The 68983-nt window shown below is 60.8% G+C and overlaps 1 protein-coding gene and 1 long non-coding RNA gene across 7 annotated transcripts; one reads left to right on the forward strand and one right to left on the reverse strand.

Moving 5' to 3' along the window:
* Positions 1-20544: 20544 nt before the first annotated feature.
* On the reverse strand, positions 20545-49752 carry GPC1 (glypican 1). 6 transcript variants are annotated; one of them, XM_060301611.1, is made up of 10 exons: positions 31749-32572; positions 30160-30329; positions 27769-27927; positions 25327-25718; positions 24556-24721; positions 23644-23774; positions 23438-23557; positions 23205-23338; positions 22671-22846; positions 20545-22309 (listed from the first exon to the last, which is right to left on the reverse strand). In XM_060301611.1, exons 3-10 carry the CDS (start codon positions 27875-27877, stop codon positions 22074-22076), a joined length of 1464 nt encoding a protein of 487 aa, XP_060157594.1. In that variant the 5' UTR covers positions 27878-27927; positions 30160-30329; positions 31749-32572; the 3' UTR covers positions 20545-22073. The 6 variants fall into 6 exon arrangements, with proteins under 6 accessions (XP_060157594.1, XP_030713435.1, XP_060157590.1 ...); XM_030857575.2 differs by lacking the exons at positions 30160-30329; positions 31749-32572 and adding an exon at positions 49380-49752; XM_060301607.1 differs by lacking the exons at positions 30160-30329; positions 31749-32572 and adding an exon at positions 32717-33596.
* Positions 33373-38490, forward strand: LOC132597586 (uncharacterized). The gene is made up of 3 exons (XR_009564496.1): positions 33373-33495; positions 34359-34694; positions 36077-38490. It is a non-coding gene; the product is annotated as an uncharacterized lncRNA (long non-coding RNA).
* Positions 49753-68983: the final 19231 nt, after the last annotated feature.

Below are 68983 nucleotides of genomic sequence, written 5' to 3' on the forward strand. Positions count from 1 at the left end.
AGCAGCACAGGTGCTCCTGGGGAAGATTGTTTGTTTGACGAGAAGTAGCTTTCTTGGTCTTAGTGAGTATAATAGTATCGTCATAAGGCACAGTCGTAAGATGCGTGAAAAGAAAATGAAAACGACAGGAGAAAAAAATGAAAGCTGGTCGCTGTTCTGCTCCCCGGAGCAGGGACGGGCTAGCAGCACGTCGTGTATCCTTAGGTTAAACAGTAGACTCACCGAAGATATTTACCTCTTTACACATAAACTGGCTCAGTCTACACTTACTGTTTTGAGACTTGCCCTTTTTCCTGGAGAAGATCCTGGTTTTGCAAATAGAGATGCCTCCCCCGCCCCCAGCTTACTCATTCCAGGAAAAGCCCCGCTTCAGCATACAGAGCTGGAAGTTCTGACGAGCATAGAGCTGTGTGACGACCACCACAGTCAAGGTGCAGAACAGTGCCAGCAGCCCTGGAACGTCACCCCGTGTGCCCTTGGAGCAGCTCTGTCCTCCCACCCCCAGCACCCAGCCGTTGCGTTTTTGCCTATAATTTTGCCAGGTCATAAGACTGTCATCTGTGTCGTCTTCTGCGTTTATGGTTTTAGCTCTTACCTGTAGGTCTGTGTTTGAGTTAATTTTTGTGTTTTCGTGTGAAGTAAGGCTCCCTCCTCCTCCTCCACGTGTGGACGTCCAAGTGTTCCAACTCCATCTGCTGAAAAGACTCACTTCTCCACCGCCTAGCCTTTGCGTCTTTGTGAAAAATCACATCTGGAAACTATAAAGCATCAGTGAATGTAAGGGATGATTATTGTTCATGGTTGGCTTTTTTTTCTTTTTTTTTTTTTTTTTTGAGTTGTAAGAAAACTTAGCAATTGCCTGATCCTTGGATTTTGAACCTGGGAACCTTGGATTGGAGGTGTATATTCCCAAACTCCCTGAAATTGTGTGCAAAAATTAGTGGGAATGGGCATTTTAGGGGAATGAGGATCCATCGCCAGCAAGTTTTCAGAGGGGGCTGTGACCCAGGAGAGTTAAGAACCACAATTCCTTTGCCACGAGGAGGAAACTGAGGCCTAGATGTCATTTGGGACCCGTCGCAGCCAATTTGAAATCTCTGTTGAATCCCTGGGATATGTGAGCTGTTCTCTGCATATTCAGGGTAACGACACTCCACTGTTTGGCTTCTATTCTGAGTCTTTTCACCATGGGTCGCCTGAGGGGTGGTTGATGCATATGGTACGGTGGCCCCCAATATAAAGGAGCTGAAAGAAGGAGTGGATGTGTTCTCTAGGATCACGAAGCCTGTTTAATCTTTGGGCCAACAGCTTATGTTCTGGTGCCTGACTACCTTCCTGACTGTCTCACTGACCATTTTCCACGACCACCGTTGCCATCGTTCCTCCCGTTTTGTATTCTTAGTTTGTGTGGTTGGCAGTGAGCAGGCTTAGTTTTAAATGGTGCTGCCAAGTCCAGCTAATTAATGGTGCAGGTGGGTTTTAGCAAGCTGGCTGACAGGGCAAACTGAGCCAGGCATGGAATTCCTGAAGATGTTTGGGGGTTCGTCTTTATTAATCGAAGGTTAACATTCTCTGACAACTTTTGTTAGAACTTCTGCTGAACCTCAAGATCAGTAGGTTGCAAGTGTTTCAAACCTTCACTTTTTCCCGGCCTGCTTTGTGTATTCGCTTTGCTTGCAAGTGTGTTTACTCAGATGGCCAAAAGGCCCGTCCGCGCTTCTTTGTTCATCGTCAGCTGCTCCTATCAAATTCCAGGCCATCATCCAGCGAACACTAGAGAAGTTTGAACACTTGGATTTCAAACATTTTCTTCAGTTTGTGGAGTGGTGCTACCAGTGGTACCGATCTAAGCAAGCAGGCACAAAGCCACGTAAGTGTTTTGTCTGTTTAGGTATTAGCCGGTTCTGCTCTTTCATACAAACATCTGGAAAAAATCCATTGACTGTTCTCTTTACCTAGAGGGCGGAGACAAAGGATTTCGGTTCCAGAGAAGTGACTGTTTTGGAGAAAAATGTGTTGGTCTTTTAGCTCTTTTGTAATTAAATCTGGATGTACCTCAGAAGAATCTTAAGACTGTGTTGATAAGATGCTTTCCTCAGGAGAAAGGAGGAAAAAAGCAACTGGAACTCAAAGCTTGAAGTTCTGTGACAAAACATGAGCTGTCCAGGATAGGAGGTTGACAGGGTTTCACTACAGCGCTCTGCTCTCGCTGGAACAGATGTCCTTCAGTGTAGTCACGGCGTGGACTCCAGATTTCCAGATTTTCAAGAACTGGATCAGGGACCTGGAAGAGATTATCAAAGTGTGACGGGAACTTGGGAGCTGGATTTTTTTATATTTGAATTTGGGGACTGTTGTCCTTGCTCTGAGAAAAGAGACAATGACAGCGAGCACTGCCACCAGCGCTGTTACTGGGAATTCGGAGACCTGAGTTTTCGCCAGACGCTCAGTGCAGACTGGCGATGCTCCGCCCAAAGTGAACTCCGCCTGCAGATGTGGCCCCTGGACTTTCGCCCATGGTGATTCTGCCACCTTACTACTGAAGAAGGCGTCATTCCAGTGGACCACGTGACCCAGGAGGCATCCAGCGAAGCATCAGGATGTGGCCTTCACCTCCACTCCCGTGCTGTTCTACCCGGATTCAGCACAGCCCTTTGTAGGGAAGTCAACTCCTCAAGCCAAATAGCTGAAGCTGTTTTACCACAACAAAGGCTCCATTTCTTCCATGAGTGTGCGTTTCGTTTCTTCAGTTAAAGCCTTCAGAGACACATAATACATTTGGACCAGGGGATATTTAGTTGTCAGCACTGTCTGAAGAATGGCAACGTCTTTCTGAGAACCACATCGGACCATGCCCCACTATCTTAAAAGACTGAAATTCAGGAAATATCTAACCTGCACCCCATTCTTTTTCCGTGTCAGATCTGTAGTAGCCTGCTGAATGAGTAAGCAGATGTTCTGACCCACTGGGATTAAAACAAGGGCACAGTGAACTCCCAGCATCTTCTTTGCGATTACTCAGGAACCAGAACTTTTCACACAAATGGAAGAAATTCTACCAAGGAATCCGTTTACCTAACAGCATCTCACAAAGCTCCAATCAGATTCCAGAAAACGCCTCTTGATACATCCAGCACTTTGTGAACAACTTATTTTTGTTGTTAAACAAATTAGATCGTGGGTTTTCCAAAGTCTTTGTGGCCATGAAGCCCTTCGAGTGAAAACTTTATGGAAGCCCAGAGTAAAAGGGAAGCTGCTCTGGAGGAAGCAGAAGTGGGGGCCTACAACCTGCCACAAGCATCTTACTTTACCACCATGGTGACATCTAAGGAGACTTCTTTACAGCAACTAGAATTCTTCAGAACACAGTTTGAAAACCACTGCCCTAGACAACAGTATGTTCGACCTGAATGGCATTCTGTCCTGTACCTGTACCCAGCACCGTCCATGTTCAGTTGATGCTGAACATTCTTAGGAATAGTTACCATGGGCAAACTCAGAAAAGTGCAGGAAGATGGGCATACCTTTGCCCCCCAGAGTAGTCATATGGGCTGAAGAGGTGGTATCAAATGGACCTAGAGTAATAGCCCTCTACCCACAGATGGACTGCCAGTGATTCCTGGATTTGATATAGCCAGAGAGCAATTCATCCATACTCTACACTGACAAACCCCCTTACCCAGCTTCTTTCACAAACACCAGAGGCTCTAGTGGTGCTTGAAACACATGACCTTGAAGTCTTGATCCTTCTTGGATACGTGAATCACCAGGTATTGGAGCTGACGTTGATGCTGATGTCTCATTGAAGCCATATTAGACCAACTGTACATTGGACCTCCCGTCCTCAGCCATGGTACTCTACTTCGTGTGCAAGGGTTAACCATAAACTATGAAAGCAGAATTCAAAGACTGGCAACATTACCTGAAAGGGTACCAGGTCATTATTCATCTTCTCAAACTATGTCACTATCACTCCACCAGTGGCAGTTACACTTCTTGGTTTTTATTCAGTTTAACTGCTGTTTCCAGGGTGAATGAGCTAATAACGGTTGAAAAATCGCTAAAACATTTCCTCCATCACTGGCATATCTGCCTATTCTCCAAAATTATGAATACTCAGCTCTACCTACATGTAATACCTGAACCACAAGAGACAATCTCTGAACATCCTTTCTCGTGTGTGTGATTTAAAATGTGGCCATTTCGAACATTTTCTTCCAGCCAATGAGAGATTTTAAGATGGATCTTTTGATGTCTGGTACCATTAACTGTTGGTGTTAATGATGTTTGGAGGTAGGCCTTTTGACCAGGCCGTGGTAGCTTACTTGGTGGGCATCTCACATTGCGTATCATCTGCCTTTTTGCTGGAAATGGAGACTGACTTGAAATCTACAAAGCCTGCAGCTAAACATTTTATCAGTACTCACGAGCTTCCTGCTGGTGCTTCCTAATGTCACAAGACCGCAGTGCCCTGTCCTTGTGGATGTTGCCATGGAATTTCATCTGTCTCAGTGCTGTGAATCAGGGTGGCTGACTTCATTCCTGGTCATGCAATACTCTCAGGCATGCAGGCAGCTTACCTGTGCAGAAGGGATCTGACTCACGACCCCCAGACCAGATCACGCAGACTTCGATTTGTGCCACGGGAAAAGCCACGTTGCCTTACTTCAGGGTCGACTTGAGGACCAGCTGACCTCAGCTGCTTCAATGAATGCGCTGGTTAAATGTCGGAAATGCTTCTTTACGTCTTCGTCTCTTATCTTCTAGGCTAATTGTGATTCTATGACTGTATAAATCAGTCTATAAATCATCAAACAAGGCCTAAGTCTGGTTACTCTGTACTGCTCACCCTCAACAAATAAAATCTGATGACTAGCCTGCTTGTATATACAACTGTTATTTGTAATGAAGAAGTTATCTACAAGCTCAGTTCTTCTACTGCCTTCAAAATGTCAGCTCGATTTTCTTTTTCTCCTATACTTGACCGATAGAGACCTTGATCTATACTGGCAGTCATTCCCTGTAATCCTGTCAAAATGAGGGACGAAAGGTAAAGACGATCGTCTGTTCAAGAGTGTGAAGTACACTGTGTATAAGAATTGATGGTGGAAAAAGCCTAAACTTCCAACCTAGTATCTTACTATCTCCACGCCTCAGATCTCATCTTTCAGCAGTACCATTCAACCAGTCTGAGGCCTTCACTCGTTGATGAGATGATTCTCAGAGTTGGGCTGAGTTACAGAAGATGGAGACTTGATTACCAAAGAAAGTAGGGCCAACCTTTCTCTCCCAACCCTATCGCTCCCAGATATAGAATGGGCTTCTAAACAGAGCCGCAAGTCTGGATTAAGGAGATAGCCTTCTCCTGCGCTGAAGGTTCTTGGGCAGATGAGCAGGAAAATGAAAGTTGCTGTACCTGACTGGCCCTTTAAGATCCAGTTAATCCATAAACCCTGTGGACTAACCCTGGAGTACTCAGGGTTGAAACTAATGTACAGAGCTCTGATATTAAACTGCCCGTTCTAGCTCATGGGCTGCCTATTGACATGGCTGGCCCTGCTGAAAGTACCTTACCTACTTGCCTGTTTACCTGACTCAGCCCTTGCCTGCTTTTTTGACATGGCTGCAATCAGACTGGCTGTCTTGAGAAGACTACAGCTGATCTCGGTCTTTCTTATACCCGGTTCCACCAAGGGGTTCTGAACAGAAGCAGTCCGCACCTCACCCACCAGGACTTAATGTTCACAACACGAAGGACTGTGCTGTACACTCCTTGACCAGCAGCTTTTTTTTTTTTTTTTTTTAACTGCCGAGTAAGCCTCTATGCCTATATATATTAGATCATCTTCAGCACTTGGAACTCTTTCCACCAGATCTGAAGGAGTAGAGCAGATTGAAATCACTGTCCATTCCCCTCTTCTACAGTAATACAGAGATGAATCTGATTTGCCAGTACTCACAGAAATGTACCAGTTCAACTTGGCAAAAGCCTTAAAGGAACATAAGAGAACTTTTCCAGTGAACTTAAAATTTACCCCTGACTTGATGAGTATCACAGAACCATTTGCCAGTGGGAGGCTGGTTGTCCTGCTTCCTGTCAGCAAGACAGTTGGGCTCTCAAACTCATGACCACTGAGTTTACTTACATTGGAACTGTATAGTATCACCCAGAATATGCTATTGGACGTGATTATTACATTCAGATGGATTACAGGCCTCCTGAGTAGAAGACAAACTTGCTCCTCGTGATTTTTTCCAGATACATTTATTGTCAAGGAAGGAACCAATGCCAGCTGTTACCATTCAACTTTATAAGCAGAGATGAAACTTTTTCAATATCTGGTCTTACCAGTGACCAGATCAATCAGCACAGTCCATCTCCTTGACCATAGTGATTGGTTCAGGAATGGTCATGTAATTCAAGTTGGTCCAGTGATACCCAACCCTGAGAGGTTTAGTGAACTGTGGAGGAGAAGCTCAGAAGCTCTGCTAAGTTTGCCTAGCTCTGTAGGATGAAAAGCTCAAACCATATCTAATGAACCACTCAAAGAATGAAGCCAGTACAGAGGAAAGCAGAGCCAAATGATGGAGAGACTTGGGTCCTGATGACAAGGTTTGTGCCCCTGGATCCAGCCATGCCTGAAGCTAGTATATCCCCTGGACTTTTCAGTTATGTGAACCAATAAATACCCCTCTTTGCTTTAAAAAAAAAAAAAATCCTTCATCAACTCTTCGGTGACCTTGAGGTAGTTTGTCCAAGAAAGGCAAGATAACATGATCTTTCCCCTTTCTTTATTTCAGAATAATACATTGATTTCCTAACAGATTTCAATGGTGGTGAGTGGGGGTTAGGTTTTTTTTAGTATCTTTGTCAACTCCTGGATGTTAATATGTATGACATGTTTCTGTCCATTGCAGTCATTATGCTTTTTGATGCCCAGGGCCTGTCTGTGGTCAGGGAGAGCCTCTTTAGTTTAGTTCTTGCAATTCTGACTCAACACCAGCATGCTTTGGTAGCTTTCTTGCCCCCTGCTCTGCAAGGAGTTCCGGGCTCATTCAGACACTTCCTGCCCTGCACCCGGGGTCGACTGCTTACACGTTGAGCCTGGCTCCTTCAGTGGGACGTGATAGTTAGAAACCACGATCTGTGTGCTCATCACTACTGCATTGGTTGGTTATTATTTTTAGGCCTTTTCAATAGCAGATCTGGAAAACACACCTAGAAAAAAATTTTTTTCATGGATTATTTATAACATTTTTTCTTTTCTTTTTAAAAACATTTAAAATCGAATGATTTTTTAAATTCCATAGTGCTTTACAATTTTCAGAAGTTTCACACACGTGATTTCATATAATCCCACCATAACCCTTTTTTTGGTCCCCTACCCCTATATTGCCCCAGCCCCCTCTACCCACTGGTAACCACTAGTTTGTTCTCTGTACCTGTGAGTCTGCTGCTGCTAGGTCATAAACCCACAAAACTCTTAATAAATTTGTAGGGATAGAAATAATACAAATTATGTACTCTGGCCACAGTGGAATGAAATTAGAAATGAGTAACAGAAAGAAGTTTGGGGAAATCACATAAAACAACACACTCCTAAATAACCAGGGGGTCAAAGAAGAAATCAAAAGGGAAATTAGAAAATGCTTTGATATGAATGCCCAAGAAGACACAACTTACCAAAACTTATGGAATGCAGCTAAAGCCATGCTTATAGGGAAGTTTATAGCTGTAAATGCCTATGTTAAAAAGAAAAAAAGTCTCAATCAGTAACCTAACCTTCCTCCTTAAAACATTGGTGGAAGAAGAGCACACTAACCTAAAGTAAGCTCGTTAGTAGCCAGATAAACGTGTGTCTGTTAGAGCAAACATTCATGAGACAGAGAACAGAAAATCAATAAATTCAAAAGGTGGTTCACTGAAAAAAATCAGCAAAACTGACATATCTGGCTGCACTGACCAGGAAAAAGTGAAGACCCAAATTACTAAAATCAGAAGTAAAAGAGGGGACATTACTACCAAACTAATAGAAATGAAAAGGATTATGAGAGAACACTGTGAACAATTTTATGACAAAAATTGGATCACTGAGATGAAATGGACAAATTGCTGAAAACACATGATCTACCACAACTGATTAAAGAGGAAATAAAAAATCTACACAGACTTATAACAACTAAAAAGATTGAAAAGGATTAAAAAAAACTCCCAACAAAGAAAAGCCCAGGCACAGATGGCTGGTAAATTATACCAAACATTTAAAGCAGAATTAACACCAATCCTTTTCAAATTCTTTCAAAAATTAAAGGGGACACTTCCTAACTTATTTTATGAAGCCAGCATTACTTTGATTCCAAAGCCGGACAATGACATTATGAGAAAACTACAGACAAATATCCTTTATGAATATAAATGCAAAAAGCTTCAACAAAATACTAGCAAACGAAATTCAGCATCATGTCAAAAGAACTATTGAATATCTGACATGACCAAGTGGGATTTACTCCAGAAATGCAAGGGTGGTTAAACAACAAAATAATAAATGTAATACACTATATTATTAGAAATGAAAGAAAAAACTATTTCAATTGATGTAGAAAAAACATTTGATGTAAAAAATCCAACAGCCTTTCATGATAAAAACACACAACAAAGAATAGAAGGGCCTTTCCTTAACCCAGTAAGGGGCACCTGCAAAAAACCCCGTAGCTAACATCAAACTCAATGATGAAAGACTAGATACTTTCTCCCTAAGATCAGGAAGAAGACAAGAATGTCTTCTCTCACCATTTCTATATAGTATTATATTGGAGTTGTTAGCCAGTGTAATTAGGCAAGAAAAATAAATAAGAGGCATTCAGGTTGGAAAGGAAAAAGTTAAACTCTATTTGCAGATATCATCTTACAGACTGAAAATCTTAGGAAACCACTTTAAAACGAACAAACTAGTATTAAACTATTTTGACTAAGTATAAAAATATATTAATCTAAAAATAAAACTATTACACTATTAAAAATAATAAATACATTCAGTAAGATTGCAGGATATAAGATCAACATACAAAAATCAATAGTATTTCTATACAGTTGCAGTGAACAAACCAAAAGTGAAATTTCAAAAACAATTCCATTTACTATGGCATCAATAAGAATAAAATGCTTATTAATGCATTTAACAAGACCAGTGTAAAATTTATACTCTGGAAACCTCAAAACATTGTTAAAGAAATTAGAGGAGGCCTCAATAAGTGGAAAGACATCTCCCTATCAGAATCTCAACTGACTTCTTTGTACAAATCGAGACTGATTTTAAAATTCATATGGAATTGCAGGGGTCCCAGGATAGCCATAACCATCTTGAAAAAGAACAAAGCTGAAGGACTCTGATTTTCCAATTTCAAACTTACTGCAAAACAACGGTAATCAAGATAGCATGACACTGGCCTAAAGGTAGACATATAGAAACAATGGAGTAGAATAGATCCCAGAAATAAACCCATGTGTCTATGTCAACTGATTTTCAACGACGGTGCGAAGAATTTTTAATGAGAGTAAGAACAGTGTTTTCAACAAACGGTGCTGGGACTACTGGTGATCACACACAAAAGAGCGAAATTTGACCCGACCTCACACCACATAGAAAAATTAATTCAATTTGGATTGAAGAGCTAAATGTAAGAGCTTAAACTATAAAACTTTGAGAAGAAAATACAGGGATAAATCTTCATATCCTTGGATTTGTCAATGGATTCCTAGATATAAGCAAGGAAAGAAAAAAATCAAAATTAAAAACTTTTATGCTTTAAAGGATTCTATGAAGAAAATGAAACATAACCCACAGTATGGGAGATGTTTTGAAAATCATATATCTTGTAAGGGACTTGTATGTATTTAGGATAAATTTTAAAATCTTACGACTTAATAATAAAGACAAACAACCAAATTAAGAAATGGACAAAGCGTATGAATAGAAATTTCTACTAAGAAAGATACACAAATGGCGAATAAGCACGTGAAAGGATGCGCAACATCATTAGCCATCAGGGAGATGAGAGAGATCACTTCACAATCGCTAGTATGGCTATAGTCGAAGTCAGTAAGTGTCGGTGAGGATGTGGAGACGGTGGAAACCTCGTGCGCTGCTGGTGGGAATGCAAAATGGCGCAGCTGCTGTGGACAACAGTTGGCAGCTCCTCTAATGTTAAACATGGAGTTACCATAAGACCCAGCAATTCCACTCCTAGGCATATACTCAAGAGACATGAAAACATATGTCCACACAGAGATTTATAGCAGCATGATCCATAAAAGCCAAAGAATGGAAACCACCCAAGTATCCATCAGTTGATGAATGGATAAACAAATTGTGGTCTACCATACCATGGAGTATTATTCATCCATAAAAAGGAATGTAGTACTGAGACACGCTACAACATGGATGAACTTGAAAACATTATAGTAAGCAAAATAATCTAGTCGTGAAAGACCGCATATTATATGATTCCATTTATATGAAATGTCCAGACAGGAAAATACACAGAGACAAAGTAAATGAGTGGCTGCTTAGAGATGGAGGGGTAGGGGAATCGGGCATAAAAGCTGTCGGGCTGGGAACCGTTTTGGAGGATGAAAATGTTCTAAAATTGATTGTGGTGATGGTTGCACGGCTGTGAATGTACTAAAAGCCATTGGATTGTGAATATTTAAATGGGGGTATTGGATGGAATATGAATTAGGTCTCAACAGAGCTGTTCACAAAAGAGTCCCAGCATTCTAACAGACATGCCCTCTTGTCACTTCCGTTTCCTTTTAAAGAGGTGATGTGTGACACCGAGAAGCCATCAGACCCACTTTTAAGTTCTGCTTTATTGTCAGCCCTCCCAGAAGCGTCGCCCTGATGCCATGTGGTCTTCAGGACGGTGGCTTTGGCCCTGCACACTTCGTCACACAGCTGCCTTCCTGACCCACGTCCTAGTCCCCAGAGCAGCATGGGGAGTGGCTCTGGGTGCTGGTGGGCGCGGCGGTTGACGGGGGGATGAGGGGCTCCCACCTTCTCTACTCTACTCGCCAGCAGGTGTTTCTCTGTGAAGTTCCTGCATCTTCAGGGGTGCTGGCGAAGTGGAGGATGGGCGACCTTTCTTGGGAGGACTGTGCGTTGCTTAAGGGCAGGAAGGTGGAGGGACATGGTTGAGCCTCTGATGATTGTCGGGGGCTCGCTGCCCTCCTGTCCCCCAGCCCACTGTGCCTCCTGCCACCAGTGGCCAGAGAGCAGAGCCGAGAGTCTCCCCTCCAGAGAGGGGTGTGAGCCGCCAGGCAAGGCCGGAGAGAACCTGATGCTGCCCGGTGGCCTTTCAAGGCGTGGTGAGCGGACACAGAGCCGGGGCTGGAGGCTGCAGGTCTGAGGGCCCGGATGCAGGAGCAGAGCGATGCCGCCAACACCGAGCCCCACTCTGCGCCCTCAGACCTGCTTGGGGGCTGTCCAAGGCTTGGGGCGCCTGCCTGCCTGCCTTGCCGCACAGCCAGGGCTGGGCCCACCATGGGAGGGTGGGCGAGGTGGGCAGCTCAGAGCCCCCTCCGCGTGTGGCGTCGTGCGTGACCAGGAGGGCCCGTGGGGGCTAATGCGGTCTCTCGGTGCAACAGAGCCGGCCCCCTGTCGCCGGCTGAAGCGGAAGGGCACCGCCTGCCCGAGGGCCTGGGCTTGGACGAGCAGTGAGTGGCTGAGGGTGGCGGTGGGCTGGGTGTGCTGCCAGGCCGGTCCCAACCTGCGCTGCCCCAGACAGCACGGCTCTCGAGTGGCCTGGCCCTGCTGCGGGCGGTGGGCATCCTGGACGGCGCCCGCCCACTAAACCCTGGAGGACGGGGCTGGGGTGGGGCGCGGGGGAGGCACACCCACCGGACTCACTGTTCCCCTGGGGCAGGTGCCAGGCCCACTCCCGAGGCGCGCCGCTAGGAGTCTGCTCCCCCCACCGCAGCCTCCTCCCTACTCCCACGCCGTCCCACGCTGGGGCTCAGGGCCTCGGGCACAGGTGACGGGTGCCTCCCGACGGCCCACGTGGCTCCCCTGCAGCGTTCCCTTCTTCAAGTTCTGCTACGAGTGTGGCCGCTCCACTGGGGTGCGCCTCGCACCCTGCACCCGCTGCTACGGGATCCTGACCTGCAGCAAATACTGCAAGACCAAAACCTGGACCGACTTCCGCAAGGATTGCCACTCGCCGATGGCCATCGGTGAGTCCAGGTGTCGGGCCGGGCTGCTCCCAGGACACAGGCACCGGCCTGCAGGGTGGCCGGGCAAGTATCCCCCATCATTCTCTGAAATTGCTCAAATTCAAGCCACTCTGCAGAATTCCCAGATGGGTCTGTGCGGGGACAGGGAGGGCACTGTCCCCGTGTAAGGTGGCGACGCCACGCTCAGTGTGCCCGTGGCTCCCTGGAGGTGTGACGTGACACCGGGGGCTCCGCTGGACACCTGGGGGCTCTGCTGACACCGGAAGGCCCTGGTAGACAATGGCTTCCCCGGACTGCAGGGCACTTGGCCTTGGGGCTGCTTCTGGAAGTTTTCTCCTAACCCGCTCTCCCGGGTGTCTGTCGCAGCAGGAGTCTGCTTCTAGAAGCACCCTCCTCTCCCACCCTCCCCACCCCCCTCTGGTGGGCTGCGAGGGGAGCTGAGGGTGCGTGGGTAGTGACTCTCTGCTGGCCCTGTGCTCCCGGTGAGGTGGGTGGCGAGCAGAGCTGTGTGCAGACTGTCCCCTGGGACGTGGCCAGGAGGCCCAGGCCTGCTGGGGGCCAGGGAGGGGGGCAGGTGTTGCCTGTACTTTCTCAGGGCCTGCTCTGGGAGCAGCAGCCGCCGGCCCTCGAGGGCGTGCAGGCCCCCGGGGGACGGCCCAGGCCCCTCACCTTTTCCTCCTCCCTGCCGGTTCCTTGTGCAGGGGCCCACCGGAAGGACTGCCTTGCCGCACAGGACTGGAGGGTGGAAGGATCTCAGTGGCGGAGCCGCACCTGGTGCCCAGGCTGCTCCCTCTGGGAGGGCCGGGCTGCCTGTTCTCACCTGCTGGCAGCTGCCCCTTGGGGTCGCTTCTGGGCTCCTGGCCCCGAGGAATCGAGGGCGGGGGGTCTGCGCCTGTAGGGCTGTGCGTAGCAAGGTCTCCCTCCTGACCCCCAATAAAGCGGCAGCTCCTGGGGGTGTTTTTAACCCTCTCTGCCCCTACCTGGGCCAGGGGCTCCCCGTCTGTGCTGGCGAGCTCACTGGGCCCGTGGGCCTGGGCCGTCTGTCAGGAGGGCCGGAGGGTGCGGCTGCAGCGCGCTCTAGAGATTATCGCTGGGATGGGGGACCCACAGCCCTGCTCTCCATCTGGGCTCAGAAGGGATGGGCTGGGTGTCTCACGTTTCTGCCCACGGGCTCCAGGCTGTCCGCTGGTGTCTAGCGCGTTCACTTCTTCCTCGTGCGTTTACTGAGTGTCTGCTTTGCCAGGGGTGTTCTAGGGGGGCTGCTGGGTGTGGACTGAGACGGAGGAGGAACTAGAGGGCGACCGTGAGCCAGGAGCACAGAGTGAGGAGGGTGGGCCCCTGGGGGGTGCGTCTGCTCTCGTGGAGGGGGTGGGGGGAAGGGGGTGGGGGAGGGCGTGGTGAGGAGTGAGGGCAAGAAGGTGCTGGTGTTTCCAGGGAGGAGGTGGCGGGAGGGGGCTCGCTGCTGAGAGCAGAACCGTGGGGAGTGGGGCAGGGCGGGGCATGGCAGTGGGCAGGGAGTCGGGGCTGGAGCCCCGCAGGTGAGGACCCCAACCAGGCAGGCTTTTTGCTGGTCAAGGCGGCATCTGCAGCCGTGGTGGTTTTGCTTGACTTTCCTAGCCTCTTGTGGGAGACGGGGCTCCCTATGTGGGAGGTGTGCTGGGGGCCGTCCCGACTGATGCTCCTGTAAGGGGAGAGGAAGGCCTGTGGGCAGAGTGAGAAATGACCTCGTGTGTCGCTCTGGAGCTGGGCTGGCTTTTCAGAGGGGCTCTCCATGGAGGCTGGGGGCTGGGCCTTTGTAGCAGCCTCAGCGAGTTGTGGCTGCAGGCCCCCCGGGGGGACACATAACATGGCAGTGGAGGGCCTTCCTGGGGAGGGGAGGGGTGGGGGTGTGGCCGCCTCCCACTGCATCCGCTAGAGGAAAACGTCCTAACAAGGACTCTTGAAAAGTTAGAGAACATGGGTGGGTGCACGAGAGTAAGAAATAGCGAACGACGACTATTCCCGACACCCGGAAGTTACCATGGTCGGCACTGCGCTGTGTGTCCTTCCAACTTCATCTGTGTGTCTGCAGACAGCACACACACAGCACAGACGCACATGCGTATCTGAAGTGGGAGCACGATCGTGTTCTAAACTAGGCCACGAACATCTCTCTATGCTACTAAATGCTCGCCTGCAGCATCATTTTCCTCGGATGAAGTTTGTTTTATTCTGGTTATGCACGATGAACTCAGCGTAAAGCATCCGAGCCTACTCAAGTATAACTGTGCTGAACGTGTTTAGACTTTCATCTGTGCACGCATGTGTACATGCGTGTATGTCCTCAAGCACCCCGTGCACACATGTACTTTATCATGCACTCCATCCATTTACGTTAATTGAAACAAAGGTGAACTTTGCGACTTTAACCTGCCTTCCTAGAGCACCGCGTGGTCCTGTCACTTGCACGCAGGAACCCGAGCACGTCTGCCCGATGCCCCCGTGAAGGGCGTTTGGGTTCACCGTTCACCTGTGAGAGGGTGCTGCACACACACTGTTGGCCTATTTTCCCCTTTGTCTAAATTCACAGGCGTTAACTCTTCACACCTTTGGTTTTGCGTTCTGGGAGGTCACCGCGCGTGTCCCCACACCGCACCATCAGTCACGGGCTCTGGCACTGTCGCCCTGTCCGGTCCCCTGGGGAATGCTTGTACCAGTGTGAGCACACTTCCGATTCAACATTTGTCTTTCCTTTTGCCCTGCTTTCACTGGAGAGCTTTGCTCTCCCCGACTTGTGAGGACTCTTCCTAAAGCACATCCCCTCTCCCTCTCCTGTGGAAAGGGCCTTATCCCAGTTGAACTTGGCCACGTGGAATTTTCTACTCTTTTCTTCACTTCGTCTGTTCTGTCCTTCAGGGTCCGGTTTGCTGGGCTGCTTAGGGAGCAACCCTGGACGAGATTATACAAGGGTGTGCCCAGATTTTACAAGCGATTTTCTTGCACTATGGTTTTACCTGTAATTTTATAATCAGACTAGAATTCATTCTTGTGCAGGACCCGAGAGCCGCCTAGCTGAACCTCTCCCCCCAGGATTAATGGTGATCGAGTGTCCACTTCTGTTTGCTGCCCAGGCACACGTGCTCCTGGGTGCTCCAGGCTGCTGGCTCTACTGTCCCCGGGACAATCCCACCAGGGTTCTGTTCCCTCTGAAATGCACTAGCTGTTGTCCGTACGCAGATGAATTGTAAATTGTTAGGTTCAAGAATGTGTTGCTGGGACTTTTGTAATTATTTTCAGTGTTTAGTTTGATCGGGAGACAGCATCTTCTGTATGTTGTTTTCTAGGCAACAATATGTTGCTGTTGAGTTTGATATTTTCCGTTACAAAGGCATCACCGTCAACCTCTTTCACACCTCACGTCAGATCTTCAGCAAGTCTGATCAGCTCCGCCTTCAGTGTGCGGCCCAGGGCCATGTAGCTCCGCCCTCCACCCGCACGCCCTCAGAGCCCTCGCGCCTCTGGCCGCTGCGTCGCCACACCCACCCTGGCGCTTGGCTCCACTCTCTGGCTGGACCGCCCTCCCGCAAACGTGGTTCATTCCCTCCCTCCCGCCCCCAGATGGGTGCTGCGATGTCCGCTCCTTTCTGGGCCAACACGTGCACTGAGTGCGTCCCCGCTGCCCAGCATGCTCTGGGCACCCAGGACACCGCAGAGGACAAGGGCACCGGGTCCCTGCCCTGGGGGGGCCCACATTCCAGGAGGGAGAGCTGCTGTGTGGGGGAGGGCCACGGCTGCCGGCCTCCACAAGGAACTGTGTGCCAAGCCGAACCGCAGGTGCCACAGCAGTGCCTCAGTACCGTCCACGGGGGACCCACCCGCAGGCCCCAGCGTCCGTCTTACACATGACCTGTGCCCGCACCACGGATGAAATCGGGCAGCCGCGGCTGCTGCTTGCCCCCAGCTCTCTGGGTGGTCGGCCACGGGCTCCGGAGATGGCCATGCCTGGGTCCGTCCCTCCCCGGCGTCTGTGGCTCTCTATCCCTTCCCCGGCGCGCTGGCCGGTGCTGCAGTGGTGCTGGATGACGTGGCAGCGGCAGGCCACCTGTGACTTTAAGGGAATGCTTTCAGCCACTGATTTCTTAAAAGGATACGCGGCATTCCATTCTACTGTTGTTGCGCTTTGGTCGTCCCAGCTTAGATCTTACCTCTCTGCTCCATTGATCTATCTAATGGATGCTGTGCCTCTGTGTATTTTTACTTGTGTGGTGAAGAATCTCCCCATCACCGCCACCCTCAGGCCACGGGCCCAGCGCTGTCCTCTCCGTCCCTTTCTCACGCGGAAGTTCAGCTGCGTCTCCAGTATATACGGGAACCCATCACCTCTCACCTTGCCCTTGGTGGTCCCTGCAGTGTCTGGGAGGCTGTGCCTCAGGGACCCCTCCTTCGTGCCGGCCATTCCCCTCCCACACTGCCGTCCACGGAGACTCCGACCAGAGCAGGGATACAGCCAAGCCAATGGCCACCCCCTCAGGTCCCGAGTGCCTCGGGCAGCCGCCGGTCGGGATTTCAGACACAGGGGTAGCTTGGGCTCTTGGCTGTCCCTGGGGTCAGCTTTCCCCTTGACAGACTCAGAGCCGGATGGCACCCGGCACTGCCAGTGTGTGTGGAGCAAGGGGGGCCCCGTGCTAGGGGCTTCTGCAAAGCAAAGCTCCCTTTCCAGAAAGTTCTGTGATGTTGCTGAGACCCTCTGCCTGCTTCTGTTCTCTGAGCGTGAGGATATGCCCCGAAATCCCACCTCCCTTCTCCCGGCCGCAGTGGGCTGGGCTGGCCGCTGGCCCCTTGGCTCTCTGCGAACTTGGAGTTCTGGTCGCTTAGGCCCCGCGGCAGGAAGACGGGCCCCAGGAAGCTAGGGAGGCTGTGTCCAGGCTGCACTCTGGGCCCGACCTGTGCCCCCGACGACACCCTGGACCTGGAGGAGGCTGCCCGCCCCTCCCTCGTGGGTCCCACCCCCTCGGGGGGTCGTGGCGTTGCTGGGACTGCTGGTCGCCTGCTGGAGGCTGGTGGGAGGGGAACGTCCAAGGTCGCTGGGGCAGCAGCGCTCGGGGTGAGACCGCCATCGGGGGGTGGGCTGAGGCCAGGGAGTACGGTGTGCGAGGCCTGGTGACTCTCCGGGACCTCGGTGCCCCAGAGGGAGGAGCTCCGAGGGCCTGGTGCTGGGTCCCTCAGGGGCTGTGCTGGGTGTCAGGGCCACGAGGGCAGGAGGGGGACCAGCCACGGTGGGGGGGGGGGCACAAGGCAGCGATCGACGGGTCTAAGTGACGGGTCAAGTTTTGGCGGGAGTGGGTGCAGGGTCAGAGCTCAACGTTGAAACGCTCAGTCCTGGGCAGCTGCAGGAGGCGGAGCTGCAGAGAAGCGCACGCTGGCGCCGGGAGCACGTGGCAGGGCTGCCGGGGTGGACGCGTCAGCCGTGGGCGGTCACTGGAGCTGCGTGGCTGGATGGGGGGGTGCGCGGCCTCAGGGTCAAGTCCTGCGTGTCCCGAGAAGTTGAGGGGGAGAGCGGACTGCCCACGGCCTCAGGAAGGGGAGGCAGCACAGTGGGATTTCTCCTGCCCCGGGCAGCTGCGGAGGGGGTGTGTGTCCGTGTGTGTCCGCGTGTGCAGAGGCGGTCACTGCCAAGTAGGTGGAGGGCCGGGCTGCCCGGGGGCTGTGTCGCCGGGCAGCCGTGAGGGGTGTTTGCTGAGGCTGCTCCGAGGTGCTCCCACCCCTGCCTTCTCACTCCCCCCAGCCACGCCCACCCTTCCTCTGGCTCAAGAGTGTGCCCGGATGCCCCCTGGCTCCCCTGCGACCCTCGCTCGCAGCTCCCCCCACTCCAGGCTCCTCTTGGCCAGCCACCTGGACGCTGGGGTCCTCCCTCAGGCTGGTAAAAGGGGCCCTGCCACGTGCCTCGCCCCAGGCCCACACCGGGGACACTTGAGGTGGGGCGGGGCGGGACGGCGCAGGGGGGCGGTGGCCCAGGGGGACCGTGGGCGACCTCAGAGCGAGGGTGGCGGCCGTGGCCTCCGGGGTCCAGACTCAGTGGAAGAGCAGCAGGCCAGGAGTGCAGTGAGGGAGGACGGCGGAGAGTGTGCGTGAAGGGGGGCGCGGTGCGGGCGGGGGAGAGAAGGGGCGGGAGTGCGGATGGGCTGACGGCCCCTCCTAGGGCCCCTCCTAGAGCGGTGGAGGAGGGGGGCGGGGGACAGGCCAAGAGGATGCTATGAGGGGAGCCCATGTTCTCAGGGCATGAGCGGAGGGGACAGTGAGGGGTGGCGGGCCGGAGCCTCTGGGCCGGAGGGACCAGGCCGGTTGGTAGTACCCCGAGGGATGCCAGATAAGGTCTGGGGAGCAGCCCGGAAGCTGGGAAGGGGAGTCGGGGAGCCCAAGAGGGGCACAGCCTGGGAGGAGGCCTTGGGATGGGGAAAGGGCAGTGGCATTTGGCCGGGAATATTGGTGGTTGAGATAAAGGGCCTGGAATTTGGGGTGCTGGGGTTCTGCCCAGAGCCAGCGTTCTATGCTCTGGAGAGATGGGGTGGGGGGCAGGGTGAGTCCCAGGAAGGATGCAGAAAACAAGTGCCTGGAACCTCAGGTTCCTTCCAGGCCACAGAGCCCCCGCCAGCCCCCGCTTGGAGCCTGGGGAGCTGGGCACCTGCCCCTCCCCCCTCCCGCCCGCTACCTCCTCCTCCTCCGGGTCCTGGGGAGGCTCCCAGCTTAGTTTCCTTTGTGGTTTGTGTTCTTGTTTTTAAAGAGACCACCCTCCACCTCCTTATAAGAGCTTCAAGGCCCTGGATCCGACCTAGTGCAATGCTGGAAATTTTAAAAAGTCAACAATAAAAGGAGCCCCTCCCCCTCCCCCCGGTGGGACAGGTGTCCGCACAAGCGTGTGGACACGCTGGCCTTGCCCAGGCCACCCACAGGTAGCTCCCTGTGGAGCTGGCTGATCTCTGCCCGTCACTGTGGGTCGGTCAGGCTGTCTGTGGCTTCCTGCATCCCCATGAGGAATGAACGGGGCCCAGGAGCCAAGGAGGGGGAGCCTCTCGCTGCCCAGCACCTGGCCTGGGGTGGGCAGGGCTTGGGAGCTCACGGGTGGTCCGGGGCCGGGCCCAGGGCTGCAGGGACAAGGCACAGAGACCCCCGAGGTGGGCGCCCTCCCTTCGTGCTCCTGACCCATCGGCTGTCACCTCCCCTGTGGACTCCTTTCCCCCGACAGGGAAAATACATCCAGCTCTGTTCACAAGGAAACCTTTGAAGCAACGTGGCAACGAGCCACAGAAGTCAGACCCTGAAGCTGCCACGCAAGTCGAGGTGCTTACGTTGCACCTACAGTCACGAGTGAGCGGCTGGGCGCCCACCTGCCTATACAGGGCTCCAGGAGGAGCTGGGCCAGCAGGAACGGGGACCACCCCAGGACTCGTGGAGGGGTGGGCGGGTGAGCACGCAGTTGCTGCCCGGCAGGTGTCCAGGGAGGCCTGAGCTTCGCCCCAGGCCCAGCAGGAGCTGCGACCCCTGCAGGACTCCCTCCGTGGAGCTGCATTCTCCTCCCAGGGTGCGCCGCCTGGCCCCCCCCCGACCCCGTGCTGGGGGCCCAGCTCCCTGTACTCACGGGGCCCAGGGTCCTGGCTGCTGGTCCTTCAGTGGTCCAGGGCCCCAGGAGACAAGAGAAGCTTTGCGGAACATTTGACCGGCAGCCACTGTGGGCTGCGACACCCAAATAAAGTGACCCTCGGTGGCTGCCGCCTCTGCGTTGCAGCCTCTGGCTGAGGTGCCGGGCCCTGCACTCGGTGCGGTGCTGCAGAGGCCGGTGTCCAGGGGCTGCAGGGCCCCCCGGGGGCAAAAGTGGGTCTGGCAGCTTCACTCAGGGATCCCACGGGACTGCCTGGGGAAGGGCAGCGTGGCTGGGCAGGGGTCCGCGCTCTGGTGAGAGGAGCCAGGTGTGGCAGGGCTCTCTGTAGCACTGGGGGCTGACTGGACCATCAGGATGTCTCGCCAGGCTCGGCCTCAGGAGACGCTGGTCCCCGTGCCCTGATCTGGGCATCTCTGAGGCTACTTGGCAGGAACTGGTAACGGGAACCTTCCTGGGACACGTGTCTGGATGTGTGTGTACAGAGCAGGGGCGGTGAGGGTGGACGGCAGGGGGGACCCCGGTTGGGGGCAGGACAGCACTCTGCAGCCGTGGGCCACACCGCCAGGCGCGATCTGTGTCCGAACCCCTCCTGACCTCCCCACCGGCCACGGCCTGCCGTGCACGGCCCACGGCACACCCTTGCGGCCGGGCTGAGCACAGCGGGATCACTGCAGCCACACGCGGTCTCCAGCCTTTTATTCATACGAGGACTCAAAAGAACACACTTCACCTGCTGACACCGTGCAGCACAAGGAGACGGCAGGCCTGGCCGCCGCCTGGCCAGTGCCCGTGGCAGGGCCGCCCCTTCCAGAGACACATGTAGGGCAGGGCCGGAATGCAGGCCGCTCTGGGGCCGTCCTGGCACACGGGTGGTCACTGCCCCAGAGCCCCTGAGAGTTCAGCTAGCCCTCACTCGCAGGGAAGGAGGCCCCAGGCCCAGCCCCCTGCCCAGGCACGACAGGGTTACGATGGGGTGGGTGTGCCTGTGAGGCTGGGCTGCCGGCGGAGTGCAGGACCCCACACACCCCAGAAGCCCTAACCAGTGGCCAGGGGCCCCCCGGCCCCGTGAGGAAAAGCAAAGCAGTGCGAAGCAGCCTTCTCAGGGCCCGGGGGCTGGTGAGGACCACTCTCCCTGGTCATGGTGGCTTAACATCCCCCAGACCCTCAAGGACCACCCTCCTGTGCCCGGCTCCCTCTGTCGCCAGCCCCTCCCCAGGCCCTGCAGAGGGTAGGGCCCAGGAGGGTGGGCCCACAGGTCTACGGAGGGGCCTGGACAGCCTGAGTGAGCGGGGGTGCGCCCAGATCCCAGGGCCACGGAAGGTCGCCCGGGACCTTCAAAAGCATTTGGGGATGAGCTGAGAAAGCAGCTCTAGGTGAGAGGACGGGAAGCGCTTGCAGAGTACGCACGGCTGGAAAAGCCCTTAACTGTCAAAGCTCCCCGGGCCCTGCAGCTGGCGGGGTCAGGGAAGGGATGTCCCTCCGGCCTGCAGAGCCGGGTCTCGCTGGCCCTGAGCTGAAGTTTCACCAGCCACCCAGCATCTCTGTGGCCAGGTGACAGCCAGGGGTCACCTGCAGCCCTGGCCTGTGTCGCCCTGAGCTGGGACTGGCCCTGGGTCTGGGTGGAGACAGGGGGCAGGACAACGGCAGGTGGCGCGTCCGCACAGCCCGAAGTCCCCTGTGGATGGGCAGGAGCCGCGGCCCAGCCCCGCACAGACGCAGCTGAGAGGTGGCTCTGGTGGGGGGGGTGGGGCAAGGTTCATGCGTGATCTCAAAGGCCCCGTTAGACCCTAGACGGCGGGAACCCCGACGCCCTCTCAGGGATTCTTGGGCGCTGGGGGTGGGCCTGACTTTCAGACACCTGGAGGCCCCGGTGCTCGGCGGGGCAGGCGGGAGATGAAGGCGCGGCTCGCGCTCCGGCGGGACTCTGCTCGGGCCGCCTCCTCGCAGGCCCCGGTACTGCCGTGATGGCGCAGGAGCTGGGGGCGAGAGACGGCACCGGCATCCCCGAGGTCCCTGAAATGCATGGCTTTTGGGGACGCCGTTCCCTGCTGACCTGAGGGCCTCATACAAAACTAAAAGCCAGGGTGGCTGGCACAGCCCCTCGCCCGGCCCCCAGCACAGTCACGGCCGCGGTTCCTCGCCGACCCTTCCTGTACCGTCTGGTTTTGGCAAAGTCAGTCCTTGGCCTCGGGCCCTGGGGCCGGGCAGTTACCGCCACCGGGGCCTGGCTGCTGAGAGCACCAGCGGGAGGCCGGAGAGCAGCAGGAGGCGTGTGCAGGGCTGCGGGCGGCCCGTGGCCGACGCCTTCTGACCCTCTCGCTCGGAGAGGCCGGGCAGGGCGTGGCTCAGGGGCGTCCGGGAGCTGGAGCTCTTCCTGCCGACCCTCCGGCCACACTCGTCGTCGGGGCAGCCCTCGCCGCTGCCTGAGCCGCTGCCGTCATCACCTGGGGAGAAGAGGCGGCTCCAGTGGGCCCGCCCAGCCCTGGGGACCCCGAGAGCCGCGTCCCTCCGCCTGGGCCTCGCGGGCCAGTGACGCCAGCTCCGCCCTGACCGCAGCACCCCGACCCCCTGGGCCTGCCGAGGCTGGGAGGACGTCCGGGCCGGGTCACAACTGTGCCCGGGGACAAGGGGCAGGGGGACTTTGTGACCACACCGGGCAGTGGCAGCATCCTCAGAGCCACTGTGGAGGCCCGGGGGCTGGGAGGGCCCCATCCGCTGCAGCCTTCCCCGGCCGGGGGCTCTCCCTGGCGTTCTGGCACCAACCCTCAGCTCTCAGCCCCCAGGCCACCCCTGGCCCGCTCTCACTGGCGTCCTGGAAGTCCACGTCGTTGCCGTTGTAGGCGCCGCGCAGACGGTTGGTCGTGATCTTCAGCTGCATGATCTGCTGGCGGATGGCCATGTCGGGCTTGGTGATGTCCACCTCCACCTCGGGGTTGTTGATCTGGTTGGCCAGGCCGTCGCCCATCACCTCGGGCAGGTACCTGGAGGCCGGGAGGGCAAGCCCTGGGTCACTGCCCTGCTCCCCACACAGGGGCACTGCCCCAGCACGCCTGCCCACTCCCCTCCCCCCGTCAGGGCGGTGGCAAGCCTGAGACCCCCCCAGAGGCTCCAGGGGCCGACGGGAGCCCGTGCAGACCCCACTGCAGTGGGGTGAGGATGCGCTGAGCATGGCGCCTGCTGTGGGGAGCTGGCACAGGGCGAGGACTCAGCCCTCATCCCAGCTCTGGGTCCCGTTGGGTGTCCCGCGTCAGGTATGGCCCTATGCACACAACATCTGGTACCCCAGACTGGCAAGGGGCCGTGAAGGAGGGACGGAGTGTGTCAGCCAGGGGCACCTACCGACCCTTGGCCACCCCATTCCAGCAGCGGTCATCGCTGGCCGCGCTCATGGCCAACTTCTCACTGCACAGCGTCCCCGGGAGGCTGATCCAGAAGTCCTGGGCATCTCGGAGCTGGGCCTTGGCCTCGGAGACCTGCAGGGCAGCAGTCAGGCCCCTGGGCGCCCCGGCCCAGCCTGCCCTGGACCCCCAACCGCTTCCCCCCAGGGCCTGCCCGGCTGAGGGGCCCCTCACCAGCTTCTGAAGCGTGCCCGCGGGTGGCTTCTCCGGCAGCGCCAGCTTGCCCCGGCGCCGCTTCTCCTCGGGCTCGGGGCCCTGGGGGTTCACCTTGGGGTTCCCGCAGCCCTGGATGACCTGGGGGGAGAACGCAAGTGTCCTGGAAGGGTACGAGGCCGTATCCGGGGCGCCCACCCTCGCCCACTGCATGCCCCTGCCCGCACCTTGGCTGTGAGGGTGTCGCTGTTGTCCTGTAGGGCGCTGATGGCCTCTGCCAGCCACAAGTGCACGCCGCCGATGACGCTCTCTGCGCCCGTCGGGCCCCAGAACTTGTCTGTGATGAGCACCATGGAGTCTGGCACGGGCGTGAGCACACACACAGGGGGCACTTTGTACGTACGCGCACTGGCTCACCACGTGCTACCACACACACGGCAGCTTGTACGAGACGATATATCTGTATGTCGGCTCACTTCAGGCCAGCCCGTGTACACGTTAGCGCCTGTGTGTGTCGGCACACGTACACCTGGCCCACCACATGCCTATGTTACCTCACATAGTTTTCACGTTGGCTCGAGGCATGCCAGCACACGTCCACGTTAGCACGTGTCTCAGCACGAATGGGCTGGCCCACGTGTCAGCACGCGTTAGAACGTACACATCTCGGTATACTGAGGCTCGGTCACTGAGGCTCGGTATACTGAGGCTGGCAGAGACGCCGGTTCCTGTCTGAAGTCACACAGTCAGCTGAACCCTCCCGTCAGCTCACGTGTGTCACCGTGGATGCACGCGGGCTCACCGCGCAGCAGCAGGTGTACACACTGTGGCACATCTGTGTTGGCACAGCTGCTTGGTGACCCACGTCACGTCGGCACCCCTCAGAGCTGGCCCACCCCAGGGCAGCGACGCACACGTTAACTCACGCACGTGTTGGCACGTACGCGCTCAGTGGAGAAGAGCAGGACTGTGACCCCGCAGGGCTCCCTCCCGGGCAGCTGCCCACATTGCAGTCTGTTCGGGACGTTCGGGGGGCAGCTTGTTCCTCGCCCCAGGGACCGCCTGCTCCAGAGGACAGGCCCGGTTTTGCACGCCCCCAACCCCCCTTCCCGCAGGCGGTGACGGCAGTGGGAGCTCACCCAGAAGGTTCCTCCACTCGGCGTCCAGGTCGGCCTGGTTGGCCAGGCAGCCCTTGAGCACGTTGCGGCAGTAGTCGGGGCAGGGCCGGGCGCCAGGCACCCCCAGGCAGTGGGCACAGTACACCAGCTTCATGACGGCCCGTGAGCACTCCGGGCTCAGGGGCACCTGGGGAGGCAAGGCAGCCTGAGCGCCACCCCGCAGCAGGTGTGCAGCCCCACAAGGCGCGCCCGGGTCCTTCTCAGATGACCAAGCAGGCCTGCTGGCCATGGTGGGGCTCCGTCTAATAAGCGATACACTCACAGTGCCGCGACTCCCCGGGGCACCGCGGTCACGAACCCTCCCAGGGAAGCGGGAATACCGCCCACCACGCAGCTGAATGGATGGAGGCTGCGGCTGTAGGTGACTCGTTAGGGACCCCAGTGGGGGTGGAGGTGGCTCACGATGCCCTCCCACACCCGACGCTGGTGGGTCTGACACGAGCGAGCTGCCCGACGGGGCCAGGCATCCCTCGCCCCGGCCTCGGAGCACACATCTCCCTCATCCCCCGTCTCCCGTCCACCTGACCCCTGGAGCTGGCTCAGCAACCAGCCGCAGCCCTCTTCCCTTCCCTTTCTGCCCGGGACCGGCCTGGCCATCGCTGCCCCGACCAGAGCTCGCATGCTGGATCCTCCCACCCGCCCGGGTGGGGGGTGGAAGGGGACACCCGGAGTCCCAGGGCCCCGGGGTGGGGCGCGGGGACGTGCGGCAGGGGGCGGGGCCTCCGCGCGCACCTGGGCCACCTTCCGCACCACGTCGCTAGCCACGCCCAGGCCCTGCACGAAGGCGCGCGCCGCCACGAAGGCGCGGGTGGCGCGCAGGCGCAGCTCGCGGGGGGCCTCCCCGAAGGGCCGCAGCGGCTCGGCCTGCTTGCCCAGGCAGTCCAGGTAGTCGTCGGGCAGCAGCAGCTGCGGGTGCAGCTGCCGGAAGAGGCGCTCGAGCAGGCGGGCCCAGAACTCGGCCAGCGTCTCCTCCAGGTGCAGGTTGGCGCCGCGGTAGTAGAGGCGCAGCTCGGCGTACAGGTCGCGGAAGGCCTTGGCGTTCTGCACGTACAGCTCCCCGAAGGCGCCCGGGAAGGTCTCCTGCAGCGCCCGCTCCGAGTCGTTCAGCAGGCGCTGGAAGTGATCTGCGCACGGGAGGCGGGCGTCAGGCCTTCCCGGAGCCCCCTGCCCACCCCGCGTGCTGTGGCAGCGCGACCGGCATTAAGGGGGCTCTGCCGGGGACCCCCGGTGCTGTGAGAGTCATCAGAGCCTGCACGGGTCCTGGGTGCCCACCCCCACGGGGCTCTGAGACCTCCCCCTCCTGGCCCGGGGCCTGGGCATCCAGAATCCATTTCTGAGCTGGGCCTTGAGCAGGGGACACACGGTGCCTCACTGCCCCCCGAGATCACCTGGCAAGGGTCTGTGTGGAGGGGCAGGAGGGTGCTCTGAGTCGGGGTGGGACCCACTGGGGGAAGAAGGCCCAGGGCGTCCCTCGCCTGCTTTCCCTCCCAGCAGCTCTCCTTGCGTCCCTCCCCCTCCCCGTACCCCGGCCTCTGACACCCAGCCAGGCCCCCTGCCCTGGGGGTGTGCCTCTGCACTCTCCACCCTGCCCACCTCTGAGGCTCTCCTGGGCTTCCTGCCCTCCCCCTCCGTCCTCATCTCTCTGGGACGCCCTCTCTCCGGTTTTGGAAGCTGGACAGCCTGAGGGTCTGGGGAGGGTCTCCGCAGCCCTCGGGATGCACCCAGAGTCTCGGAGGGGGGTGCCGAGGCGGGGCATGAGCGTGGGCCGCAGACCCCTGTGGTTTCAGGGAAATACCTCTGGGCCCCGTGTGCTGAGAACGAGGCCCCTAACGCCGTCCGCCCCTTTCAGCAGGGAGACGGCAGGGTCCATAAGCACACAGACCGTCCACTCAGATGCTTCCTCGAGAGCTGTGGCCAGCCCTCCCCACACAGGCCCCAACTCGGGTGTCCAGGGACCCATGGCCAGGCTGGCTTTGCTCTGAGGCGTGGTGGACATTAGGCCTCTGGCTCTCGGACCCGTGTCTACACCCACCCCACCAAGACCCTCCCGCAGCTCCGGCTGTGCCCCTGCAGCTCCCCAGCGGATGGTCCAAGCTCCCATCCAGCCCCTGCCGCGGGACTCCGGGTCCTGGTCCCCACACCAGCCTCCGGCCCAAGCGGGCAGTCTGTAGCTCGTCGCTAGCCCAGCAGCACACAGGGTGGTCGCGGGGCCCCCAACCCCACGGCCAGCCTCCAGCCCCATCTTTTGAGCAGGGTCCTGCTCTGAGCCAGGACGCTGGCAGCCGGCCCAGAAGGTGTGGCGCGTGAGCGTGGGCCCCGCGTCCTGGAACACAGCCACCCGAGGCCCTGCTACACGCAGGTCCCAGGCGCACTTCAGACGAAGGCTCTGAGACCCCTGCCGCTGGTGGCCAGGTAAGGACTGCTCCCGGGGTACAAGGCACGGGGCAGCCGGAGTAGGCACGACAGTGGGGCTGAGGTGCGGGGCGGGAAGCGGCACGCAGAGGGGCAGGTGGAAAGGACTCTCGGGGTGGGGGGCACAAGTGGGCCTGGAAGCGGAAGAGGAGTCGCTTTTAACACAGATTAGTGTCCCGAATGGATGCTGTGCAGGCTCTGACATCAGCTGTCACTTCTGGGGCCCCTCCCACCAGCGCCCGCCATCCCCTCCGAGGTGCCCGCTGTCAGTGTCACAACGTCATCCCGCCATCCCTTGTTTAGGGGCCCAGACACGACGAGAGAGCTGGTGAGGGGCTGGGAATAGGTGACTGACACACACAGCTGACCTGGAGGCTCGAGGGCCACGGCAGGGGCCCCGAACTCCTTGTGCCTCCACCCAGCACCCTGCAGCCCCGGCCTGGCCCCCGATATCAGTCCTCACGCTGAGCTCCCCAGCTCCAGACCACCTGGTGGCCAGTGGCAGGTGCCTAGGAGAGCTCTGGAGGGCAGAGGGTCCCCTCTGAGGGCCTGATGGAAGGGGCAGGCTGCCTCTCCCCAAACGTGCATGCCTTGGGGTGCACGGAGACCTGCAGGTGACCCCCAGTTCACGGATCCCTGCTCAGACCCCTGCACGCGGCCAGTGCTCTGCTACTACGTCCCCTCTGACCCTGCCTCACTGCGAGAGGTCCCCAAGTGCCCAGCCCCCCGCTGTGAGTGTCCTGCGGCCCCGGAGCCCCTCACCGTCAAAGCCCCGCAGCTGGGTGGCCAGCGTGGCCTGCAGGGCCCGGCCGCTGTCCAGGAGCGCCGTCTCCAGCTCGGCCCGGCTGCGGTTGGCCAGGTTCTCCTCCATCTCGCTGGTGCAGCAGGTGTAGCCCTGGGGGCAGATCCGCAGGTGCTCACCTGTGGGGAGGGGCTGGCGTGAGGGAGAGGAGGGCTATGGGAGGCTGGGGGGCGGGGCACCAGGAGAACGGGCCTCGCGGCCGGTGGGCTCTCCTGCAGAGAGGGGACGTGATCGGCACGCGGGTGGGGCTGCCTGCCAGGGTGGGGGGAAGGCAGGCCCGGCTCGGGGCAGCGCCTGGGGTGGGCCGTGCAGCCCTCAGCACAGGGCACAGGAGCAGGGCTTCCTCTGCAGAATCCCACCTCCAGGCCTCCTGGGGCAAGCCCCGGCGGGGATGGGTGTAGAGCAGGAGTGCGGAAGGCTGAGCCCTCCTCCACGCCCCCTGCGTGTGAGGAGGGCCGCCCCAGGGGCCCTGAGCAGCTCAGCTCACGCCTGGACCTCAGCACAGAGAGGCCTCAGGTCCTGTGGGGGGGGCACGGGGGGCTGCCAGGTTCGAGGCTCACAGCGGAAGTGCCCAGGCCTGCCCGGCGCCCCTCCCTGACCCCAGTGCGGGGTGCCAGCTCCCACTGAGGAGAGCAGCCCCTGCAGGCCACCCACCCACAGCTCCGGGCCGGCCAGAGGCAGTGGGCCCCTCAGGCCGAGGCCCACCCCGTCAGGACAGCCCGGGCACAGGTCTGCTGGGGCCCTGCTGTGAGACCCGCACCCACCTGGCAGGACACACCGAGCCCCCTCGGGTGTGCGTACCCTCCTCTGTACCCTCAAAGCCCCCATCACCCCCGTGCCGCCGCCCGGGCGCGGGCTCCCGGCAGCACTGCTTACAGCAGCGCTGGGACTCTCGTGGTGCAGGGCGCACCTTTGAAACTGTGCTGGTCCCCGTTCTGAGGTGGGTGCTGTGAACCCACTTTACAGACCAGGAAACTGAGGCTGGCAGAGACGCCGGTTCCTGTCTGAAGTCACACAGTCAGGGGCCGAGTGGCTCAGGCCGCTCAATTTCAGGCCCCCACGGCCACTGGGCTGCCTCACAGCCCCCCAGGCCCACTCCCCACAGGCCGCAATTCCTGACTCTAAGCGGGGCAGGGCATGGAGGGAAGTGGACGCAGGGGTCTGGCCCGGACAGGGGCTGTGTGGGGCTGGAGTCGAGGGCTCGCCCGGTGCGGCCGGCACAGTTGCAGGGGGTCATGGAGCAGCCTGGGCAGAGCTCTCTGGGTCCCGAGGCTGCCCTGAGGGGTGGGGGGCTGCAGGGTGGGCAGCGGCCTCCAGCGGAGGCCTTGCCCGGGGGAGAGGGGTGGGTAAGACCAAGTCATTCTCCGCAGGCTGAATTAACCCTGGAGAGCCTGCGGCGGGGGGGGGGGGGGGGTGCTTAGGTCACACTTAAGTCTGAGCGTCCTCCTCTCCTGCACACGCCCCGGGGAAGCAGGGACAGGTGCAGAGGACAGAGTCACCCTATGGCCTGTCTGCAGCTCTGTGCCCATCAGTGTAACAGCCAGGAGAGGGCAGCGGTGCCCCAGGCGCGGTGGGAGGGGGCAGAAGGGCGCTGCACACTCCGGTGGCACTGGAGGGACGTGAAAGAGGCTCGGTGGGGAGGAAGGAGGGCGGGGGGCAGAGGCAGGAAGCGCAGCTCCTTCCCCCTTTTCCCTCACAAACCTGCCCCCAGGGCCTGCTGTCTAAGGGGCGCTGTGGTCTCCACCCTGGAACAGGGCTGACTGTGGGGTAGATGTCGGAGCTCGTGTGCCTATGCCCTGCAGAGCCCCAGGCCCGCGGGGTGGGGAGTCAGGGGTCTGGGACCTGCCCCCTGCCCCGGGTTGAGTCAGGCCTTTCTGGCCACGTGCGGGTCTCACGGGAACCAGCTGGGGTGGAGGGACAGAGCCTGGCTCCCCAGGGCCTGGCAAGAGAGTAAGCACCCCCATCCCTGCCCTCCTTCCTTCGGGGGGTGGGGAGGGCTGGGACCCGAGGACGTCCCCAGAGACAGTTCTTCCTCTCGGCTGCCCTTGCTGACGCTGACCCGTGGCCCTGCACCATCGCCAGCAGGGGGCAGCTCACAGACCAGGACGAGGGTCCCCCACCTGGCGTCGTCCCAGCTGGTAGAGCCGGGCAGACAGTGGACCCGTCTCCCTGATGGTGGAGGCTGTGCAACAGGGCCGTGTGCACCCAGCCAGGAGGGGCCTGGGCCCTGACCGCCTTCCCCCTGGCAGGGGCCGGGAGAGCACCCTTGGCGAGGACCCTCCCCTGCTGCTTGGGACCAGCGGGCCGTGGTGGTGCCGGGCTGGGGGTCGGGGGCTGAACTGGGTACGTGCCCTGGGGCTGGGAGCGGCTGCAGGTGCCAGCCTAGGCTCAGCTGTGACAGGCACCCAGGCCAGGTTGGATGGGTCACAGGGCAGCAGCGGCCAGGCAGGAGAGGCAGGAGGGTGCAGGCTGTCGAGGTGGCCTCCCCGGCTGGCCGCCCTCCCTCCTGAACCTTCCATTCCTGCAGGCAGGAGAGAGGCGAGGACAAAACACCCAGGACCCCCTTTTCTCAGGCCGGCTCCTTGGCAGTGTCGGGCCCACCCACCGCTCACAGCCGTGAGCCGCCCCCCCTCGCCCCCCCCCGCCCTTGGCCTCCCCGCCCCTCCCCCGCCCCCGCTGCCTCCCTGCGGCGCCCCCTCAGCCCCGCCTGGCCACCTCGTCCAGCCAGCCCGGTGACCTGCGCTGTTCCGGCCGCCCCAGCACAGCCCCCGTCCCTCCCTCCCTCCTCGGACACACACGGGAGTGAAGACACGGAGCCAGAGCCCGGGCGCCGGCCTGAGGCCCCGGGCAGGCTGGGCTGAGGCTCCCCGAGCCCGCGGCAGGGCAGACGCGGTGGCCGCTGCTAGTCGGTGGGCAAGGCCCTGGCCCAGCTCGGCCTGGGCCCGCGGGTCATCTGTCGGTCCTGGACATCAGCCGGGCAGAGGTGGGCTCTGCAGGGCACCTTCCCAAAAAGCAAGTCTGCTCCCTGATCTAAGCCGCACGGTTGGAGGGGGGTGGGGCCTGCCAGAGGGGAGGTGAGCTCCCTGACCCTGGAAGTGTGCAAGGCAGACTGATAAAATCCCCCTCTCGTCATTTCACACCTCCACCCCCAAACCCTCACCTCTGGAGAAAGGGGGGCACTCGGGCCAGGCAGGAGGGCATGGCTGGCATCCTGTCCGTCTTAGAGCTGCCCAGTCCCACCCTCCGGTCACCCCCCCGCCCTTTCCCCTCCCCACTGGGAGGCGTCAGCCTGGCCCCTCTTCCCACTGCCCCTCCCATCTGCACTGAGGCTCCTCCCCCAGCTGGCCAGTGGCGGCCCCTCCTTCCTTCCTCAGTCTGTTGCTGCTTTTGCAACAGCAGACTACATCCTTCTAGAACTCTCCCTTCCCTCAGCCTTTGGGACACCTCCTCTCGAGATCCCAGGTTTTTTGGGAGGAAGAGGGGAAGCTCTTTCATGGCAGGTTTGCTCCCCCATCCCCAGTCTCTTTAGAGCCTCTCCTCTAGGCCTGGCCCCTAGGTCCCAAGTCTCCAAACCCCCAGCCGCCCTCCCCAGGTTAAAACACCTGCACTCGCTTCCTACCCCGCCCCCCCAGCAGTTCCTTTTCTTGCTGGATGGCAGACCACGTATCCGCCTTCTTCCCCCATGCTCAGACCTCCGGGGGGCACCCCAGATTCCGGCTTCTCCTCAGCAAGTCCCATCAGCCTATGGCTTAAACACCGTTAAGCCCCACACCTCCTGCCACCTGCTGACACAGCCGCAGTTCCCAGCCCTCCTAAGGGCACAAGCAGCCTCCTGATGGCGTTCCCACCCGGCAGGCCCCCCACCGGCTCTGCAGACCCAGTGCTTTAGCCCAAGACCCCACCCCAACAGGGATCCCCATCACCAGTGCTGGATGCAGACCTCATCTGTCCGGGCCCAGCCTGGCAGCCGCTCCTGACTGGTGGCCCCAGAGCCCTCCCAGGAGGCTGCAGAGGGAAGATGGCGCGACACCAAGCCCGTCTCTCCAGAAGCTTCTGCAGCTCACACGGGGGTACGCAGACCGCCTGCTCAACTCGCCTTTAAAGCCACATCCCAGATGCTCTGCACCGACAAATCCTGCCGCCCCTAGAATACTCTCGGCAATTCGGTGCAGGCAATTAGCCGCCCTGGCCTCCCAGGACGGTGCTGGAAGGCAGCTCTGTGGCCAGTTCTAGGCACCCTGGCCTCCAAAACACGAGGGAGAGGCCCAGGTCTGGAAAAGCAGTTAGGGGGCTGCGTCCCTACCCCTCCCTTCTTCTCAGCTCTGGACCCCAGCCGGCCTGCTGAGGGGGTGGGGCGTGCAGAAGGCTCTCCCCAAGCACGTGACCCTTCTTGGGACAACTGCCCATGCCCACTCCTGCTCCTGGACCCCTTCCAGCTCCAGTGGGCGCTGCAGGACCCTGCTGCGGGGGGGGGGGCACTGGACAAATAACCCGAGGTCCCCTGGGCACCGCCCACAACCCGAGCTCCGGACCTTCTTTCCTCATCTCCTCACTCCGCCCCACGCCCCCGCCCCGGCCCCGACCAAGAAGCGTTTGTCCCTGGCCAGTCTCTGTCGCAGGGTTACCCCGAGCACCTAGAGTCCATGCAGGGGGGCAGCCTCAGACCCACCTCAGACGGGACATTTCAACCACCATCCTCCCCCGCTCCTAACGCGGCAACAAAACCCGTAACCCCTCCTGCCCCGCTCCCAGCGCGCTTCTCTACCCCTCACCGGCCACCTCTCCGCCGGCCCTAAGCCCCTCCACCATTCCGGCCACGTGACAGCATCACCAAGGCGGCCCTCTGCCGCCGCTGCGGAGCCTCCGTCACGCACGGGGACCGAAACTGAGGGGTCTCGGCTGCGACACCTCTGCGCTCGGCGGGAGGGGTCCGCCCCTCAGGCTCGCCACGGGTCCCGCTGCCCAGGGGCTGCGTCGCTGGCGGCGGGACAAAGACCGAGCGCCCGGGCGCCAGTCGCTGCCGGCCAAGGACCGAGGGCCCCACGGCGCGGCGCAGGAGCCGGCGCGCGGGGGTCTGGAGCGGCGGCCGAGCTCCTGGCTCCTGGCGCAGCGAGCAGGGGGCGCTGGCGCAGTGGGCGCGGCCGCGCAGAGAGCAGGGGGGCCGCGCCGCCGGGGCCTGCGGCAGGCGAAGGGGGGCGGGCAGGAGGGCGACGCGATTGGCGGGGAAGGGGCTTGCCGCAGTGGGCGCGGCAGGCCCTGGCGGGGGTGGCAGGAGAGGGGGCTCGCAGGGGCTGCCGCAAGCGAAGGGGAGGGGAATGGGTTTGACGGAAGAGGAAGGGGGGCTTGCTGCAGGAAGAGATGGGGGCGGGGAGGGGTGGCAGGGGCGCTGCGGGGATACAGCGGGAGGCACGCGAAGATGGGGTGAAGGTGGGGAACTGAGGGGAGGAGAGGTGGGTTGGTGATGGGCGCACTGAGGATGAGGGATCGATGGGGTGGACATGGAGACTGGCGAGGGGGCTCATGATGGGAAGGGGATGGAGAAATGGATGAGGACGCAGACGAGGGCTTGTGGTGAGGGTGCGGGTGAGGGTGAGGGCGGGGTAGCATGGACTGAAGGTGGGGTTCTGGCGGTGGTGATGGGGGACGACAGCGCTGGAGATGAAGACGGCTAGGAGGAGGGAGTGGAGGTGAGGGTAGTGGGCCTGCGGATGGAGATGCGGTGGGCCGGCGGAGATGGAAATGGGTATAGGGCGGGCGGCCGGCTGGGCCCGGGCGGGGTCACCGGCTTGGATCCCAGCTCCGCGGACGCCGCCCGGGCTTAGCCCGAAACCCCTTCTCGGCGGCGGCTCCGGCGGCGGCGGCGGCGGCGGCGGTCCGGGCGGGCGGCGCGCGACGCCGGGTGCGAGCGCGTGGGGGGCTCGGGGTCCGCCCGTGGAAAGGCGGATGAGCAGGATCGGGTTGGAGAGCTTGGAGGAGGTGCGCGGAACCGCAGCCGAGCGGGACCGGCTGGAGGACTCCGCGGCCGCCTCCCAGGGCGACACTACAGCCGCACTGGCGCGCACCGTGGAGGGCGGCGGCTCCCCGCGCGGCGACGCGCCTCCTCCCGCTGCCCCCGCCCCGCTGCGCTCGGCACCGCCCCCGTCTCCCAGGAAACCGCCGCGGCCGCCCCGCACCCCTCCTGCCGCCGGCTCGGCAGCCGCGCTCAGCCCCCGAGCTTCCCACCGCCAGAGGCCCACCCGGCGCCCGCCAGGCTCCTGCCGCCCTGCCCTACGGGGGGCTGCGCTCCATTTGGAGTCTGGTGGGCAGGGGAGCCAGGGCCCATCCCAGAATGGTGATGGGAGGGGCGTCAGCTCTCTCCTCCGAAGGAGAGTGACAGCCCACTGCCTGAGAGTTCCCTCTCCGCATGACAACGACCAGATTCCTACTGCTGTCTGGGCACTCAAGGGCCACCATCGGTCACTCCCGTATCCTCTCCCCGCCCTCTCCAGCCCCCAGCCTCTGGCCTCAGGGACCTGGGCCTCCGTCCTAACGTCCTGATCTGCTTCCCTAGGAAATATCAGACCGCGCCTGGCCACGCCCTCCTCTGGCTCAGCCACCTCCTCCTCCTGGCTCACCCTCCCACACCCAGGACCAATCCCCTCCACTCGCTGCAGCCCCAGCCCTGCTCCTTGCCTCCGCCGTGCCTGCCAGACCCACTGGAGAAACCACCCACTGAGTCCCCCTTCCCGCAGTGCCGCCGCGCCGGGTCCCCCCCTCCCCCGCCCCCACCCCGGCCAGCCCGCACAGGGACACGGAGACACGCGCCGCACAGGTAGCTCTGGAGCGAAGTACCCTCTCCAAGGCGGCCCAGAACACCGAGGGCCCCCGAAGAAGGGGGTTCCACCAGGTAGCTCACAAGGCCACTCTCTGCTGTCTGGTTCCTGCTCAGGGACCCCCCCCTTGAGTAGGCCACCCTGCCGGCAGGCACCGGGCTTGGGGGTGCCTTGGCGAGGCGGTGGGCCCCCCGGAGGTGGGCCTGGAAGCAGCTCTGGCTCAGAGGCCAGGCCTCTTCCCACTGGCCTCCCCACAGTGCTTCAGGGTTCAGGGCTCACACCGGGCCTCAGAACAAACTGGGGATGAAGGCGCGTCTTCTGTGCCCGCGACCCCAGGTCTTGGTTGCAGGACAGGAGGCCTCTCGTGGGGCCTGGGAGTGAGATGCTCCCTGGAAGCCTCACCCACCAGGCCAGGCTCAGCGCTGATTCCTCATCCTTGGCCCAAGCCCAGCTGCAGAGGACACTCCCCCAGGACTCTACACAGCCGTCCCTGACAGGGGCCGGGGGGGAGCTCTGGGCTCCGTACAGCTCTCCCATTTAGCTTGCCCACCCAACCTCTGGGCCAGGGGGGCAGCCCAGGAGATGGACCGATGCCGCCTGCCACTGCCGTGTCCACCGAGGAGATCCTGGAATAGCAGGAGGGGACCCTGCGGCCCAGGGGTCCTCTCAGCCAGTTTCCCCCAAAGACCCAACGCAGGCCATCCATCCACACTGGGAAGGCTGAACGGGCAGAGGGCACAGACGCTCAGCTGGGCCGGAACATAGAGCAGACCCCTGAGTGCCACTGAGGGAGCCCTCGGGGACAGGCTTAGGCCCAGGCCCATGCCCAGCACCGGCTCCATAAATGCAGAGGGGAAGGAACAGAGGGGCTCAGCCGCTCACCTCCCCACAAAGCCTGGCAGCCTCTCTGAGGTCACGGCCATCCCTGCTGGCATCCGCTCTGACCTGCTGCTTCCACTAACCCATTGGTCTCACGCACCCTTCTCCCCTGCCCTGCTCTCTTTCAAGGCCCACTCACCTCTCCCTTCCTCCAGGAAGCCCTCCAGGTCCCTCTGGGCAGAAGCACCTGCCTAGCCTCTAACCTCCCCGACCGTGCGCAGCCCTCCCTGGGGGCTTTCCGACTGGCCCCCCTTCTCAGCAGCAGCAGCAGAGCTGCTCGGCCTGCTGGTGGGAGCCTCCTCTCCTCTCGCCTCTCTGCCCAGCGTCCAGGCTGGACCTGGTGCTGAGTGACAAACGTACAAAGAAAGGATCTCTGTGTAGTGTTGGCATTCAGGGAAAGGGGCTTCACAGCAGCGCTGCCCCAGAGCCGCAGCCTCAGACCTCCCCCTCCCCTGGAAAGCCAGCACCTCCCCGGCCCGACCCCTCCCCAGAGGCGGCATGACAGCCATCTGCATGCTGGTGCGAGGGGGGCCGCGGGGTGACTTCACAGTCCACAAGGACTCCCTTATTCTTCCAGAGGCCCCGGCCACCTCCTGATGAGATGGAGCTCTCACTGGGTGTCTGCAAGGGTCTCAGCCATTTCCGGGTTTGAGAATCCTTTCCTCTTCCCGACAACTGCTCTCTCCCATTCTACTGCTGCCGGCGGCGCCACACAGGGAGCTAGAGTGACATGCCCAGGCGACTGAGCTTGGAGCGCTGCAAGGGACACAGAAGCATCCTGGCCTCCCCCGCCTCTCCCATCGCAAGACCTCCCTTGATTCCAGTCCCAGGGGAATTCCTGAGCAGGAGGGTGGCGGCTGAAGCAGGAACAGACACGCTCTGCCCGCAGGCGACATGCAGACGGCCACCCGGAGGGCCCTGGGAGTTCTCAGGTGCGATGGTCCCCAGCTGCTGACTCAGCACGTCCGCCCAGGCAGCACCTCCGTGCGCAGCACACACCCAGCTCGCCGGTGTCGGGGCACCGAGCCCAGCCCCAAAGGCACGATTGGGAGGGCCTGCGCGCAGATACGGCCAGGACACAGCTAACTGTGCACCTCAGAGAAACGATGCATTATTTTTCAGAATAAAAGTATCTGGCCCCAAAGAACTGAAAACAGGGACTTGAACAGAATCTTTTCCACCCCGGTTCACAGCAGCATTATTTGCAGGAGCCAAAAGGTGGAAACAGCCCAAGCGTCCACTGATGGCTGAACACATAAACGAAACGGGGCACACCCACACAACGGGCACCATTCAGCCCCGAGTCACGAAGGGCCGACACGCACCACCACGTGGACGTACCCTGAAAACATACGCTGAGCGCGAGAAGCCCGTCTCGAAACGACACATACTGCCATGATTCCACTTAAGTGAGGGCCCCAGAGGAGTCAAATTCATAGAGACAGTAGAATGGTGATTCCCAGGCACTGAAGAGAGCGGGGTGGCGGGGGGCGGTGAGTGTTTAATGGGTACGCAGTGGGGGAAGATGAAATTCTGCGGGTGGATGGTGGTGACGGCTGCACAGCAGTGTGAGCGAGCTTCACGCCGCTGAACGTGCACGTGAAAGTCATTAAAGCGGGAACTTTTATTATGCGTCTTTCACCACCAAGAAAGCACCAGTCCCGCTCCCCAGTATCTGGGACATGCTTATACTAAACACGTGGAGTGGACTCATATTAAAAATCTGTTCGTTGTTTATCTGAAACCTAAATACTCAGGATACACGCTACGAAACTATTAACTGTCTGAAATAGCAATTTCACTGGGTCTCCCGCAGTTTTATCTGCTAAGTCTGGCGGCCCGGCCCTCTGTGGGGCGTGGGGAGAAGCCGGACCGAAGTCACTCAGGCTCCCCACCGGCAACTCCCCGCCACGCGTGGGCACGCTCACACGTGCACTGCCTTCCAGGCTCCCTGGAAAAGGGCCTCAGACCCTGCCCATGCCAGCGGCAGGAGGGCAGAGGTTGACGTCAGAGCAGGGTCTGCCTTCCCACAGCCCCCACCTCCTTGGAGAACGGTGGGCCTCGCCGTCTCAGTCAACAGGAAGATACAGTTATCCCCATCTCACAGATGGGAAGACTGAGGCTGGGAGGGTTCTGAGACTTGCTCAATGTCTCAAACGTGTTGCCTAGTGCTGGTCTCCTTCCACTGGCCCGAGTGCCTCCCTGTCCTCACTGAAGGGAAGGAAATGAAAGTGCTGGGCACCTGGGGGCCCACCAGCAGCCCAGAGGTCCCAGGTACGGAGATGAAGGCTCCTGGAAGATGAGGGCAGAGTGGTGGCCTGGCCACCCTGCTAGCCTGCACCACCCCGTCAGTGGCCAGGAGCTGCTGAGACCTAGAACACCGTCAGGCAGCTGGGCAGGAGCCCACGGGGCCAGCGGCCACGCCCAAGCCCCGCACGGGAGGGACGCCTGCCGGGACACTCCCGCAGCAGCACAAACCCACCAGAAAGGGCCCCCACCACCCAAGCACACGGAGGGCTCCCAACCTGGGCAGCCGGGTGACCTCGGCATTTGCCCGCTTCGCGGCTCCCCAGAGACGGACCCTGACCTCCTGTGGGGCCTGGGGGCTGTGGGAACGGGTGGGCCAGCCTACCTCCTGACCTCTCCAGCTCAGTTTCTGCAGGGTGGTCGAGCTGACGCATCGGTCAGGGAAGGGCCAGGTGTCTACGCAGCCCGGGAATTCTGCTCCCTCAGGCACCCAGGGTCTTGGTCTCCGCTCTGTTCAGCCACACCCAGCAGGCGAGGTGGGACGGTCCCACCCAGGGCAGTCAGCGCCATCCCCAGAGAGGGGTCAAAGGGGCGGGACAGGCCCCACATGACCTGGGCAAGGAGAGGCCCCTTCTGATGCGGGCTGCCAGGCCCCTAGGCTGGCCGTGGGCTGGCCGTGAGTGGGGTCCTGCTGGCGCTGTCTTCCCCCCACCCTCCGACGTCTCTGCAGAGCCTGCAGGGCCCCTGGGCCTCTGCTTGGGATTCATGTCTGAATACCACCTGCCACCCTCCCAGGCTGCCCTCCTGGCTGGTGGCACGGCCCTGTGCTGGGGCAGCACTCCTCCATCGCGGGCTGCCCCTCCAGCAGGGGCCTGCAGCCAACTCTTCTTGCAGTTCCCAATTTCTCAGGACCAGGGCCAGCCAAGGGGGAACACGGGACACCACGAGACAGCGCCACCCAGGAAGCAGCAGTAGTGACCAGGGAGCCCCTCCTCTCCAGCCCGATCCCTCAGACCCCCAGTGTGGGGTGGGGTCGATCCCTGGGCCTGGCCAGCACAGGCTGGCCTCCCTCCCCACCAGGGGGCACTCTTCCCCACAGCCACCTCTGGAGAAAGGATGGGCCTGCCTCTCCAACAGGCTCCCCCGCCTGCCGTGATGCCCCCCCAGGACACAGCCCCGTGCTGAGCACTCCACACGAGAACCCAGTTTCACAACCACTCCACACAGCAGGTGTTGCTACCATCCCCATTTTACAGAAAAAGATTCTGAGGCACAGAGAGGTTCAGTAATTGGCCCAAGGTCACACAGCGAGGGAGCATGGCGCCAGACTTGAAACCTGGCGGCTGGGTGGCGGGTCCAGGAGACCAGGTTTTGGCTTCTGCTAGGGCTCCACCTGTTTCCTAAGACACACGCCACTGGGAATGGCCACTGGATCCAAAGGACACTGGCCCTGGGCCAGGGGGGTGGCCTTGAAAACTCTAGGTAGCAGAGGAGGAATGCCTGGGGTGGGGGGCCCAAGGCAAGAGCCCTGCAAGAGCAGCGTGGGACCCTCGGGCCAGGAGGGGAGCTGTGTCCGAGCGAGTGCCTCAAGCCCTCAGGGAGGATGGGGCGAGAAGGCCACGGCTCACAGCGAGTGGCCGAGCAGCACGTGGGCCAGGGGCCGCCCCAGGCTGGGAGGGGTCTTCGCTGTGCGGTCAAGGGGGACATGTATGGTTCCAAACCACATGCGTGTGTCTAAACCCACACGTTATTTCTCGTTACTTATAACTTACAAAAGTAACACATGGTCACCGTGGCCAGCAAAGCTGCAGTTCACGTGAAGCCTCTGACACCCTTCCAGTCCCTGCGCGGATGGCATTGCAGCTGCATTTCAGCACCGAGGACAGCGCCCGGCACACAGTAGGAGCTCAAGGAACACTACCGAGTGACTCAGAGAGACTGATCTCTGTGTCCCTATCACCCTCACCCGCAGGCAGCTGGCCGGGCCCCCGCTCTGCCCCAGTTCCCGGACGGCCCGCTGGCTCTGCTGGGGCAGACGTGGCGCTCCACCGGCCCTCCCGCCTTGGCTGGGGGCCCAGCCCGCCGCCCAGAGGCCTCCTCTTCTCTGGGCCCTGGGCCTCCTTGGCCGCTGGCCGAAGACTGCAGACCCGTTCTCAGAATAAAGAAGTAATGAAGTAAAAAATTACGCAGAGGATCATGAAGGAAGCTAGCTGCAGTGCTGCAGCCGTCGGAACATTATAAACAGGTGCGTGAGGTGGTGCCCGTGCGCTTTCCTATGACATCTTGCAGGCCTGATGCCCATCAGAGACTCAGAGCTGTGGTGAGTGGGAACGCTACTTCGGGATATTTGCTACAAACGTAAAAGGACACGAAAAAATCAGCAGTTTCCACTGGTGACCAAGTCCCAGGTTCTAGAATGTCATCGTCGCCTTGTTCACAGTAACAATAAATGCTAAAGGTTAGCAAAAAAGGAGATTAATTTCTTTCTCAGTCAAGTTCATGAACTCCCTGACCCCTAAACCTGGGCCTCTCCGGTGCACCCTGGTGAAGGACCCCAGCCTCAAATGACCTGCCTGCACACCCGCGTCTGCCCACCCCAGTTTGCCCATCCTTTTGGAGCTGACTCCACCACCATCCCTGCAAGGCCATCCTGGCCCCAAAGCAGAGGGGTGCCCCCTCCCCTGCTGGCTCGATCCTGCCTAGAGCTTCGGTTCAAGGGCTTCTCATGGGGTGGGACTGGCGTTTCGGGAAGCCACCTCCCACCTGTTCAGGAGAGTCCTGCACTTCATGGGGTCCCTGGCCTCCCTGTCCCCTCCCCTAAATGCTGTGACAACCAAAAACGCCCCCCGGGAACGGCTCCCGGCTGGGAACACCCACTTTATCCTGGGGCGGTCAGCTGTGTGTCTGACCTGCAGCAGCTCCCAAACATACAGTGACGGGGAAGTGGCAGTCCCTGGGCGTTAGGTCACTGGAAGGGAGACCGGCAAGGCGCCTGGAGTGTCCTGTGGGCGGCCACTGCCAGGCCAGGGGACGGGGGTCAGGGACGGCGGGGCTTAACGTTTTAAGAGCCTCGTCCCTTTAAAATACCCCTATGGGTCCGGTGTGTCCCGAACTCCATGATGAAGGGAGGTGGGAGTGAACACCTCAGCCGGTCCTGAAGCAGGTGGCATCACCTGTCTCCCCAGGGCCTGCAGATGGTCCCAGTGGGTGGGATGTACTCTCCGTAGCCCCAGACACTCGAGGATGCACACAGACGTCACACGTGGCTCACCACAGGGCCCAGATGTCCACAGGTGGCCCCAGGATGCGCTTAGACACACAGACGAGCCCGTACGGCCACCCTCAGGCTCAGAGAGTGGGCCTCAGCACTGGGGATGCTGTCCGAAGGTGTGCACAGGCCACAGACCTCCACAGGTTCTGGTGCTGATGGCGGGCCCAAGAAATGTCCCCGCCAGGGAGACACGGGGCCACAGTCGCTGCCAGGTGCACCTGTCCAGGGCCTGGCTGCCCGCCTGAGAGGGAGACGTGTTGGCCTATCCCTCAGGCTGCTGGGAGCACTGCAGCCTAATCCACCCCCAGGGCCAACAGCCGGGGCGCAGACGCGGCTCAGGATACGGCCAGTGGCTGCCTGGCTCCGGACTGCGGGGTTTCTCACTAGACCCTGACCTTCCGGGGGTGGGGCCCATAGCTTGAGGGTGAGCACAGAGCGGATGAATGGATGGACGGGTAGGAGGGTGAAGGGCCTTGCCTCCTGCCTGGCCAGCCTCTCCTCGTCCCTTCCAAGCAGGCGGGGCGGCGGGGCGCGGGCGTTTGGTGCCCGTCGGCAGGACCAGCTCTGAGCTTAGGAGGCCCTCCTTGAGGTGGTGGGCTGGCAGAGTTTGGGCTAGAGTTGAGCGGAGCCTGACCTTGTCTTCTCCTGCCGGCCGGCTGGCCGGGCCCTCCTGCAGCCCGAGTCCTCACGTGCACCTCTCTTAGGCCGGCTCGTCTCCCGGACACTCCACCCAGCCCCTCCTGGGGCTCGCCCACCTGTCCTAGCCTTGGAGCCCCTCAGTGCTCTGGGGCCTGCCAGGGCCCGTCTTTCCTTGTACCTGTGGGAGCTCTGTGGCCTCCCCGCCAGCTCTGTCCTCTGGCCGACCTCACCCCTGCAGCCTGGAACGCACGCCCAGCACCTAAGGACAGGGCCACACGGATGCCCCCCAGCGCCCCAACGAGGCAGGCTTGCGTGGGCTCGCCCTGACCTCCTCCTCTCTGGGGCACCCCCTCAATGGGTGGCACCATTGCCCGGTGCCCACACCAGATACCTGGGACAAACCTGGGCCAGGGCAGCAAGGCCACGGAGGAGAAGCTACTCCAGGGACAGGGCTCTGGGCACTGGGGACCCCTTTCTGGGACCCAGCTTCCCCACCTGCACACTAAGTGGTTGCACTAGGTGGTACTCGGCCTGCCCTGCAGCCACCCCGTCCTGCCCGCTCTGGGAGGCTGGGAGGGGTTGCCAGGCAACGGGCCAGTGGAGGCCAGGGCACGGCTTAAGGACGCAGGGCCTTGGACCGAGGCCGGGGCTGGCTCCTGGACACTTCAGTGGGTGGGAAGGAGTGGTGAGGAGGCGGGCCCTGCAGGGCCTCCGCTTGCTGGCCTGCTCCAGCCCAGGTGCTCTCCTTGGCCCCAGGCCCGGCTGTGGCCACCCTGTCCATCCTGTCCACCTGTAGGGCCCTGGGCTCCGTCACACTGCAGACGCGCGAGCTGATGGGAGGCCTGCCTCACGGTGCTGCTGGCTGGTCCTCACCTGATGCTGGACCCCATCTTCCATCTCCTGCCTCCCCGCAGCCCCGGACTCGACCAGGTCACAAACTGCCTGGCCTCCCCCTGCCGGAGTCCGAGCCCGCACAGCTCTCCTCCTCCAAGATGCAGCAGGGGCGGCAGGCAGGGTGCTGGGCCTCCAGGGGCCCGAGGTCAGGGCAGATGGTGAGGGAGCAGGGTGGATGGAGCCCGCCGGGCCTGGCCTGTCATCCAGCCAAGCCTCTAGAACCCAGGGAGCACTTCGTACAAATCGGCAGCCAGCGTCCTCGGCTGGGCCACGGAGCCAGAAGCCAGCGGCCCGCCCACCTCCCCTCCCCACACCCTGCCCCGCACGCTGTGTGCCCTGCTCAGGGGCCCTCGCACTTGTTGTGGGGGGACCCCCAGCCTGTCTATGGCAAGCTGCTGTCAGCGAGCCACAACTCTCCCAGACGGGTGCCCCTGACCCCCACGAAGGTCATCAGCTGAGCCCCTCACTGCCCAGCCAGGCTCTGGGACGTGCCACAAGTGAGATGCGTCAGCTGAGCCCCTCACTGCCCAGCCAGGCTCTGGGACGTGCCACAAGTGAGATGCATCAGCGGGTCGGCAGTTACCAGACTCTGAATGTCAGAATGAGTGGCCCCCGGCCCTCCTCTCAGACTCAGTTGGAGTTGGAGAAGTTAAGGCCTACAGGGTGCAGAGCTCTGGCCATTTTCCTGAGAAGCCTGCAGGCTGGTGGAGGTGAGAATGGTCTGACACCGTCACTCCAGCACCAAGGCCCCGGTGCACGTCGGGGCCGAGACCCTGAGCCTGTGGCATGGGCCTGTCCTGAGGAGACACCCACCGAAATACCCAGAGCCCAGGATCCCCGCCCTGGACAGCACGCACCCGAGAGTGAGGTGCCACGCCTGCAGTGGGCTGAACTCTGGCCCTCGTTCGTATGTCAGAGTCCCCAGGACTCTGACATATGAACCCCCAGGACGCTGACATATGCCCCCCAGGACTTCAGGACGTGAGCTCATTTGAGTGTGGGGTCTTTGCAAGTGTAACTGGTTGGGCCCCTAACTTGATAGGATTGGTGTCCTCATTTCCATAAAGTGAAATTCAGAAGCAGACCAGCACAGGGACACCTACTCATAACGACAAACCCAGAGACTACAGACCAAGGGCCCCCAAGGATCGCCTGCAACCCCCAGGAGCCAGGAGAGGCCCTGGAACAGCTTCTCTCTCACGGCCTCAGGAGGTCCTAGCCCCGTGACACCTTGATCTTGGACTTCTAGCCTCTGAACTGCTAGACAATAAACTCCCGCTGTGAGGCCACCTAGCCTGCTGCACCTGTGCCAGCAGCTGGGAGAAGCGGACACACGCCTGACCCCCAGCACCCAGCCCAGCCCGGCACCACACGGGCGGCACTCAGCGTACTCACTGCTGAGGTTGCCCAGACTTGGGGAGCACCCCGGGAAAACAGGGAGAGCCCTGGAGAGCAGTGGGTGTGTTGGGGATGCCTGGGAAGCTGAGCAGCAGGGCCAAGCCCCGGAGGGAGGATGGTGATGGGCGTGTGCTGAGGGTGGGTGTGGGGAGGGCCGACCTGGCAGGAGGGGGCGCGTGTGCCAGGAAGGTGAGCCAGCCAGGAGCTGGTGGGAGCCAACGCTGAGGCCACAGGCAGACGAGGGGTGGGGTGGGTATGGCCTGGCCCCCCAGGGGCTCCTAAATCTACCCAGGAGTCCAAGATTCCTGCCAGGAAAGCCAGTATGCACCCCTCACACCCAGAGCTTCCCTTGCACCCATGGCGAGACCAAGAACAGTCGAGAAAGCTGGAAGCCCCGGCCCTGCCCCCACTGCAGGGGTCACGGCTGGGAGGACAGGACAGCCCCCACCCCACAGCTGGGGACAGGGCGTAGGGCCTGGGGTTGGGGAGGACTGCAGCACCTCCGCCTGAACCATCCGCCCAGAGCCTTCAGGCAGCTCAGAGCACCTGCCCAGGCCTGTTCCTAGACACACGTGGCAAGAATGCCGCCAACTGGCACGGGGTAGGTGCCCCGGGCTGGAGCCCTCACCCTCCTGAGCCTGTGTCCTCTCCCAAATGTGGGTGATGACCTGACCCCACAGGGCTGTGCTGACGGCTAGATGTGGTCACAGCTGGTGCCAGGGACCAGGCAGAGACATCAGACAGGCAAGGCCTGGGCCCTCAGTCTTGGTCTGAAATCTTCCTGAACCAAGCCAGGACTCAGGGAGGAGGGTCTGGCTTATAGGAGAGCTGACCAACCTCTCACCACCTGGGCGTGTCCAGGCCTGGGCCCGATTTGATACCGGCATGGCCTTGGGTGAGCCCCTCTCCTGGCCTGTCTCCCTGTCCAGGACCAGCCAGGCTGACACCTGCGCCCGTGCACGTGGGTGGCCTAGCACAGGCCCGGAGCACCCACACACCCTCTGCGCTCCTCGCGGCTCCGAAGCCCCCCTGCCGCCTGGCGGGAGTGTCCTCAGCCCCTCTCCTGGGAGGCCTCAGTGGCCCTGCAGCCCTGTCCCTTACTAGGACCGGCATGGAACCAGTCTACCAAGACCGGCCTGCCTTGTCTTCTGGACTCACCTACCCCTGGGTGGGGCATCTGTCCATGACTCCTGGGGGAGTGGCCCAGCACGGTGCTGGGGACACGCCAGGGGCTGCTCTTAGGGTCGGCCAGCAGGACACAGCTGGCCCATCCTCTGCGTACACCCCGGGCAGGGCCGCCTGATTCACGCCCCTGGAACAGCCCTCTCTAGCAGGGCAGGAGCGGCAGGCCTTCACTGGACAGGCTCCCGGGACCAGCTCAGGGTGAGGCCCGGCCACATGGAAGGCCGAGTCACCGGCAGCAGTCGGGGTGGAGGCAGGGCGGCCCCGGAGAAGGCGCAGGAGGCGATCCAGTTAAGAGGAGCTCTAACCCGGCCTAAGCAGTGGAGTCTATGACCAGAAGGCAGCTGGTGGCCCATAAGGGCCTGCCCTCGAGGCCCCATTTCAGGCCTCCAGGCTGGGGTGGCACGGGGCTTCCAGAGGACACAGAGCCCAGGACTGTTCAGCAGTTAATGCCACCGGCTTTGGAGTCAACAGACTGGGCTCTAGACCTCAGAGCTCCACGTGGGCCGAGGCCCCTGAAGAAAGCTGTGGGGCTTCTCGGCCTCAGTTACTTTTCTGTGAAGCAGGTCTGCAAAGATCCCTCCTCATCTGCTGTACCAGCTAGACAGTCACGCGGAGGGACCCACGCTGAGGGCTCCCAAGTTCCAGACACCACTGCCTGCAGGCCCTCCAGGGGCCTCTAGGGCGGGGGGCAGAGGGGAGGACATGCCTGAGGCAGCCGCAGAGTGCCTGGCGTCCGCATGCACCCCTCCTACAGCCTTCCGGTGGTCGTGACTATTCCCGTTGTCACACGTGAAGAAACAGAGGCACAGAGAAGCCAGGTCGGGGGTGGTGGCGGCGGGGAGGCTGACGCGGCAGGGTTGGCCTCTGAGCCCAGGCCCATGGAGGACGTCCCGCCCCTCGGAGGAGCACGCGGCGTGTCCGGCACCAGCAAGGGCCAGGCCGCCGCATCGTGCAGGTGGCCCCCCTACCTGTGGTTCTCCCCACAGCGGGGGGGGGGGGGCGTATCCTGCCCTCACACTGGGGATGATGAAACCTCAGCTGCTCTAGTGGTGAAGGGACAGCAGCAGCTGGAGGCCACGGACCACCCTGGGGCCCCAAGCCAGGCACACGGGGGCCTCTGCCCTCTGAACAGGCAGCGTGCGCACAACCGTCTGCTGTGAGGCCGGGCTGTATGCAGACGGCCTGCGAGAGCCTCACGGCCGAGGGACAGACTCGGAGGGCTCTCAGCCTCGGGCAGGACGGCGCAGAGAAGCAGCGGTTTCTGCTGGGAGGCTAAGGGGTGGTCCTCGGTGGGGAATCCACAGGCAGCCGGGGTCCAGGAGCAGAGGGGCTGCCCACCAGTCCGTGTTGCACTGACAGGCCCACGCTCCCCTCTGACCTCCATCCCCAAAGTCCAGGCCCCTTCTCCTGTGCCCAGGCCCTCCGTCTCCCACTGCCCACCCACCAGGGCTGGCATACAGCAGGCCGTGTGCGGGTCTCCAGCAAGTTGTGACTGAGAACCTACTTTGTGCCAGGAACTGTGCCAGGCTCCGTGGCTACTAGAGAACAGTACAGACAGAGGTGGCCTCTGCCCCCAGGGCCTCAGCGAAGGGTCAGAGAGATACACGGCAAACCGTGTCAAGTGTCAGGAGGCCGAGCAGATGCTCAGGAGACATCTGGGGACCAGAAGCCACCCCACAGGCAGAGACAGAAGATGGCCGGCCCGTGTGCGTGCGTGCGTGTGCGTGCGCGCGTGTGTGCGCGCGTGTGTGCATGTGCACGCGCGTGTGTGCATGTGCGTGCGTGAGATGCAGCCCGGGGCTGGGCTTTTCCCCAGTGTTGCAGAGGGAGCCAGCTAGAGAGGTAGTTCCCCCTCACCTTCCACACAGCGCTCTGGCCGGAGGGAGGGCTACCTGCGCTGTGCAGCCCGTAAGAGGGGATGTGACCATCGTCCTCATCACGGCCGCGCCTGGCTGTCCATCCAAAACGCTACACACAGTCACGAGCGGGAGCCCCGTGCGCACTGATGGTCCCTCCTTCGTGAGCCCACACCATTTCTGCTCTCCCGGGCAGCACAGGCCGGAAAGCCCACCCAAAGACCCAGGGCCGCCCTCCCTCCCTTCCAACGACTAGCAAGCGTTGAGTCTCTACCCCACCAGCCAGCCCAGGCGTCCACCCCGGGGGCTCCCCAGGCTGGAGAAGTCTGCCTGCCGGCTGGCAGGACAGGAGACCAAAGGCCCGGATCCCCGAGAGCAGCGTGTCACCACGGGGCCACCAGAGGGCGCCCGTTCCACGGAGCCCGGCCAAGTTGCTCGAGCAGGAGAGGACAGGACTGGCCGCTGCCTTGGGAGGTCACCCTGTTTCCTTCACCCCACGTGGCACTGGCACTCTCCTCGGGGCCTGGGCCCTGCAGGGCACTCTCCAGTTCAGGTGCTTACGGGGGAGGCTGAAGCCATAGGGGGTCGGGGAGAGCAGCTTCCCAGAAGCCCCTGGACCTGGGACGGAGAAGCCACGGGCACTGGTCAGGAGGGGGCGCAGTCCAGGCCCCGGCGGGGCAGCACCTGAAGCCCTGGCTGGCACGGTGCTTGGACAGCTGCTGGGCGGCCGTACACCCCCCCCCCCCGTCATGTGCGCAGCAAGGCACTCTGCTGGTCCTGGGTCCCCAACCCACTGCAGCCCCAGCCCAAGGAGGCCAAGACCCAGCCCCCCGCTGGCCCCGCCTCACCTTCTCCAGCCTGCCCTGCTCTCTCCTAGCCCTCGACGGCTGCCCAGACTCTGCCACTCTGTCTCTCAGCCTAACTGGGACAGAGGCCTGTGGATGCGATCAAGTTTAGGATGGTCCCGAGGACACAGCGGCCGAGTGGGAGTGGACGTGTGAAGGAGAGCTGTGGGGCGAGGGGACCTTGGAGTGCCGTCTAAGATCGGGGCTGGGTGAGGGCAGCTGCTCAGCTGCCCTGAGACCCTGGTGTCCAGGGGAAGGGATTCAACCGAAAGGCCAGGGATTCCCGGGCATTAGCTCCTCTGTTTGCACGGCGGGTGGCGGGGCTTATGAACCAACGTGTGCTGGCCCCAGGCACCCAGATGTGCCCCCCAAAACCTGTCCCCTAGGGAGGGTGGCAGCCCTGACAATGACAGGGCTTTGCCAGCAGACAGAGGCACAGGAAGGCCTACCTTGGGGGACTTGAACCCGGGGCAGGGGGCTGTCAAGGTATCAAGGCAGAGGCTTCTGTGTGGGTCCTGCCCTGCTGGGGGCCAGGGTCCAGGGCCTGGCTGCCCCCTCCCATTCCCCAGCAAGACACGGCCATGGACTTGCCCCTCACACTCCTCTCTCGCTCAGAACTCCTGTGGCTGTGGTCATTCCATGTCCCCCGTGTCACTACTCGAATGCCCCCTCCCCACCCCCGCCCCAGTTTGGGAGGAGTTCCCCAGGGCAGGAAGCTGGTCTGCTCCGCTCTCATCCACCGTGTCCCAGGCCCCCTGAACAGACGCGCAGACCCACGGTGGTTCTGGACACATTCGCAGTTGGAGGAAAAAGCCTGGGGGGTGTCTGTGAAATCCTTAGACCTCCACCCTCACTCCAGTCCCCAGAGCTCCTTAGAGGCCTGCAGGGAGGGTGTGGGCAGGACTGCGGGCAGCTGCAGGCTGAGGCCGCCTGAGACGGCGATGCTCTTACAAAGAAATGACACGGCCCCTGGGCGGGATCCAAGGCGCCGACCACCTGCAGCTGGACTCCCCGCCCGAGGCGGCCCTGAGTGCCGGGCGAGCACAAGTTCCCCGGGCAGGAATCCCTGCGAGGTGATGTTCCCTTCCCGGTGGCAGAGGTCGAGCCTCTCCACCCTCGCCCCCGCCCCTCCCCGAGCGCACAGTTCGCTCCCGACCTCCCCGGGGCCCCTAGGCTGACTCTGCCGGGGACCCCCGGGAATCCCCGGGCCGACCCGAGGCGCCTCCCGGAGAGGGCCGCACAGCCGGTGGGAGTCCCCAGCCCATGGCCGCCGTCGGCTGCGCCCCGACAGCCGGCCCCGCAGCTCAGCCCTGCCTGTCCCGGAGGACGCACCGAGCCGGGGACCGCCCGGTCCGCCGCCCGGCGAGGAGAGCTCCGCCGGGAAGGGGCCGGTGTGCGTGTAGGGGGCCGGGGGGCGGCCGAGCGGAGCAGAGGAGACCCGGGCGGAGGGAGGGCGGCTCGGGGCGCGGAGGCGCAGGGCGGACGAGGGCAGAACGGGAGAGAGAAGGGGGCGCAGGGGAGACCCGGGAGCGCCGGGTCACTCACCCGAGATCTCCGCCTGGGGCACGTCGCTCAGGCTGAAGCCCTTGGTCCCGTAGATGTGGCGGACTTCGCCGCAGCTCCGACTCTTGCTGGCAGGGTCCCCGTGGGCGCAGGCGGCCAGTGCGACGGCCACGCACAGCAGCCACCAGCCTCGGGCCCGGAGCTCCATGGCGGGGCCGGCGGCGCCCCCGGCCGGGCCCGTGCAGCCCCCGCCCGCGAAGGGCAGAGCCAAGGTCCCGGCGCACTCGGCTCGCGGTCCGGAGGCGCCGGCGGCAGGGGAGGCGGAGACAACAAAAGCCGGCGGCGGTTGGGCGCGGGACGCGCGGGGCGCGAGGTCCGGCCGCTCTCTCCGGCGGCCCAGAGCGCGGCAGGCGAGCGCGCAGTCCCGGCCCGGCCCCTCGGCGGCCCGGGAGAGGGGCGGGGAGGGGCGCGCGGGGCGGGGCGCGCAGGGGCGGGGCGGGGCGCGGCGCGGGGGCGCGATCCGAGGCGCACGGGGCGCCCGTCCTGCTCCCGGGGCCGCCCGGCTCGCGCGGATCTGTTGACTGCTGGAGGGAAGCGGGGTGGCCCGGAGCGCGCGGGCCGTGTCCGGGGTCCCCGAGGGCGGGCCCTCCACTCCCAGCGCCCGGGGCGGCGGCACCACCTGTGGGGGCGGGGGCGGGGGTGCTGAGGCAGGGCTTCCCCCGCCGGACGTGACATCACGCCTTCCGCGCGCCTATCAGGGGCTTCCCCGCCCCCAGCCGAAGTCGGCATCCCTCCCGTTTTCTCTCTCCTCGGATCAGGCCGTGCCTTCCTGCACCCTGGCCGCGTGCCTCGCGCGTCCGCTTCCACAGCCTTGGTCCCCTTTGTCCCCCGCCCGCACCTGGCCTGCACGCCTTTACGGCCCCTCGCCCCGCGCCCATTTCAGCCTCCTCTCCCGCGGCTCCAGCTCACACTTGATTTTTAATGTGGAGGAGAGTGGGGGGCTGTACGTGGGAAACTAGCCAAGAGTCTAGACCTCGCGCGCGCCCGTTCCTGCGTAGAGGCAAAACCAACGAGTTAGTTGTTGGAGATCGTCAGCGGGTTTTGTGTCCCCTCCACGTGATGCTTTGGATGCTCGAGAAGCGAGCGAGGGGGGCAGAAGCTTGTCCGTTGGCTTGGGCCGCTGGGCGGTGGCAGGTGACCTCTTGGGGAAGGGATGGCGTCGGGCCGACAACAGGTCAGATCGCTGGGGGCTGAGGAGAGCGTGACAGTGAGTGAGGCGGCGGGGGACCGTGCAGGGCGGGTGGACAGTGCTGGTAGCCGCAGAGGATGGGGATGCGGGCCGCGGGAAGTGAGGTGAGCGACCGGGGCGGGCGGACGGGAGCTGAGGGCGCCTCCGTTTCTTCCTTGCCGGCTGCTGCACTCCCCCACCCCGTTCCTGCTCTCCTGATACGTGTGCAAAGGCCCCAGAGACCACCAGGCCATGACCCCGGGTGCCTGATTGGTTGAAATGGGGGGAAATGCAGTCAATAGGCACCCTTGGAAGAGGACCCCAGGGTAACCACCCTGTGCCAATAAGGGCGCCCAGACCTTGAACCTGGGGGCTAATGGTTTCACCTCACGGCAGGACAGGAAGGAGGGCCCCACGCCTCCCCTGGGGTTCCCTGAGTGCTGGCTCAGCAGCCTCAGAGGGGCCTTGCAGCCTTCTACCCCCTCGCCCAGAGACACTGAGTCATCGTGTGAGAGGGGCTGGGAGGCCCCTACCCCAGCGTGCTGGCCCCAACCCTGCTCACGCACCTGCCGCCCGGTCCCGCTGGTGACTCCCAGATCCCGTGCAGCGCTCAGGCCAGCCCGTCCCTGCTTGCCCGTGCCCAGTGCAGCTGCCTGGATGCCTCCCCCATGCCCGCCGGGCCCCTGCCCCCCCTTCTCTTTAGGAGCTCGCCTCCAGCCACGTGCTTCCGGGTCAGGCAGGAGCCAGACAGCCGGAGGCTCGATGGAGTCACACACGCTTACTGCCGTTGTTACGGGGATCCATCGCCTCCTCTTAATCTGGCCAGACGGGGAGATTTCTCAGGGTGGCGTCGGCGTCCAGTGCGTTTCTGGGCCTCCAGACAGGGGTGTGGCCAGAATGTCCACGTGCCGTGCTCGCGTGGCCGGTTTTCAGGACATGGTGGTCACGGGCACGGCCCCTACACACGCCCCTCCCAGGTGTACGATGACTCCATCCCCTAGAGAAATCCTCACCACTGCCTGCAAGGTCCCTGTGTCATTCCCCTCCAGAGGTCACGACCCTCGCAGCCAGGGCCCTTCCCCTAGTGTCCCCTAGTGGGGAGACACGCCCCCAGCTGGATCCGAGCTCTCATTTCCCTGACGTCGAGGGGAGGCGGGTAAGTGAGGGGCGCAGTGTCCCTTTGGAGAGTGGCTGTAAGGAGAACTGGGGATGGCAGCCGGGCACCCTCCCCTCCCCGGGGGTGCGGGGCTCTGGCTGTGTTCCTCTTGGTCTCCTCCACGTTGGGTGGCTTCATGGGTGCTCAGCCTCTGTGCACTTGAGGGGGTCGAGTGGAGGCCAGGGGCCAGGCTGGGGCGGAGGTTCTTCCCAGGGCACAGGCGTGCCTCCCCACCAGGTGCAGTTTCTTGCCAGTTTTCCATCATCAGGACCCTTGATGACTGAAAGTGACAGGAAGCCTCCGTGAGGAAAGGAGATGCATCGTCGTGGTATCCGGCACTGGCTGGCTCCCTGGTCCTGTCCCGGAGCGAACGGATCAGACCCGAGTTCAAATCCTGGCCCTCCCACTTGTCCGCAGCGTGATTCTGGATGTGGCACTCGGCTCAGTTTCCTTATTTCCTCTGTGAGGATCTAGGAGGGAGGTCTGTGCCCAGCGTGGACCCAGCTCCTGGGGGCCCCTTCTCAGGGCCTGAGAGGAGGCAGTAATGAAGGCCCTGCCACGGTGTTGGCCTGTGGCCCAGCGGTATGCCAGGCGGGACCATCCTTCCGGCTCTGGAGGGGCCGGCGCCTGCCAGAGGGCCTTGCTGACAAGGAGCTGGAAGGCCGGGTGCGGAGGCAGCTGACTGCTAGGTGGTCACGGCTCGAGGCGGCTCTGCCAGGTCACGGGGCCTCGGGGACCCGGAGAGGAGATGCCTGTGCACCTGCAGTGTTCCTTCACCTCTTCCATCCAGTTGCCCGGCCCGCAGAGCCCCCTTCCTTGCTGCCCCGCCCAGGGGAGTGCTTATGTTGTACAGACGTGGACACTGTTACTGGGCGAGGGAAGGGGCCCGTCCCAGGTCATGAAGCCCAGAGGAGCTGCCCCAGTGCCAGCTGCCGGGACTCCGCTGTTCCTGAGGCACAGCTGCCTCTGCCAGGCCCCCACTTACTGCCCCGGCCCTGCCGTTCAGATCTAGTGCCCGTCTGGGGCCGCCCAGGGTGAGGGATCCCCACACCGCCCGGGCTTCGGGAGCCAGGGCCGGGTCACACTGGGGAGCGCCTCGTGAGCCCACACGTGGCTGCTGTGGCTCCAGCCAAGACCACCACCTCCTGCTTTGGGGCCCTGGTCCGCCAGACGTGCGGGCACAGACGTGCAATGGAAGGAAGGGAGGAAGGTGAGTGGTTTGCTCATGAAAAGGAAGTGGCATCGTCCCTGAACGAGTGGGTGTGTGGTGGACTTGCCCTCTGCTTACACCAAGGGAGGGCTGACAAGAAAGGGACCATTTAGAGTCATCTCGGAAGGGGGCCTGTGCTCTCCCACGTTTCCGTCTTCTCGAGGAGTGACCCCGAGTCCTGAAGGGCAGCACCCTGCCCCCCACTTCCTTTCTCCGGCCAGGGCGGGGTCAGGGCATGGTGGGCCCCGCTGCTCAGAAGACGGGGAGTGAGCGGGTCGCCGGATCCACACACTAGGGCTGCTGGCCCGCTGGCCTCCACCTCTGGATCCCCACGGGCCCGTGCTCCCCTTCCCCAGCTATTGCGGAGCAACAGGGGAGCCCCCAAAGCAAGTGTTCAGATAGACTGAGCAATTCCATCCACGTGTCTGCTGACGACCGCCACTGCCAGCCGTGTCCCTGACGAGGGCCCCATCTTGTTGGCAGTAAGGCACGGGGTCAGAGGGCACTGGGCAGGACAGGTAGGCTGCCACACCCTGACCCACTGGGGCCCCGGAGGTGTTGTGATGCCCTGGGAGTCAGTGGAGGACACAGGGTCCCCCCGCCTCTGTAGGGCACGGGGGCCCCAGGCCGCAGCCTGAGAGAGGAAGTAGATGCCACTGATAGAGGGTGTGGCTGATAGAGGGGAATGTGACACTGGCTGAGCAGGGGCTCCGCCAGGCGGGGCGTCTGCAGACGGAATCAGGGTCCCTGACAGGGCTCCCCAGAGCCTGGGGGTGGGAGGGGGAGCCACTCTGTGGGCCTCGTGGATGCCACCGGCTTCCTGCAGCTCCTTGCCTCTGGGGGGAGGTGGGAGAACACTCAGAGTCCCTCACTCGTCAGCTCGGGAATGTGTCTCTCGTCCTTATAAAGGGTCTCGGCCCAAGGCCACCCCGGGATCGCCCCAGTGTGGAGACCCAAAGTTGGCCCCCACTCTGCCCAGACACTCAGTGGGACTCTGGAGGCCCCCCAGACGCGGGCCTCGTCCCAACCCCCAGAAGACTGACTCTGCTCTGAGACCGAGCTGCTCCCCAAGCCGGGGCAGGGGCTGCCTCGGGAGGAGGCCCTTGCTGAGCACCGTGGGGTCAGCAGGTCAGACGAAACACGGGTTCTCTTGTTCCGCAAGGTGGTCCTACCTGTCCCCCCGCCCGGCTCAGACTTTAAGGCAGACTTGTTGGCAGCCTGCTCAGCTCTGCGGGGCCCTTTGATCTGCCAGCAGCCTGGGCAGGCCTCTCGTGCACGCGGGGCTCGCTGGGGAGGAGCTGCGCGGGCGGGGCGGCCGAGTCTGGGGTCTGCGCACCCACTGGAGGAGAAGGCCCCACCCTCAGCCCTGGGCCCGCCTGGCGCACGCTTCCCTGTGCCGCCTTCCTCGCCCTGGCGCCTTGGCCCGTCCCCGGGGAAGGGGTAAGCCGGGACCCGGGGTGTCCAGGCACCGTCTGGCGTGTTGGGGCGAAGCTCTCCCGGCCCAGGCCACCGGAAGCTTGCTGCATTCCGGCTGGGCTGGCTGGCTCCCTCCCTGCCTGGTTCCGTGGGCCCCTCCGCACCTCTTCCCTCCTGGACCATCGCTGGCTTCTCATCTTTTCTCTCTCCAGTCCATATGGCCGGGCTGCTGGTTCTAGAGCCAGCTTCTACCCAAAGCCTGCAAAGACTCTGCCTGCAGGGTGATGCCAGAGAGCCCCCGGCCACGCACTTTGCGGCTGACCGCTGACCGTCACGTTAAACCAAGCCAGGCCGCTCCCTCCGCCCCAGACAAACCTGGCTCTTCACTCCCGGAATCTTCCACTCGTCTTGGGGCAGGTCTGAGGTTGCTTCCAGCCCCAGAGGTTTGGGGCCAAGGACATATGTGTCCACGCAGATGCAGCACCCGAGACCTCGCGGAACCTCGAGGGAAGTCGGTCTTCCGCACTTGAGGCCTTCCAGCATTCCTTCATCACCCGGAGAGCCCTCGGGCTGGGTCCCCAAAGCAAAGAGCAGTTTCCAGGGCTCGGTCAGGCTCGAGACATCCTCTGAGAACCCCGTGGAGGACTCGCCCCTGGGAGGAGCTGGCCCAGAAGCACCAGGGTCCGCCACGTGGCCGAAGGAGGACCTAGATTCCAGTTGTCATTTTCAGGAAGAGGCAGGTCGGCATCTACAAGGCATCACCTTGCTCGCTCACCTAGATGCTTCCTGAGCTCCTGTAGGCGCGGGCCCCGTGCTCGCCTCGTGGGCCAAGATCCCAGCATGCCCAGGACACGATGATTCCTCTGCACCACGCGGCCGCTGAGTGGTGCTCCAGGAACGGACCTCTCTCTGACTGGCTGTCCCAATCTTTGCTGCTCCTGACGAAGGTGCCCCGGGCTGCAGGGCCGTCGGTCCGAGGGTCTTCCCCAGGGAGTCCGCCTGAGAGAAAGGGCTGAGTCGGCAGGGAGGACGGGAGAGGTGGCCAGGCTGGGGGCCCCTGTCGGCCAGCCCGGGAGGAGCAGAGAACAGTGGGCAGGTGGATCTGGCCTCAGCAGCCTTGGTGGGCAGCCCACGGGCTGGGGGCGGGGCCTGTACGCCGGGCTGAGGAGGCCCCCAGCCTGTGTGGTCAGGACCCGGCCCAGCCACCCAACGCTCAGCCCACCATGCGCTGTGTGAAGCTGGGGCCGGGGCAGAGCCAGGCAGGGGACAGAGTGTGGGCCCACAGGGAAGCGCTTTCTCCTGGGGGGCCCTGCAGGGTCCAAGGAGCAGGTCTTGTAACCTTGGCAGTGCACCGAGTCCCAGGGTGGGAACTCGCGTCTTCCGGACCCCGAGGGGAGGCACTGGCAGGTGGGGCTGAGAGAAGACTCGAGCCGCCGTGGTCTGCCAGTGACACTGCCGGGCTCTGACTCTCTGTGCAGGAGTAAAAGCCTCCTGGGTGGGAGGGGACACCTGACGCTGAACCAGGGACCCCTACCCCTGGAAACGGGCGGAAGGTGGGAGGAAGGGGTAGTCAGGGGGCAGGCTGCTTCCAGAGTCAGGGGTGCGCTGCCGGGAAGGACGGCGTGGGGAGCGGTTCGGCCTCGTCCTGCCCTGCTGTCCTGGGTGCAACCCAAGGTGAGGGAGGGTTCTGGCCCTGGCCCTGCGCACGGGAGGCTACAGGCCCCTGTCCCCCAGCACAGCAGGGACATCCCCATGGATAAAGGAGGCACCGGCTGGAGCAACACGGCTGAGGAGTTGGGTGAGAAAGGGGAGGCTGGTGACCACAGCTGCAGCCATGACCTGGCCTGTTGGGTCGTTCCTACAGCCAAGCTCAGCCCGAGTGTCCCAGACCTGGGCCAGTTCTGGGTGAGCAGGACGTGGCCATGGCCCACCTTTGCTGGGAGGCGGGGGGCACTGGAGGTCAAGTGTCCCCTCCGCGTAGGCAGCTGGTGACTTAGACCGGATGGTGACGTTGACCAGTTTGCCTGTCACCTTGGCGCCTGCCCTTCAGTGAGAATCTGGCAAAGGTGTCCCCGAGATGGGGACAGACGGGCCGGCCTAGCCCTTCCCGAGGGCCCCAGATCAAAGGGCTCCCCAGGCCTGAGGCTGGGGCTGGAGCCGGGGAGGGTGGCCTGAGGTGCCTGCCCACTGTGCCCTCAGCCCCCGGCCCGCAGCCCCAGTGCCCTTGCCTCGCCCCGAGACCTCTCCCCTCATCCCCTCCAACACAGCTGAGCCACCCCAGGAGGGCACTGTATCCTTTGCTTCCTGCCTTATCGCATAGGAAAAGTGGGCGCGATGCAAGGTTGTTCCCTGAATAGCCAAATAACCTTAAAAAGGGACAACAAAGTTGAAGGAGGTACATTTCTCAATTTCAAAACCCACTACAAAGCTACAGTAATCAGATAGCGTGATACTGGCGTAAAGACGTAGACCAATGGAATAGAAGTAAGCCCGTGCATGTCTATGGTCAATTGGTTTTCCACAAGGGTGTGGAGACCATTCGCTGAGAGAGAGAATAGTCCCTTCAACAAATGGTGCTGGGATAATGAAGTTAGAGCCCTAGCTCACACCATACACAAAAATTAACTCAAAATGGCTCAGAGACCTAAATGGGAAGAGCTAAAGCTATAAAACTCTTAGAAGAAAACAGGGGTCGATCTTCATGACCTTGGATTTGGCGATGAGCTTTTAGCTAGGACACCAAAAGCACAGGCAACAAAAGAAAAAAGTTGATACATTGGACTTCTTCACAGCAGTGAGGTCGCAACAGCGAGAGGCCCGCGTACCGCAAAAAAAAAAAAACCCACAAGGAAGCACCATTTCATACCCACAAGGATGGATATAATAAAAAAGATGGAAAATAACAAATGTTGGCCAGGACGTGGAGAATTTGGAACTGCCGTACATTGCTGATGGGAATGTAAAATGGTGCAGCCCCTGGGCAGAACAGTTTGGTGGGTCCTCATTTGACCTGGCTATTTTACTCCTAGGTATATATACCCCAAAGAACTGACAACAGGCAGTCAAACAAGAACTTGTACATGAGTGTTCACAGCAGCATTATTCACAGCAGATAAAATGCGGAAACAACCCCAGTGTCCACCAACTAGTGAGTGGATAAAGCAAGTGTGGTCTGTCCACACGATGTAGTATTCACCCATGAAAAGGAATGAGGTGCTGACACAGCCCACGACCTGGATGAACCTCGAAATCACTGCGCTCAGTGGACGGAGCCGGTCGCAGAAGCCACGCGTTGTCTGGTTCCTCTATACGAAGCGTCTGGAGGAGAGAAATCCACAGGGGCAGAAAGCAGGCTGGTAGTAGCCAGGGGCTGGGGCGGGCGGTGAATGTGGAGTGACTGCCAATAGGCGAGGCTTCCTCCTGGGGTGACGAGAACGTGTTAGAACCAGAGAGAGGTGGTGCTTGCACGGCATTGTGAAGGCACCAAACGTCACCGAACTGTATGCTTTAAAATGGTTAATTTTATGCCACGTGAATTTTACGTAACCCGCTCCCCACCAAAAAGAACCAGGGCTGTCATTCTTTGTAAGTCTGATTAATTTGAGTGAAGCCTAGGAGCACACCTGGCGTGAGCCATCCTCCTGGGATGTTCTTGTGATAAGCTGTTGTGACAGTTCCTTCCAGAGTGGGGACAGCGAGGAACACCAGAGTTACAGGGAAGGAGGCAAGCGGGCAGTGCGTCCTCCTCTGACTCCAGCCCTGGTGGGGACCTGCATTTGTCAGCTCGAAGGCAGGTCCCCTGGGAGGGAGGGAAGGGGTGGCGAGGGGAAGTGCGTGGCAGGAGCAGAGCTTCTCGAGCTCTGAGTCTTTAGTTTCCCACCCACTGGGAATGCATCTACCCTTTCACAGCAGACAAGAGCAATGTCGTCGCAATGTCAGGTGCCCATAGAGCCTTCTCCGTGTGCCACTGACGCGTCACCACCAGGTCAGGAGAGCAGGCCACGGAGCTCACAACGGGAACTGGCGCGTCCATCCTTCATCCACAGGTGAGTGAGGCTGCTCCCCGACACCCCCCTCCCCTGACCCTCCACCTCAGGCTCCCTGGCTCAGGGACTCCCGGGGAGATAGTCGCCTTTGCTCTGACCAGCACAGGCTGGCCCTCACCTGAGTGTTCACACCCTGCACATGTCCCTCATGCCCTGGTCCAGGCCACGAAGACCCCCGATGTCCTGCTTCTTCATCCTCAGGGGCCTGTCCTGTGGGGATGGGACACACCCCTCAGGACCGCGTTCAGAATGAGGCTCAGAGCGGTGGTTGCCAGCCAGCCTGCTTGCTACCCTCCCGTTGCCTCAGAGAGACCCCCAGCCTCAGGCTCCTTCCCACCCTGCAGAGTCTCTGGAAGGAGCTAGTCTCACCAAATGACCATTTCTACGTCTGCACCTTCAGGCTGTCCAGATTGGGTATTCTGACTTAACTGCAATTGTGGAAAATGCACTTCAAAACCAGAGACCTTGCCAGCCCCCTGCCCACCCCCCGCAGTGGTCAGAAACACCCGGGGACACCAGGCAGGAGCTGGGTTGGGTGCCCCCGGCGCCGGGAGTGCAGCTATGTAGGGGGTAGAAGGAGGGCCCGGGATCTTGGGACTTACAGGTGACATGCTTGGTTTGGACAGGTGGGTCCACCTGTCCGAACCAAGGAGGGTCTCCCGCAGGGCCTCGGGTAGGGGGACTGTTTGCTGCAGCCCCTGCTGGAGTGGGCGGAGGTGCTGGGGTGAGAGGTGGCCGAGCAGGCCGAAGCCCGCTGCTGTCAGCTGAGCTGCAGTGAGCGTGACCAGCAGCCAGAATCGAAAGCTTCCCAAAAACTTTAAAACATTCTCTAGTAGCGCATGTACACGTGGTTGTTATAACTCCAAATTCAGAAGTGTGTGATGAAAAATAAAGTTCCTGTTCACACCCCAGATCACACCCTCCATCCAGAGTATGGAGGTTAACACTGCAGGCATGCCCTTCTAGAACTTTCTCTGGGTCTTAGCTGGGCATCTGAGAGACCCTAATAGTTCAGGTCTATCAGGCATATTGTTGTGGAGCGTTTTGAACTGAACCCTGAGTCCTGGTGGTCATTTCACATTCGTGTGTCCAGGTCGCCCTGTCCTTTCTGTTTGTTTCCTCTTTATTCTGAAAGGCGGCTGCATTCTCCTCCTGTTTAACCACGCCTCTGCTCGAGAGTCCTGTTATTTCAGACAAATCGACATTAAACCCCACCAGTGAGTCTATGTGATCACACGTGAGTTCTTCTATAGAACAGATGATCAGAAACACGTCTGCTGAGTTATGGGGTGTGCACTTCAATATTTTAAATAAACATGGCCAAATTGTCCTTCCGAAACACCGGGCCAGGTGAAGCCCCTCGTCATGTGCCCACCTGGACGACAGGTGAATCTCACGAGTGTTTCCATCTGTGCTTCCCTAGGACTGGGAGGTTGAGATGTTCTCATAAGTTCGTGGCACCTTGCGTGTTTCCTGGGGCCCATCTATCCGAGCCCTTTGCCATCTTCTACCTTTGTTGTTGGTCTTTCTGTAATGATATCTGAGGAGTTCTCTATGGATCAAAGACAGGTCTCTCACCTGGAGTCTCCGTTGCAGATTCCACCTCGCCCGCAGCCGTGTGAGTCAGTCCACATGAATTCTGACCCACGCAGGTGGCTTCCGGACTCCCATCCTCCCATCTCTGCACAGGTTTCCGTCTGGACCAAAAGCTCACGGTTCCAAATACCATAGTTTAATAGGACACATATTGCTTAATTTTCAAAATTTCTTGGCTGTTCTTTCCAATGTTCTCCTCTGTAAGAACTCTGGGCTCGACCTTAAGTCTCATGAATTGCCCTGAATGTGTAGGCTAGTTTTGGGAGAATTGATTTCTTTTCTCAAAATTGAGAATCTTATGTATTTCAAATTTCTCCCTTTATTCAGTTTTTTTTAAAATTTCTTTTCAATGAAGTTTTATAATTTTTATCATGTAGGCCAGTGGTCCTCAACCTTTTTGGCACCAGGGACCAGTTATGTGGAAAACAGTTTTTCCATGGGCTGGGGGTGGAGGGATGGTTTCGGGACGACTCAAGGGCATTTGTTGGGCACTTTATTTCTATTATTATTACATTGTAAGACATAATGAAATAATTATACGGCTCCCTATAATGCTGACAGGAGGCGGAGCTCAGGCGAACGCGAGCCATGAGGAGCGGCTGTAAGTACAGATGAAGCTTCGCTCGCTCGCCCCCTGTTCACCTCCTGCTGTGCGGCCCGGTTCCTAACAGGCGATGGACTGGTAGTGGTCCGTGGCCCGGGGGGTGGGGACCCCTGATCTAGGCCTTTTACACTTTATTGGATTTATTTTTAGATTGTTTTGGCTCTTGTGACATTTTTGGCAATGTATTTTCCTCAGTCATGACTTGTACAGGAAAGTTAGTGACTATTGAATGTTGCTTTGTGACCTCACAACCTGACTGAATTATCTAACTAGTTTTAATATCTATATCTATATCTATATCTATATCTATATCTATATATTTTTTGGCTGCACTGCACTGCTTGTGGGATCTTAGTTCCCTGACCAGGGATCGAACCTGGGCCCTCGGCAGTGAAAGTACCAAGTCTTAACCCCTGGACCCCCAGGGAATTCAGCTTTTCAGTTGGCCCCCTTCTGACTTCTCGATAGCACCTACAGTTAATCATGGCTTGATCTTTTTATTTTCAAATATTTATGGCTTTCAGTTCTTTTTTTAAAGTATATATATTACTGCCTTGCCTATGATCTCTAGTGTAATACTGGTAAAAGACGAAAGGTTGTAAAAATATTGGTGGGACTTCCCTGGTGGTGCAATGGTTAAGAATCTGCCTGCCAATGCAGGGGACACGAGTTCGATCCCTGGGCCGGGAAGATCCCACATGCCGCAGAGCAACTAAGCACGTGCGCCACAACTACTGAGCCTGCGCTCCAGAGCCCGCGAGCCACAACTGCTGAAGCCCGTGTGCCTGGAGCCCACGCTCAGCAAGAGGAGAAGCCACGGTAAGGAGAAGTCCGTGCACCGTGACAAAGAGTAGCCCCCGCTCGCCGCAACTAGAGAAAGCCTGTGCGCAACAACGAAGACCCAGCACAGCCAAAAATAAAAATAAATAAATAACTTTATTAAAAAAATATATTGGTAATGATGGAGACCTTTGTCTGTTCTCCTGACTGTAAGGGGGGTGCTTTTAAGGTTTTACCGTTAATCATGACTTTGGCTGAAGGTTTCTAGAAGAAATCTTTATCACGTTAGGGAGGTTTGCTCCATTCTTTCAAAGCTTTTAGTAGGAAAGGATATGAAATGCTTTCAACACCTTTAAGATGATCCTGTTTTTTTCTCCTCACTTCTTCACACAGTGGGTTATATTTATAGATTTACTGATGCTGAGCCGTCCCTCTGTCCCAGGATTAAACCCTCCATGAGATGCAGGCGTTTTCAACCCCGTCCTGGTTGTGGTTTGCTGAGTCAGCCCCCAAGCCCTCCGGTTCTGCTGGTCTGGGTGACTTCTCCTGCCCCGGGGCTCCCTGCCGGTCTCGGGGCAGGCGGCCACATCGCTGTGACTGTGGGGTCAGAGGGGCGTCAGTGGCTCTGGCCCCCGTGTACCTCTGGCTGCTGTTCAGCCAGGGTGTGACGGGCAGCACCTGCCGGGCCCGGCCTGCCTTACGCAGCGTCTGGTGCTGTGTGTCCCACAGTCTGGAAAGTTCGCTGTAGAACCCTGGCCCCCTCCTGTCCTGCCCCGGGCTGTCTGTGCTTAGTGTCCCCAGTCATCATCGCCCGTGCTCACGGTGGCGCCGTCCTGCCTTGGGGAGGCAGGTGTGGCCTTTCCGGGGCTGCCTGGAAATGGGTGGAGTCACCCACCCCGGAACCCCCCGGGCCCAGCAGCTGAGACCCAGGGGTCTGCAGCCTCTCCCCGCACATCTTTGTACAGTAGGTCCTTTGGAATTTTGAGCTTGGGGGCGCACGGCTGAGCGCCGTGCCAGGGCTGGAACCTGCGCCTGACTCTGTGGGCCTGGTGTCCCCAGCAGGCTGGTGCCCCCGGGCAGATCTGCAGAACGGGTCATGTGGTGGAAGTGGAGATGCGCATCCCTTAATCCAGCAGAAACCACTGCTCAAAGCTGTGGACACTTGGCTCCCGGCCCCGTAAGTGGGCTGGTGCCTTGTCATCACACAGAGGCGTGTGGCTCGGCGGCTCCCTGGGGCATGGCACCCGCCCATCTGCAGAGGGCGTAGGCCCTGCAGCATCCCTCCTCCGCTGAGGGCACTGCCTGGGGTCTGCTCACCCAGGAGGCCACCCTTCTATCCTTTGTTTCCCCAGGGAACCCCCAGAGGGCAAGGTGCAGGTCAAGCAGCAGCCCTGATCCCGAGGCCCTCATCCTTCCCCAGACCCCGCCGTGGTAGAGCAGCCCCTCCCTGTTAGCCCCCGGAGCATGGAGCAGAGGCCCCCCGAGGCCCTCTGGGCCCTGTGGGTGGTGTCAGCAAGTCTGTCTGTCCTGGCACACAGAGTCGGGAGATGGTATTGGGTCCCTAGCCTCTGAAGTGGACGGGCAGGGCGGAGGGCGGCAGCTCACAACCCAGGACCCCTCACCGGCTGTCCCGCTTCCGCCCACAGCTGGGGTCTGGCCCGCCGGCTCCCGGGTACCGGCCCTCAGGCCTGGCAGCCCTGGGGAGGGGTTCTCGGCACGGATCACCTGGCCAGCTGTGGCCTGGCCGGCTCCCAGATCCCTGCAGAGACAGCACCTTGTGGACGGATTAAAAATAAAACGATAAAATAGAAAATGACCAAACTCGGGGAGAGGCTCTGCGAGGCTGCTGGACCCAACGTCAGTTCTCCAAACCGTGAATTTGATGACGCGGCAGAAGCGGCGCACAGGCCGGGTTTCCCTTGAAATGCACAGTGGTTTGGCGTCTGGTTTTTCTTCTTTAAATTACAGGAGGAAGGAGAGCTTGGCAAAGTATAGTTTGGGACTTGCCAAGCCCAAACTATTTGAAAAGAAGAAAAATCACAAGATTTTTGCCCAAACTCTAAAAAGACTTTGATTCTGTTTGAAATTGAGGTCTGTGCAGATGGCCCGCTGGGCGGGGGTGGAGCCTTGGCCCGGCCCCCCGTGTGGCTGCCGTGTGGCCCTCAGTAGGCGGACCCCGCTGTGCCGTTCTCCAGCTAAGGAACCTGAGTCCCAGAGGGCTAGTGGCCAGAGCTTGTTTAGATGTTTACAGACCCTTCTCCATCTTCACTGCCCTGCCAGCACAGCCGTTTGTGTTCAGAGGAGCAAGTGGGTGACCTCCAGCACCTCCTCCACATGTCGGGGGCCCCCCGGGACAGCAGGACCAGTCTCCCCGCAGCAGCTCTGGGAGGTGGGGTCCAGAGTTTACCCGGCACAGGCGGGAGGGAAAATCCACACAAGACTGTTTCTGACATCACTGACAAGTCTGCGGTCCCTGAGACCAGCCTCACGTTCTGTAATTCACTAGAAAGCCTCTCAGAACACACCCAAGCTGCTACACTCAGGGTTATGGTGTTTCCCGGGAAAGGAGACATGTTAAAGGCAGCCATGGGGAGAAGCTGAGCGCAGAACCTGGGAGTACGCCAGACAGGAAGCTTCCACTGTCCTCTCTTGGAGGTAGGATGGTCGGCCTCCCCACATCCACGTGAGATCAGGGCCTGGAGCACAGCCAGTCGTGGGCTCACTGCAGCCCGAGTCTGGAGCTGCTCCGGGAGCTCCGCTACGGGAGCACAATTCATCGATTGATTCAGGATTGGCCAAGTGGCTGACCTCAGCGTCCAGCCCCTCCTGAGGTCAATTGATATCACATGACCCCAAGACTGCACCTCACATCACATTTGTCACCGAGGTCGCCAGGTGAACAAAGACACCCCCACTAGGTGGTACCTTCCAAGGGCTCAGGGCTCACCTCCTGGAAGCCGGGGCCGTGGCCAGACCTCGTTTTGGGCGAGGTTAGATTCTCTGCTACCCGGGCCTGCGCTGGGGCACATCTGAGGGATTCCTGTCCGGACCAGCATGCTTTTTCCGGAGGCATCTCCGCCTCCTGTGTCTTTCCATCTTGTCACCCCAATCCTTCTCTGGGGCCACCCTCCAAGGGGTTCCCTGGATGGGGAGTGGGGAACAGACCCCTGGGGGCCTGCGTGCGGGGGGCTCCAAAGCCCCAGGGGCCTTGGCCTGGTTTGGGGTTGGCCTATCTCTAGGACTGGCCGTGGCGTCCAACTCTGCATCCGCGGGGCGGCGGGCAGGCAGCACCCCCTACGCCCTGAGACCACCACAGCCAACCCTCCCACCCAGGGTCCCAAATGCACAGCGATGGAGGTGGGGCTCAGCCTCAGGAGGATGGCCTGGAGCCCCACCCCAGGTCGGCGCAGGGCGGGGGAGGAGGAGGCCACCAACAGCTCCCTGACGCCACCCCGCTTCTGGAGAAAGAATGGGAGCGGTGAAGCAGACTGTTCCGGAATCTTCCAGAAGAGAGGCCCCATCAACCCTGGGTGATTGATGACAGACCTGGGGCTGCCCTGCCAGTGATCGATGCCGGGAGAGGGGCCGGGCTGCCTGGCCCGGCTGCAGGGGGCTCCCTGCCAGGTCCCTCTCCCACCCTGGCCCAAAGCGCCAGACCCAGACAGGGAGAGGCTGAGGCCGCAGGGGGTGTGGGGCTGCGCCCAACTGGCTTTGCCCTTGACCAGCCCGGCCTCTTCCTCCCCTGGCTGCACTGCCTCCTTCGGGGCGTTCATGAGGCTTGGCTCCGTCAGTGGTTGGCAAACTTTACTTTTAGCGGAAGATGCTTAATTGAAAGGAGAGCTTACCTGGACCCCAGCTCAGTCTGTAAAACGGACAGGCCCGAAGCTCTTCAGGCTGTTGCAGGAAGGCGGCCCTCACCCCGCCCTCGCAGCCCCGCCGTGCCAGAGAGCTGGAACCAACAGCACCTTTATCATCAGTCAGGGTATGTCTGGGGGTCTGCCTGGGTCACGGGGGTCACCTCCGCTACTGAAGCCAGCTGACTCGGATGCTGGCCCGTCACAGCCGGCTTCCCAGCAGCACCTAGATTCCTGTGCGATTGGGTCACTGGCACCAAAGCTCAGCTGAGGGTCCCGTAAACTGACCACTGCCCTCGGGATGCCCAGGCTCCGGAGCAGCAGGACCACCTGCAGACGCGTCTGCTCTCCACAGCCATGGCGCCCCCGCTTACTGAGACCGCAGGACCGGGGGAGGACTGGGCACACCTGGCCCCATGCTTGTTTGGGGCTCTGCCCGGGACCCTCGCCCCACCGGGCCCTCCTCCAGGAGCCTCAGCTCTCACATGGGGGAGCAGTCCCCAGTTATAACAGAGAGAGAAGGGATGGGTGGAGGTCCATGCAAGTCCCTGCTGGCCCAGGACGTGTCTTGAGAGCCTCTCCCTGGCACGGTGGAGTGACCTGGGGCTCACCCCACACTGGACCCAAAGGCCCACGGCCCCCAGAGGGCTCTGAACCTCGAAACCTGCCCATGGCAGACATCCCAGGGCAGAGGCCTGTGTGTCGTCGCCTTCCACGTGAGGCCACCACCTGGTCACATGGCTGGTCAGGCGAGGGCAAGGCTGGGGTGCAGGGTTCAGACTCAGCCCGAGTCCTTCCAGCCGCTGCCCACCCTGCCGACCACGAGGGAGCCAAGCTCTGCTCTCGTGGGCCCCTCCCTCTCCCCTCTTGGACCCGGCATCCATCCCTGGTGAGCCGGTCTCGGCCTCTCCCTGAGCTTCTCCTGCCCTGGGGGCTGGTGAGCAGATGCAGCTGGCCCTCAGCCCTCTCTGCGCCCCGGTGGGAAGGGGAGAGTCTGCAGGGCGAGGACAGTGCCTGCGACTCCGAGGTCTCGTGGGGACGACTGCTATGACCTCGTGGCTCCTGGGCCCTTGGGAACTCGATGGTGGAGAAGGGCTGCAGCAAGGCTCTGAACTCCAGGGGGTTCCTGAGATAGCCCCCCCCCACACACACGCAGGAGACGCGGATACAGGCCACATCCTGCGTGGGAGGTGGGGGGTGGCCACGCCGTGAAGAGAAGCGCTGGGCGGCAGGCCAGGGCCCTCAGGAGACTGTCCGAGGCTGGGCCCCAAAGCCAGGGCCTGCGCTCGGTGGGAATCAGGGGTGGCTGCTGCTGTGGGAGACGCCCTCCCCGCTGGGGCCCGCCTGGCCGCCCTCCCCTCCACAGTCTGCGGCCTGGAGAGAAAGAGCGGCCACCCCGTGTTCCATACGTGACGGCCGTGAGGCTGGGGCGAGGGGCGCTCCGGTGGGCGGCCCAGGAAGACCTCTGGTGAGGCAGGCTGCCTTCCCTCCGTCAGGTTGCAGAGAACCATACCCAGCGGGGGACGAGGAAGGGGAGAAATGTGGGAGGACGGGGCGCCCCCGTGGGGTGCTGATGGGGGAGGTAGGCACACGTGGCCACCGTGGAGGGTCTGGGATGCCATGGCCCTCGTGTGGCCTCGGAGCATGGCGGACTCCAGTGGGGCGCAGTGCCCTGCTCCCCCAACCCCTCCCGGCTGGCCTGGGACCTGCAGCTGGACAAGAAGGTCTGAACAGGCCACGGTCTCCCAGGGCAGGGCCCGTGGGCCCTTTGTCCCTCCCGGGTCTGACCTGCCCTTCCCCTCCCGGAAGGGCCACCCCTCTTTCTCCAGCCAGGAGCACCGTGTAGAGCTGTGCGGGGGGTCTGCGGAGAAGGTCTCTGGGTGGACCTGGGGGGGCGGCGTGGACCAGAGCCGGGGGGCTAGAAATGCAGCTTGGAGGCAGCGGGGTAGGGCCGGGGGTTGGGGGTCATGGAGGCTAGTGCCCCTGAGCGCCTGAAGGTCAACAAGCGGGGACAGCGTCCCAGCACTAAGCTGTGCACAGGTGTCCACTGTTGAGCAGGGCCGTCCCTCGTGCTGCACAGCCTCAGTCTTTGCTGCGTTTCCAGAGAAGGTGAACAGACCCCTCCCCTCCACGGGGCAGCATCTCAGCATCCCAGTCCTGCCAGAGTGTCTGGGCCCCAAGCCGTGGCTTATGCACCCCACTTGCCCTGCCTTCTCCTGGGGTCGGATGGTGGTGGGGAGATGCCAGCTAACAGACCCTTCAGGGGCACCCTGGGGGGGGCAGGAGGTTACAGGGGGACCACCAGGATGGCCTGGACAGAATTGGGGTCCCTGGTTCCCAGGTCTCTGCTTCCCACAACAAAGACGGGCTGGGGTTCCTGGGCCCAAGGGCAAAACGTGTGCATGTGGCCCCAGGGCCAGCCGGGCCCCAGGTGGCTGCAAGGAGGGAAGAAAGGGGGTGGGAGAGGAAAGAGTGGGCGGGAGAGCACTGCTCTGTCTCTGGAGATGAGGGGAGCTGGTTCCTGCCCTGGGGGGCCAGTGAGGTGAGCCCAGGAGCGCCACTAGGATGGGTGGCAGAAGGCGGGGCGGGGGGCAGGTTGGGGAGCTCGAGGGGGAACTGGGGACCTTCCATTGTTTCTTTCCCGGTTCATTCTTTCTTTCATTCATTCATCCAGCATTATGTGACTCCTGCTCTGTGCCAGGTGCTGTGAACCCCAGGAGAGTCCCCCAGCCGGAACCTGCTCTCCCCAGGAACCACTAAGCATTATTTAAAACGTGTACAGGTAGCGTTTCTGAGTAAACAGTAAATCCCCTGGTCAGAGTTCAGAGGTGCTGGGGCTTGTGCAGGGCCACGCCTCCTTCCGCTGGTGTCCCCCCTCCTGGAGTCCTCTTGAGGGTTTGTGCGTCTGTAGTGGGGCACACCTAGACCTGGACTTGCAGCCAGGACACACACACGTGGAGCTGTGCACACGGCTGCCCCAGTTGCGGTTCCCTGCACACTTTCGCCCCAGTGCGCGGTATGTCCCGTGCGCACGGAGACGTGTGGACATGCGGGTGTTCCCGTTTTTTGGGCCCAGAGCCCTCAGCCCCAGGTCATTTCACAGGCACACAGGGCTGGCAGAGGGATTCCCTCCTGACGGGCAGGGTGGAACTTTGGGCCGAGGTTTCACCGTGACACCCCCTGGATAGAGGATGCAGAAAGGAAAGAGCGTGCAAACTGCTTCTCAGTTGCTGTCGTTTTTCTCCAACTTTTATCTTGAAGTGATTGCAGACTTACTGAAGAGTTCCAGGAGGCCCTGCACCCCGCTGCCCCCGGGGCTGGCATGCTGCAAGGTATAGCACTTTGTCCACACTGACACTGACCCTGGGGGGTCCTACCGACTAAACGGCACACACAGGGCATGCTCCCCGGGACGGAACATGCTGGGCCTCCGGGGTTCCCCCTGCTGCCTTCCCTCCTTCGCCCCATGGCACCCAGTGCAGGGTTTACGGGCAGTCCCACCCCACTCCCAAAGGCAGCACTCCCAGCCTCATTTTTGGTGTCCCGAAGGCAGGCTGGTCACTGTCCCCTGACGCAGAGGACACCTGCCTGGCATCAGACAGAATCAGGGGCACAGGTGGTTTCTCCCGGCCCACCTGCCCCTCCATCGCCACCGGATGGGCACCCCGTGCCCTGCGCCACAGAGCGGCTCTCCAAGCCCCCCGGGCGGCTCCCAGGACTCGGCGGGCCCCAAGCAATCATGACCCCTGTGTCAGG

Source organism: Globicephala melas, chromosome 7 (assembly GCF_963455315.2).
Source record: "Globicephala melas chromosome 7, mGloMel1.2, whole genome shotgun sequence".
Classification (NCBI taxonomy): Eukaryota; Metazoa; Chordata; class Mammalia; order Artiodactyla; family Delphinidae; genus Globicephala; species Globicephala melas.

What these genes read in the sequence shown, in the direction of transcription:
- GPC1 (XM_060301607.1), bottom strand. Translation starts at nt 33,308, where the DNA reads ATGTCCACCCCATCGATCCCTCATCCTCAGTGCGCCCATCACCAACCC. An exon ending in CCAGCTGCGGGGCTTTGACG is followed by an intron (nt 25,719 to 27,768) that starts GTGAGGGGCTCC and finishes TCCCGTGCGCAG; the next exon opens with ATCACTTCCAGCGCCTGCTG. An exon ending in AATGGGGTGGCCAAGGGTCG is followed by an intron (nt 22,847 to 23,204) that starts GTAGGTGCCCCT and finishes CCCGGCCTCCAG; the next exon opens with GTACCTGCCCGAGGTGATGG.